General features: G+C 40.9%; 2 protein-coding genes across 2 annotated transcripts; both read right to left on the bottom strand.

Moving 5' to 3' along the window:
* Positions 1–18,271: 18,271 nt before the first annotated feature.
* LOC126174810 (trypsin delta-like) lies at positions 18,272–24,023 on the bottom strand. The gene is made up of 2 exons (XM_049921185.1): positions 23,601–24,023; positions 18,272–18,711 (listed from the first exon to the last, which is right to left on the bottom strand). Exons 1-2 carry the CDS (start codon positions 24,003–24,005, stop codon positions 18,349–18,351), a joined length of 768 nt encoding a protein of 255 aa, XP_049777142.1. The 5' UTR covers positions 24,006–24,023; the 3' UTR covers positions 18,272–18,348.
* A 30,934-nt stretch (positions 24,024–54,957) lies between these two features.
* On the bottom strand, positions 54,958–65,096 carry LOC126174811 (trypsin delta-like). Its single transcript, XM_049921186.1, has 2 exons — positions 64,682–65,096; positions 54,958–55,408 (listed from the first exon to the last, which is right to left on the bottom strand). Exons 1-2 carry the CDS (start codon positions 65,084–65,086, stop codon positions 55,046–55,048), a joined length of 768 nt encoding a protein of 255 aa, XP_049777143.1. The 5' UTR covers positions 65,087–65,096; the 3' UTR covers positions 54,958–55,045.
* Between the last annotated feature and the right edge of the window lie 6,993 nt (positions 65,097–72,089).

Here is a 72,089-nt window from a genome sequence, read left to right as displayed (position 1 = left end):
ATCTAGGAATGGTAAGCGACAATATTTTTCAGTTTCCATGGTGAATTGTATATTCGGATGAAGCGAGTTCATATTGTGGATACACGTAAAATCTTTATTCTTGGGGACACAGAATAAATGAAAAGTCTACATGCTGCAAGACGCACTGAAATGTTGGTGACTTGCCGTCTGCAGTGCTTTTTCCTCATAGTTTTCTATAAAATATTTGGCCACAATTGGAGAGAGAGGACTTTCAATGGCGACACCGTCTACGTGTTCTAAATACTTAAGAAATAACTTGTGGTAAGCACAAGCAACTTTTTGTTTCTAATGATCCTGCAGAGTTATTTTCGAAAATAACAAAGTCAGAGAAATCTAAAATATCCGACTCTTATAGTTTATGTGTTCTCAGACGTCCTGTGAAGTACTCTAAATTGTCAATATGGTCATCTTATTTGACTACGAAAAGTCTCAGTGAACAGTGAAGTAGATCTATGGCCAGGAATCAGGTAATGGCTCCAATGTTGCCCAATACTGGGTGAGGACGAGAACCGTCGTCATGTATTTTCGGTAGGACGATCAGTACTCGGAGGAACGTCAGTCTACTGGCGCAGATCTTTAATGACTTTAGTCGGAAAAAAACTATTCTTGAGAAGGTCTAATTTTGTTCTATAAGTCTTGCCAGTTGGATCCTCTCTTAGCTTGAGACAAGCAGGATCATCGAGCAGCACCTCTCCCTTGCCACTGAATCCAGCTCGTGAGAGAAGGAGGGTGACGTTCGACTTGAGGGAAGGTAAAATAAGGCTGTCCTTGTCTGCTCTCAACTCTGACTGAGTCTTTCAGCTGAGCAGATTGCCGTGGCTCGAGTTAAAATTCGCCAGGAGCCCCTCCTAATCTTTGTGGCAGCGTAACGGAAAGTTTAGAAGTTTCCTGTTGAAAGGAAGCTGTCACATATCAGATAGGACCTTGAGAAGTGTTGGTGCGTATTTCAAACCTTTCTCTTCCACCGAAACCTTTGCGTCATTTACGATCACTCATGTGAGACTTGGCACATTCTCTTCTTGCCCTGAGGGGAGTGTACTTTAACATTTGGCGACCCTGGCATGTTGCTTAGCCTAGTCAGCTACAGCCCAAGTAGTGCTACTTACCTGAGGAATCAGCCGCAGCAGCATTGCCTGGACACGAGGCATCGCTTGTTTCACAAGAAGTCTGAAGTTTTATGCTCAGCGTCAGCTTTCTGGGACTGCGTTTTTAAGGAGGCTGTACAACTCAGTACTGAGGTCAGTGTTACTTAACGGATGCAGGTTTTCAATTCACTGGAATCAAGGAATTGATTTCAATTAAATTAAAACAGGAGGAACAAGAACTTCTGATTCATGATCCGAAGCCGCGCGTTGCTGGCACTTAATTCAGTTGTTAACCACAGGAGCGACCGGCAGCACAGTGTCCACGGCACTTGGGCGGAATGCCTTTCTGTAGCTCCTGGCAGGGGGCACTACCAGCGCTGTTTCCATCCAACTAGTAGCGTCTTCCGGTGAGGTAAGATCTTTGGCCAGGAAACAGGTAATGGCTCCAGTGTTGCTCAATACTGCGTGAAAACGAGATTTGTCCTGGTGTATTTTCGGTATGACGTACCAGTACTTGAGGGAACTGCAGCCTGTTGCCCCAGATCTTTAATGTCTTTAGTCGGAGTAGAACTGTTCTTGACTGATCAAAGAGCAGACTGCTCCTGGCCTGACAGATTTCGACACCTCTGCCCGATTATCATCAGTCGCGTCTTGCAACAGTGGCAGCAGGAACTAGCATCACTTGAAGATGCCTAACAGTTCCCCCTCAGTCTCTCTCTATCTATATCTCTCCTCTACCAGTTTCCGAAGCCATACGTTCTCTGTAATTTTCGTCTACCTGGCCAAAAACCCACGTCAGCTGAACAGCTCATCTATATTTGTTTCACGTGACCAGATACTCAATTCTCTCCTTTCTATTCAGATTACTTTTAGAAAGTGTCTTAACTCTTATCACTGTTTTGGTAAGCACCTTTTGGATCACAGCTGCGTAACGTCTTACTTAATAAGCCGGATGTCAACTTTGCACTGGCGCCAGCATGTCGCTTTGGTGCATTGACGACGATCAGTTTCCCACCTATCTTTTTGATTCCAGCCATGCAAGAGCCTTAATTTCACCTTTAAACCGAAGGCCATCCACCATAGCACATTCCATTAGAATCCTGGAGTGATGGACCCCTAAAGCTTCAGAAAAGCAACCGTCTGAGTCAGGCCTACTCTTAATACGTTACTTGAATATCATTTGCGAATCTTATCTTTCATATCCTATCACAACGAACTTTATTACCACTCGTTCTTTCTTCGAAGTATAAACAGTAGGGACGTAACACTACATCGCTGTCTTACAGTCTTTAAATCAAACCTGTTAATTTGTAACACCACAGCTCTTATGCTGTATGGATTTATTTTGTTTTTTTGCTTTATTTAATGTTACATTGTTGATCGTCTGTAAATGTGTTTGAATCGATAACATAAAATTGTGTACTCTTTTCTTTGTCAAACCTTTGATGTCGTGATTTGATTCTATGCAAAGTAGTGTATCTGTAATTTAATATTCTTTGTCCCATTTGGAGGGAACAAAACTTACTGTATATAATTGTAATTTTGTGTGAATAATTTTTTGTAGAGATGTCAATATGTGTAAATGTTTTGTTTTATTTAATGTATTTGTTTGCTGTTATGTAAATTGCTGATCCTCACTTAGGGCTCTTAGTTATTCTGTATGTAAAAGGTGTAGTGGTTCCCCTCGGGAATGGCACTGTGTAGCGCGCGCAAATTGTGGTTGTCCTAGGTAGAAAAGGTGGAACTGATAGTCAGTCGGGGACGAGCCAGCAGTCGGAGACGAGTTACGAGTCCGTGCACTGCCATTATAAAGATGCATATTGTGCTGATTCTTTCCAAGGCCTCGGATGGATGGATAAATAGCTGGAACTATTCTGGAGTTTGTATCTATCATCGCCACCAAGAAATGACAGAGTCCAGCAGTTCTGCCTACAATTCCACCTACCAACATGTAGTTGCCACCACATTGCGGAATTATTGCAACGTAATACTATAATGATGTACAGTGAAGGATCAACTTAATGGACGTGCTAATGTGCTCAAATATAAGGTAATTTATATCTGAATTTATGTACCTACCTTGACTTTTTTCCTTATAACACCTCTCAGGGTCCTCTCCGTTTGAACTAAAGTGATTACCGAGTGTCCCTACTGAAAGAACATTAAAAACCAGTGTTTTTTATTAAATTAATGCCTCTTGAACATAGTAAAGAGAAAGTTAAAGTTAATGTGGCAAGAGAGTGAGTTAAAGTCAATGATGCTTGCTGAATATAATTTTCCTAGTAAAACTGCTTATTAATGTGTTGTTGCCAACTTCAAATTAAAAATTCTTAAGACTGAGACTTATAAAGTTTCGCTTAGTAAATGATCACATTACTGCTTGTAAATCGCAGAAGGTGAGTCAGTATCTTACATTGAAAGTAATAGTGTGTTTCGGTGTCTCTTATAAATTTGCAAATAGTTTCCGCTGCTCTGTTAGTTTCAATCTTACCGTAAACATATGTATGTGTCAGAGTTCACTGCACTCACGTGTGACAAAGTACAGGTTGTGTTTATCCGTTATAGTTACTTATACCTACTTTCTTAAACGAGAATGTTAATCATTCTCTTGCCTAGTTAGGCTGGCGACCGTTTTCTTTATCAGTTAAACAGTGCAGATAGGCAAAATTTTGTTTGTTACTGTTCAAATATTCACGTAATTCTGACTTTCACTTCCGATAAGCCACCTCCGTTAGGTACAACACGGTCAACATAACAAAATTCCTCTCAGAGGGTAACACTGCTCTGTTGCTTTATACCATTATTAATCCAACCAAATAATTCTGTTTTGCGAACTGCCTCCAGTTTCGAGGTTATGGCATAGTAATAGAAGACAGGAGTGTTATAAGTTCTTGCTATTCCAGTCTCATTTTTCACTCCTGTTTTTCGTACATAATTTATATAAACAGTAGTTTCATATAGCTTACCCTTATTTTTCTCAAAATTTCGAAAATATTGCACCATTTTACACTGTCGAACGCGTTTTCCAAGGTGACGGATCCTACGAGCGTTTCTTGATTTTTCTTCAGTTTTGCTTCCATTATCAACTGCAATGTCTGAACTGCCTGTCTGGTGCCTGTACTTTTGCTAGTCAAACTGATCCCTAACAATTCCTCAGTTTTACTTTTCCCCACTTCGCTATATTATTCTTGTTAGCAACCCGGATGCTTGAACTGCTAAGCTGACGGTGCGCTAATACTCGCACTTGTGGGCCCTTGCTGTCTCCGGAGTTGTGTGAATGACGTTTTTGCGAAAAACTGGCTCTGTATCGTTAGTGTCATACATTCTGCACACCAAAAGAGACAATCATTTTGTTGCCGCCCCCTTCCCTCCCCCATCCAATGAGTTTTGAATTTCTGGTGGAATGTTATCCATCCGTTCTGCTTTAATTGACCTTAAGTCGTGCAAAGCGATTGTAAATTCTGACTGTAATACTGCCTCCCATATCTCTTTCATGTATACTCCTGTTCCTTTTTGTATCACGTCATCAGAAAACTCCTTCACCTAATAGAGGCCTTCAATGCACACTTTTGAACTGTCCACTCTCTTCTCAGTATTTAACACTGGAATTCCCATTAGTATTAGCGACATTGCTTGTAATTTCACAAAATTTTGTTTTGAGTTTTCTTTATTCTGAGTCAGTCCTTCCTAAAAACTTCTCTTTTACTATTTCTTCAATTTTTAGTGTAGCCACGTTGCCTTAGCTTCCCTGCCCTTCCAGTTTATTTCATTAGTAAGCGACTTACATTTCTGTTTTCCTGAATTTCCCTCCTTTCGTCGATCAGCTAAAGTATATCTTCTGTTACCTGTAATTTCTTCTCAGCTACTTTCCTTGTACTACGATTTAATTTCAACTACTGATATTGCCCTATTTGGAGTTGTCCATTCCTCTTCAACTAAACTGCCTACAGAGCTATTAATTATTGCAGTATTTATAGGTTAGAGAAATCCAAGAGGACCTCTTTTTTTCTTTGTACTTCCGTATCCCACTTCATTGCGCATTCATTCCTCCTCACTAGTCTCTTAGACTTCCACCTAGTATTCATCATTACTAAACTGCGATCCGGATCTATATCTGCTCCTGGGTACACCTTAAATCCAATATATGATTCCGGGATTTCTGTCTGACCGTGATATAATCCAACTGAAATCTTCACGTATCTCCCGGCCTTTTCCAAGTGTTCCTATTCCTCTTTTGATTCTTGAGCAGAGTATTCGCTAATTCCAGCTCAAATTTATTGCAATACTCAATTAGTTTTACTCCTCTCTCATTCCTAGTACCAAGCCCATATCGTCCGATGACTTTTTTTTTCCCACTCATTCCCTGTAACTGCATTCCAATCTCCCATCCCCCAGATTTTCATTTCTCTTTACATTCTGAAGTACTTTTCGACATCCTCATATACTTTCTCTACCTGTTGATCTTCTGCTTGCGACATCTGCGTGTATAACTGAACTATTGTTGTCAGTTTGCTGTCGACTCTGATAAGCACAACACTATCACTGAATTGGGCACTCTGCCCTACCTTCCCACTCATAACCATCACTACTCCAGTTGTACCATTTTCTGCTGCTGTTGATATTACCCTATACTCGTTATACTGGAAATCCTTGTCTTGTTTTCATTTCACTTCACTGACCCCCACTGTAACTAGATTAACCGTCAGCATTTTCCTTTCTTGGTTTCCCACCTTCCCTACCACGTACAGGTATCCCAAAAGCCACGCCAAGACTTGTAGAAAGTTATTCACATGTTGGTTATTCAAAATTTTTCTCATAATCACTTCGCCCTGGGCTGTCTGTTATATTAGCGAAAAACTGTTCTCCGAATTATATCAGACTTACTTCTTCCATGACCTCTAATGAGGAGTATTATATTGTCTATCTAGATTCTAGTAAAAGGAGCTAATCGAAAGGGCGACGACAAATGTTTGTGCTCTGCTTAGACGCACACTGAAATTACCGTTTAAAACCACTGATATTACCGGTTGAAACCAATCTTAACTGACATTTAATCGCAACTAGCGGATGTCTCGGTCAAACCACAAGTAGTGAGACATGCAGCAGCATCTTGCCATGGTAATTTTATTAATCTACCTCTTTGTCATCTATTGTCAGATTTGATTTACGTGTTATTTGGACTAGGAATGGAGTCAGGATGGTGGATCTAGAGTATCATTTATTATACAAGAACAGTGGACCTTGTCGTTGGTGGGGAGGCTTGCGTGCCTCAGCGATACAGATAGCCGTGCCGTAGGTGCAACCACAACGGAGGTCTGTTGAGAGGATAGAAAAACGTGTGGTTCCTGAAGAGGGGCAGCAGCCTTCTCAGTAGTTGCAGGGGCAAAAGTCTTGATGATTGACGGATCTGGCTTTGTAACACTAACCAAAAGGCCTTGCTGTGCTGGTACTGCGAACGGCTGAAAGCACGGGGAAACTACAGCCATAATTTTTCCCGAGGACATGCTGCTTTACTGAATGGTTAAATGATGATGGCGTGATCTTGGATAAATTATTCCGGAGGTATTCGGACCTCCGGGCAGGGACTACCCACGAGGACGTCGTTATCAGGAAAAAGAAAACTGGCATTCTACGGGTCGGAGTGTGGAATGTCAGATCCCTTTATCGGGCAGGTAGGTTAGAAAATTTAAAAAGGGAAATGGATTCGTTAAATTTACATATAGTGGGAATCAGTGAAATTCAGTGGCAGGAGGAACAAGATTTCTGATCAGCTGAATACAGAGTTGTAAATACAGAATCAAAATCAAATAGGGGTAATGCAGGAGTAGGTTTAATAATGAATAGGAAAATACGAATGTGGGTGAGCTACTACAAACAGTATAGTGAACGCATTTTTGTGGCCCAGATAGATACGAAGTCAACGCCTACCACAGTAGTACAAGTTTATATGCATAACTTAATCATAGCTAACACTTGGTTCAAGAATCTTAAAAGAAGGTTGTATACATGGAAGAAGCCTGGAGATACTGGAAGGTCTCAGATAGATTGTATAATGGTAAAACAGAGATTCAGGAACCAGGTTTTAAGTTGTAAAAGATTTCCAGGGGCAGATGTGGACTCTGACCACAATCTACTGGCTATGAACTGTAGATAAAACTGAAGAAACTGCAAAAAGATGGGAATTTGAGGAGATGGGACGTGGATAACCTGAAAGAACCAGAGGTTGTAGAGAGCTTCAGGGAGAGCATTAGGGAACGATTGACAAGAATGGAGGAAAGATATACATTAGAAGAAGAATGGGTAGCTTTGAGAGATGAAATAGTGAAGGTGGCAGAGGATCAAGTAGGTAAAAAGACGAGGGCTAATAGAAATTCTTGGGTAACAGAAGAGATATTGAATTTTATTGATGAAAGGAGAAAACATAAAAATTCAGTAAATGAAGCAGGCAAAAAAGGACTAGAAACGTCTCAAAAATGAGATTGACAGGAAGTGCAAAATGGCTAAGCAGGGTTGTCTAGAGGACAAATGTAAGGATGTAGAGGCCCGTATCACTAGGGGTAAGATAGATACTGCCTACAATAAAATCAAAGTGACCTTTCGAGAAAAGAGAACAACTTGCATGAATATAAAGAGCTCAGATGGAAACCCAGTTATAAGCAAAGAAGGGAAAGCAGAAAGGTGGAAGGGGTATATAGAGGGTATATACAAGGGCGATGTTCTTCAGGACAATATTACGGAAATGGAAGAGTATTTAGTTGAAAATGAAATGGGTGATATGATACTGCGTGAAGAGTTTGATAGAGCACTGAAAGACCTGAGTCGAAACAAGGCCCCCGGAGTAGACAACATACCATTGGAACTACTGACGGCCTTGGGAGAGCCAGTCCTGACAAAACTCTACCATCTGGTGAGCAAGATGTATGAAACAGGCGAAATACCCTCAGACTTCAAGAAGAATATAATAATTCCAATCCCAAAGAAACAGGTGATGACAGTTGTGAGAAATTAAGGAACTACTAGATTAATAAGCCACGGCTGCAAAATACTAAAACGAATTCTTTACAGACGAATGGAAAAGCTGGTAGAAGCCGACCTCAGGGAAGATCAGTAGAAATGGTGGAACACGTGAGGCAATACTGACCCAAAGACTTATCGTAGAAAATAGATTAAGGAAAGGCAAACCTACGTTACTAGCATTTGTAGACTTAGAAAAAGCTTTTGAAAATGTTGACTGGAATACCCTCTTTCAAATTCTGAAGGTGGCAGGGGTAAAATACAGGGAGTGAGAGGATATTTACAATTTGTACAGAAACCAGATGGCAGTTGTAAGAGTCGAGGAGAATGAAAGGGAAGCAGTGGTTGGGAAGGGAGTGAGACAGGGTTGTAGCCTATCCCCGATGTTATTCAATCTGTATATTGAGCAAGCAGTAAAGGAAACAATAGAAAAATTCGGAGTAGGAATTAAAATCCATGGAAGAGGAAATATAAACTTTGTGGTTCGCCGATGTCATCGTAATTTTGTCAGACACAGCAAAGGACCTGGAAGAGCAGCTGAACGGAATGGACAGTGTCGTGAAAGGAGGATATAAGATGAACATCGAAAAAAGCAAAACAGGAATAATGGAATGTAGTCGAATTAAATTGGGTGACACTGCGGGAACTAAATTAGGAAAAGAGACGCTTAAAGTAGTAAATGAGTTTTGCTATTTTGGGAGCAAAATAACTGATGATGGTCGAGGTAGAGAGGACATAAAAAGTAGAATGGAAATGGAAAGGAATGCGTTTGTGAAGAAGAGAAATTTGTTAACGTCGAGTATAGATTTAAGTGTCAGAAAGTCGTTTCTGAAAGTATTTGTAAGGGAGTGTAGCCATGTATGGAAGTGAAACGTGGACGATAAATAGCTTTGTCAAGAAGAGCTTTCGAAATGTCGTGCTACAGAAGAATGCTGAAGGTTAGATGGGTAGATCACATAACTAATGAGGAGGTATTGAATAGAATTGGAGAGAAGAAAAATTTGTGGCACAACTTGAGTAGAAGAAGGGATCGGTTGTTAGGGCATATTCTGAGGCATCAAGGGATCACCAGTTTAGCATTGGAGGGCAGCGTGGAGGGTAAATATCATAGAGGGTGTAATGGCACTTGAATTACGTAACGATTACGGCACCTCACTTCAACCTCTCGATATCAGCAATATTCTACTATGTTTCTATAAAATAGTTAAGATATTTCTGTGACAACATTCAGATTTCATTTCATTAATTTAGAGGTACTTCAATACGTCGATATGTATATTTTGCAATGATATTATTTTTATGTGTATTCCTTCTTTTGTCACTATGATCTTTGACGTACTTTTCACTCTGATTTTTGGGCGCGTAAGCGGTTATTAGAGAGTCAAGTCCCGGTCGTCATGTTGAAAAGACGCAAATTGTAATCAGTTTATGAAATGTGAACTTTAACAGTGAGGAAGATATTTTCAAGTATGTTTTATGTTGTGAAGCGATGGTGCAACAAAAGTAATATAAAAGAAGTGGAACTTAAATTCAGAGCGCTGATTACTTTTTTACATCACCATTCCGCTAACTTGCAAAAGTTTAATTTTCAAGAATGGTTTATGAAACACATCTATAAAACTTTTGACTATCGCAGAATAACACCTAGGCCTCTTTGCATCCGAGCTTGGAATCATCACTACCTAGATTTTAGACGATTGAGCCATGAGTTCACAGCGAGACCAGCGTGGGAAACACGAAAAGATGAGTGCCTAGTTTATCCATTATTTCATGAAATGACTTTATTAACTGTGCTCTAATAACACCTGCCACATAATATAACTTTGTTGTTGCCCGAAAATGCAATATTTAGCAGCGTGAGCAACACTACAATCATAATTAATTTTGGCCCTTTGTTGTGGTAGGTTTGTTGGAAGGGAGACGAAGAGATGAATACACTAAACAGATTCAGAAGGATGTAGGTTGCAGTAGGTACTGTGAGATGAAGAAGCTCTCACAGCATAGAGTACCACGGAGAGCTGCATCAAACTGTAGGTTTCTCTCGGCTTCCCTACTGATGATCTGCTGAGACAATGTTCGCAGTTAGGTGCAGGTTCGTCGTAATGGAACGGAAAGGACCGCACTCCCTGGACTGAAGACTACAGCAACAACAACATACATATGAACCTACAGAAACCAATGGCATTCTTGTTTGTAGGAAGTTGTTTATATCCTCAAACATGTAACACGTGGCAACAATTAAGGAATCACAATGATGTGAGTGAAAATTGACAGACCTCCCTCATATCCTTCAACACCACTACCCACCTATAAATTTTTTGGTTGTGCAAGTTCCTTTTTGGTGTTCCGACTAATTAACTAGAGCTCTTTCTATATATATTTTGACTTTTTTGCGTCTTGTTCATAGTTCCAGAGTTCTGTGTATGTTAAAAAGTTTGGGTAACTCTTGTTGCGTAGGTCTGATGTTATGTATCCACAACTCACAATACAGCAGTAACAGAGCGGTACTATACCAACTGGTTATGTCATCATGCAACTTCATCATTTAAAAGCAGCAATTTTAAGAAAAGCACTTTGAACTGTGGAAGTGATATTCAGAGTTTTCAGTGGTATGATTCAGTTTAAAATTTGATAATATGTTTTGTATTACCTGTTTTCTTTTTGTATCTAATGTTTGCAGACTTTCGAAACGTTTAATTCATAGCTGACGCCGGTAAACGAAGTGCCATCTGGACAGTTACTCTGCTGTATAAGTACATAATGTTCGCTAGTCAATTTGCACTTTTGACAGTGGAGACTCATTGATTACATCTCTGGCTTAACTATCGTATAACTAATATATGAGATGCAGCAGTATTTAAACAAACTGGGTAGACCTAGTATGCGATATTTTGAGACACAGAGCAATAACATACGTATACTAAAGGGCCTGTTGTTAAAAACTGTATAGTTCGTTTACTACTGTAGATGCGTTTCAGTAATTCTAGGCTAAGAGACTTCTGTAAGAGATAAATGATTGAATGACCAGGAATATACACTCCTGGAAATTGAAATAAGAACACCGTGAATTCATTGTCCCAGGAAGGGGAAACTTTATTGACACATTCCTGGGGTCAGATACATCACATGATCACACTGACAGAACCACAGGCACATAGACACAGGCAACAGAGCATGCACAATGTCGGCACTAGTACAGTGTATATCCACCTTTCGCAGCAATGCAGGCTGCTATTCTCCCATGGAGACGATCGTAGAGATGCTGGATGTAGTCCTGTGGAACGGCTTGCCTTGCCATTTCCACCTGGCGCCTCAGTTGGACCAGCGTTCGTGCTGGACGTGCAGACCGCGTGAGACGACGCTTCATCCAGTCCCAAACATGCTGAATGGGGGACAGATCCGGAGATCTTGCTGGCCAGGGTAGTTGACTTACACCTTCTAGAGCACGTTGGGTGGCACGGGATACATGCGGACGTGCATTGTCTTGTTGGAACAGCAAGTTCCCTTGCCGGTCTAGGAATAGTAGAACGATGGGTTCGATGACGGTTTGGATGTACCGTGCACTATTCAGTGTCCCCTCGACGATCACCAGTGGTGTACGGCCAGTGTAGGAGGTCGCTCCCCACACTATGATGCCGGGTGTTGGCCCTGTGTGCCTCGGTCGTATGCAGTCCTGATTGTGGCGCTCACCTGCACGGCGCCAAACACGCATACGACCATCATTGGCACCAAGGCAGAAGCGACTCTCATCGCTGAAGACGACACGTCTCCATTCGTCCCTCCATTCACGCCTGTCGCGACACCACTGGAGGCGGGCTGCACGATGTTGGGGCGTGAGCGGAAGACGGCCTAACGGTGTGCGGAACCGTAGCCCAGCTTCATGGTGACGGTTGCGAATCGTCCTCGCCGATACCCCAGGAGCAACAGTGTCCCTAATTTGCTGGGAAGTGGCGGTGCGGTCCCCTACGGCACTGCGTAGGATCCTACGGTCTTGGCGTGCATCCGTGCGTCGCTGCGGTCCGGTCCCAGGTCGACGGGCACGTGCACCTTCCGCCGACCACTGGCGACAACATCGATGTACTGTGGAGACCTCACGCCCCACGTGTTGAGCAATTCGGCGGTACGTCCACCCGGACTCCCGCATGCCCACTATACGCCCTCGCTCAAAGTCCGTCAACTGCACATACGGTTCACGTCCCCGCTGTCGCGGCATGCTACCAGTGTTAAAGACTGCGATGGAGCTCCGTATGCCACGGCAAACTGGCTGACACTGACGGCGGCGGAGCACAAATGCTGCGCAGCTAGCGCCATTCGACGGCCAACACCGCGGTTCCTGGTGTGTCCGCTGTGCCGTGCGTGTGATCATTGCTTGTACAACCCTCTCGCAGTGTCCGGAGCAAGTATGGTGGGTCTGACACACCGGTGTCAATGTGTTCTGTTTTCCATTTCCAGGAGTGTATCTATGACTATCCTTCCATATCCAGTCAAAAAATTTTAATTACTACTCTGAAAAAAACTGAGAGGGGAGAGGTAGCTCACAGCACGCGCAGGATACGTGGCTAATGCGCAGTGACCAGTTTTCGTCTAAAGCGCTGGGCGAGTTCATTCGTTGGTTCAGAAGGGGAGGCCGATGTGTGTTTCCCACCTTTCGGGCCCGCATCTCGTGGTCGTGCGGTAGCGTTCTTGCTTCCCACGCCCGGGTTACCGGGTTCGATTCCCGGCGGGGTCAGGGAGTTTCTCTGCCTCGTGATGGCTGGGTGTTGTGTGCTGTCCTTAGGTTAGTTAGGTTTAAGTAGTTCTAAGTTCTAGGGGACTTATGACCACAGCAGTTGAGTCCCATAGTGCTCAGAGCCATTTGCACCCACCTTTCGGCCGGTCACCGATGACAGTTTCGAGGCGCTCACACTGCAATATTTCTTAAACGAATTTACAGAAACTATCAGGTAAAAAAATTTCAGTTTTGCTTTACTTATAGCTTTATATGAGAGGTTCATGATGATCTGCCCATCATTTTGTTAATTGTCAGAGCTATTGTGATATTTCCGTAAAGGTAATACACTGTGAGAAATTCGGAAAATCATGCAGCGAAAAATAAAGCTCACTATGAATAAGCGTTTAGTGCATATTATGTAATATGTTACTTCGTATGAAATTTAGCTAACACAATGAATTTTGTTTTCGGCTTTGGTAGAGGTTTCTATCTCTTACCAATCTCGAAAAAATTGATCTGATGCGGCACACTAATTTGCGGTCGCGCTGCGCCAGCGATAAAGCCGGAGTGAAATACCCACAGCAATCTTCGTATTTCATAAATGGTTTCAGATATCGAAATGATATTTTGGCAAATGATAGCACTCGAAGAGGAGAGTATTTTGCCGTATCGTTAGTATGTGTAACTTCTTTATGTACTTGTTCTTCCAATGAGTACAGACTTTTTCAGTGAAAAAAATATAGCTTTTAAGGGCCAAGAATAGTCGGTGAAACGAGAAATGCTATGGATTTTAGAACAAAATAACTGACTACATTGCACGTTAACTTTGTACCGAGGTGTTTTACAAGCTACTGACCATAATTATCCTCAGTTACCCACGTAATAAACTAAATAAGTTCTCTAGCAGTTGTGTCTGCAAAAGACGTTAGTGATATCAGACAGTGTAAACTCGCCAAATTTTGACATGACAACCAGAGAAATGATTAGGTTTCACTCAAACTTCATCACTCATGACACTACTCTGAATGTTACAAATGGTTAACAAGCCAGGCGAAAGTAAATCGCAGCATTTTCAGCGGAATTCTTTTTAGATACTAACGGAAGCAGAGGTGAGAGTAGATCTTTTTGAAAAATCACCATCCAAATGTGGGAGTGGAGGGGCCCCTACATGATATTAAAACGGAATGTGAGTGTATAATAGAGTTTAGAACGGCACTTTCCTCTTCAGGACTCGACAACTGCGCTACAGCGCTCGGAGCGACCCCCCAACCCTAGCGCTCTCCTCACACTTCACCAGACGACTGTGCATCTAGCGGCCACGGCATTTTGTGCGCACTGTACTAGAACCTATTACTTAATCATGCCCCCCTTCCACCCTACCCGCTGCCAGCACCCAACCACTCCATAGAATCACAGCATAGTATAACAGTGATGCATAAATACGGCACCAGGCTTCTGTGGATTGAATTATGTGTAAAAACCGAAACACACACACACACACACACACACACACGCACAGACTTATACAGAAATGAAGGGTTGGCGAGACAGACACACAGAGAGAGAGAGAGAGAGAGAGACAGAGAGGGAGAGAAAGAGAGAGAGAGAGAGAGAGAGAGAGAGAGAGAGAGAGTGCTCAGAAGGATCGGGAAATACTGATTTGTTTTTTGGGACACGTAGAAATTATTTATCAAAACATTTGTATAAGAATTGTAACTTGCAGTATTTCAAATTTTCTATAGGCTACTCGAAAGCATCCAAAGCACTCTGTTACGTGTTGGAAGTATTTACCCAAAATATCAAGTAAAGTGGCAACACTTTATGTGCTAAAATTGATTTCCTTATCATAGATGGTGTAAGCCACAACGGTCCTTCAAATTAATCATCCTCCGCATGTAAGTTTCTGCATGAGGTTTATTAAGAGTTAGAAGGTGGGCAGGCAAGCATTGACAATACTGAATTAGTTGACAGTGTTTTGCTTCTTCTGATGACCTCGTCTTATTATAACATCCAACTATCGAAATACGGATGTCGTACTGCAAAACACACACGGTGTACTACTGCTGCTCTATCTTACAGCTTGTGCACCATATTGATAGGAGTTAGCAAAGTATGAAATGGTATTCCCACATCTAAATTCGACTCTAAAACCAATATTATAGTATGCTCAGCTGTTTACTTCATCTTTCCAAGAGAAATCGATTGTCATTTTCTGTTTTGACACAGTCGCAACTACACGACACTTCGAAGGAAAAATACAGTAAACAATAGTAATACACTTTCACATGGGAAAGAAATGATGATTGCCATATACCATACTGGTGACTAAAACATCAGAGTCCACTGTCTCATTTAGCTCCCCCCGCTATATTCGTGTCCAAAATATCTTCATTATTTTTTCATAACAGTACAGAAAACATACTGAGCGAGCAATTAATATTTCAGCCAAAAATGGGTTATGTTACTGGCAATACAGAAACCCTGTGTTATCTGAAAACAAAGCGTGGGAACAAACACACATTGCCTTAGTCATTGCACTTACGACGCCGAAATAGGCCTAGAAATCTTGTGTTCAGACAAAATAACGTGTCAAGTGCAATTTATCTGTGACACCGAAAAATGTGTGTGAAATTAAGAATCACTATGCTACTGATATGTCTAAATTGTCTATATTTTTTATACTAATGTTAAATGGTAAGTAGGCTGTTAACTGTTCCTCGTAGACCTAAAGGGAGTACATTCCTAGTAGTAGAAAACAATGTATCATTTATGGAAATTACATAAGCATTCACACACATGCCATGGTTATGCCAGTGTGCATTCTGTACACCTCATGCTTATGTATTTTTGATACTTTAAAATTTGAATGTGAACATGACATAGAGAATGGGAAACAGGACAGAAACGAATCACGCTAAAGGCGATGGTGCAACAAGACCAAGATGCAAGGTCGATGATTCGAAAGTAGAATCAGTGTCGCCGAAATAAAATTATATCTTGAAACCTTCCCGTCTCCTCTATATCTCTTTTGTTACGCAATAACCGTCTCCTCTATATCTCTTTTGTTACGCAACCTTTCCTTTTACAATAACCTATGAAACCCTCCCTTAGGATTCCTATCTCTTGCTTAATAATAACAAATGAAATCTTCCCTTTGAAATTAAAAGACGCATTTTGTATTACATCATTTCAATTACCTAATTTAGTAATATGGAAATATAATTTTTGATACTTTAAAATTTGAATGTGAGCATGACATAGAGAATGGGAAACAGGACAGGAACGAATCACGCTAAAGGCGATGGTGCAACAAGACCAAGATGCAGGGTCGATGATTCGAAAGTAGAATCAGTGTCACCGAAATAAAATTATATCTTGAAACCTTCCCGTCTCCTCTATATCTCTTTTGTTACGCAATAACCGTCTCCTCTATATCTCTTTTGTTACGCAACCTTTCCTTTTACAATAACCTATGAAACCCTCCCTTAGGATTCTTATCTCTTGCTTAATAATAACAAATGAAATCTTCCCTTTGAAATTAATTCTCTTTCTCAATCTTCGCACACAAATTTAACTACTGCTTATTAAAAGCGATTTGCTGATTACTTCGACGAAACATAGAATGTGTCGTCGTCGTGGCCCTCAGTCGTTATCTGCAATAACCCAAAACTGTACTTACCTTAGTCGAGTAAGACATTCTATGGCCTTATACACATTCAAATTTAAGAAAGTTAATCATTAAAAATTCGTCACATGACTTATAAACAATACTATGCTCATTTTCTAAATTTCCTGTGTTGTTTATTGTTGTAATAATAAGACAACCATTTTGGAAACCAATATGGTTATTTACAATCTCCCATCTACATAAGAACGTGAAATGCATATGTCAATTAGCTTACAACTGTTGATATACGATAGCATTTTACTAGGGGCCAGGGAACCAGGACATGTGCCGTGTAACGGTTGATCTCTCCTTTGGCAAAAGACTTGACTAGTCAGTCATTCAGATCTATCGGATGGCACAACAAAGGGAAGGTGAAAATGAGAAAAAGGTTCAGTGATGGGTAACGTTCTACGAGTTGGCTCGTGGGATGTCGGAAGTTTGAACGTCATAGGGAAGCTTGAGTATTTAAAAAGGGAAAAACTAGTGCTCAGTCAAGACAGGAAAGTATAACAGGATACTGATCGGATAATACATACATAAATGGAGAGGGAAATCTATTAATCATGGGAGACTGGAATGCTGTAGCAGGGGAAGGATCAGAAGAAATGGGAAATATGGTCTTGGTAGCTGGAATAAGTAAGGATAAAGACCAATGGAGTTCTGTAATAAGTTGCAGCAAGTAATAGGGATTATTCTCTTCAAGAATCACGAAAGGAAGAGGTATACTTCGAGAAGGCAGAGACATAAGACACGACTCTAGGTAGATTACATATTGGTCAGGCAGAGATTCGGAACACAGAGAACGGATTGTAAGGCGTACCCAGGAACAGATGTAGAATGAGGTCAGAATTTGGTAGTGACGATGGGTAGAATGAAGTTTAAGAGATTAGTCAGGAAATATCACTGCACAAGATTGTGGGGTACGGAAGTACTAAGGACTGATGATAGACGCTTGAAGTAGCTCAGTAGACCATTCAGCTGAAGAGGTATGGACAGCTCTAAAATAGGAAAATGACAGAATTTGGAAAGAAAACCAGAGGCACCATGAAGATAGCTGCGAGAAACATTGGGTTACACAATAGATACTTCAGTTCATCGAAGGATGAACAATATGTTCACGGATATTTCAGAATACAGAAATACAATTCACTTTCGAATGAAATAAGTGCACAACGCATGGAAGTTCAACCGGAATACCTGCAAGAAAAACGTGGAGAAATCGGAAAGAAAAGACTGTCGGAAGGACTGACGCGGCATAAAGAAAAGTAAACACAAACTAGTGTGAAATCAAAGCCAAGGGTGGTAAAGTTAAGAGTGTTACGGGAATTCCACTATCAAATGCACGGGAGGGACCGGATAGTTGGAAAGAGAATACTAAAGGCGTGTATAAGAAGGAAGACTTGTCAGATGACGTGATAGAAGAAGAAATAGGAGTCGACAGAGAGGAAAATAGGGATCCAGTGTTAGAAACACAATTTGAAAGAGTTTTGGGTGACAAGATAAAATAAGGTAGAAGGGATGGGTAACATCCCATGTAAATTTCTGAAATCATTTTGGGAAGTGACAACTAAACGGCTGTTATTTTTCTGTGTAGAATGTGCGAGACTAGCAATATACCTCCATACTTTCAGAAAATATCATTCATTATATTTTATTGAGTGTACCCTTCTTCATTACTTTTGGTATGGAATTCATAATACAGGAGAATTAATCAATGTAGTTTTGAGGACAGTATTTCGGTTAAGAATGAGTTGATAAAATTGATACATAACATAATAGAAAAAAGTTTTATTGTCGGTGTTTTATGTTACAGTTAAGCATAATTTTTTCATGAACGGGTCGATCGCTTGTTACACGCCAGTTACTTGCGTTATCCAGGAATGCAAGTTGGCCACATTAGAGTAGACGCCAGGGTAGCCGGCCTGAGCGCATCCTCTGCCCCAGGAGACGATACCGTACTGGGTGGATCCTTCCACCAGTGGTCCGCCGCTGTCGCCCTGGCACGAGTCCTTGCCGCCCTCGTCTTCGCCTGCGCAGATCATGCGCTGCGTGATCTCGCCGCCGTAGGCAGAGTTACAGGAGGCACGAGCCACGATGGACGTGGTGACCGCCTGCAGCTGTATGGGGGAGGAGCCTCCGGAGGACAGGGCGCCCCAGCCCGTGATGGTCACCGCTGTGCCTGCAGATGGCTCCGTCGTGCCGAGGCTCACCGCCTGTAAAGTACAGTACACACTCGTCACGAAGCGCCCTTGAAAACAGCAGGGGAAAGTGCTTTGGGAACATAACATTCGCTATTCAATGTTAACACAACTAAAAAAGCATTATGCAGGAATCTTTCTTCAATAAATTTCATTTAACTATCCCTCTACTGCACGTATGTGTTACTCATTAAACAGTAACCGATTTCAGCCTGTAGTGGACCTTATGTATGAAAGATAGTCAGCTGAGCATAACACTGAGCCCATCTCTATGACATGACTTATGCAAGGGGCGAGAATGATATAGCCCAAAGCCACACTTTTCTCAGAATACGTTTTTTTGTGTTAGTTCAACTTATACTCAACAGAGGAAGATACTGCGTAAATATTTTGAGTTTCATTCACTAGATGACAGAGCAGTTCACACTTAATGTTCTCATACTGTGAGAAAGCAGTCTTTTTCGATTCTGAAACAACCCAAAGCCATAGTTCATTGGCGCTTCCAAAGAAGAGGCTACTTCCACGCATAAGCGGAAAAGAAGATTCAGATACAGAAATGGCTAGTTCTGAAGACGATTTTTCATCCTGTGACAGCAGTTATTGTCCCTCTGATGAATGTTCATCTGAAAATGAGATGGTATGTCTAAAAATACTTACTTTTTTAAACATTTAAAACATTGAGGCTTAGGTCTGCATCACAGTGAAATATTATTGCGTAATTATACCAGTTATATACTCACTACTAAAAATATGTACATGTGAATCACGAACAAATTTCACTTCTCCTATTAATTACTACATTATTGGTAATAATTATAAATATTATAAGCCTATTTATATAATATATTAACGTTTGGTATATGTGTTGAAGTGGCTTTGGTCTATCTCATTCTGAATACTTTATTTGGCTTAGGATGCAGATGAATGTGAAAGGTCTCCTGAAGTATCACCTGCTGAAAAACCTAAAGTCAGAAAAAATAGAAGAAATATGAACAATAGGAAATAGGAAAAATTTAAACGTCATAGAAATTATGACAGAGAGTACATATCTGATAAAAAAGGGCAAATTGTTTGTGCTAAAATTCTTGGTCCTGGATGTAAATGTAAAAAGAAGAGTTGGAGCAACATTCATGAATGTGTAGAGCAGATATTCAAATCTTTTTGGGATATGGATGATTTCAATTGCCAAACTAATTACCTTCTGAGCAGTATTAAGATGCAACAAGTGCAAAGGAGGTGACTATGATTAATGATAATTTGAAATTGGTTTTTATATCACGTACTTTTTATAAATAAAATATTATTATTTTGACTCATGTATTTCCCTTTTTAAGGTACCCAAAGAAAAGTAAAAGCTCAATTTCACGGCGAATGGTGACTTCTTCGTACCAGGTTAAGGTTTATGGCTGTAATATATTGGTATGCAGAGAAGCATTTTTAAGTGTGCATGGGCTTCAGAAAATCATGGATGTCTTAAGAACTTACAAAAAAACTTGGGCACTTCACTTCTCTAAAAGACAGTAGAGGTATTTAATGATGAAATTAATGTTGCTTTCAAGAAAATCCGAAGTTTTGTTCTGTTGCGCTTATTTATCCAGCGTTTTTCTTTACATATCATATTCAGACACAAATTCACTAAATTAGTCTGACCTGGGCATTTACCTTTAAAATCACTTTTTCTTTTTCTTTGTTTCCAGGAAAAAAAGGGAATCCATCAAGGAAAATTTCACAAGTAGCAGTTCAGACAGTTCACAATTTCATAAATAATATACCTAAGTATGCCAGTCATTACAGCCGCTCACAGAACCCCAATAAAGGGTACTTCGATCATGACATGCCAATTTCTTCATTATATCAAGAATATTATTTGAAATATTGTGAAGAAAATAATGCACCACAAGTAGAAGTTTCGAAATTTCGAGATGTATTTAACCAAGATTTTAATATTGGTTTTAAATTGCCTCATACAGACATATGTCATGTATGTCACGAATTTCAAATTCAAATAAAAAATGCACAGTTGATCAACTCTGAAGATATTATTAGAAGATTAAAAATTGTAAGGGATCTACATCATGCCAAAGCATCTGCTGGACAAAATATGATTACACAGCTTTCCAAACGACCTAGGGAAAATCGTGAGGAGTATCTTACAGTAGCCTTTGATCTACAACAAACCTTTCCAACACGAAGGCATATATCTGGGCCTGCATTCTATAAGAGGAAGTTGTGGACTTACAATTTTGGTTACCATGACTGAGGGTCTGAAAAGGGACATATGTTCGAGTGGAGTGAAGACGAAGCAAAGCGTGGATCTGATGAGACAGGAAGATGTCTGATAAAATTCTTAGAAATACAAAAGTCTCAGGCAAACATTCTTCACATTATTAGTGATAACTGTAGAGGCCAAGACAAAAACTGGGCAGTTGTTACGCTAGAGAGATCACTAGTGCATTCAGGATAATTTTAGGCCATTGAACATTGGTTTCCACGAACTGGACACACACGACTGCCCTGTGACCGAAGGTTTCGGTCGAATTGAGAAGCACGTTAAGAACAGAAACCCCACTGTGTACACCCGTTGTGATTGGGCTACAGTCATTATAGGATCGTGCAAGAATAAGCCATTTTCAGGCGTTAAAATGAATCAAGCAGACTTTATATATCTGATACCACTGTGGATAAATAATGCAAAAAGGGACAAACATGATGATGGATCTCAGTTCCGATTTTCTGAAGCGACAGCTTTTCGTTTGGATGAAGAAATGCCATCACATTTAAAAGTGAAGAATCAGTACACTGAATTTGAAGAATTCAGAACTGTAAATATCACTAAGAAAAGACGAGCACATCAGGGGAGTAATCCGTTCCAGCTGTCAAGGAAATACTTAGAGCCCATTCCAATTTGTGAAAAAAAAACTCAAAGATGTTACGTCATTAATGCCATACATAGCAGATGTTAGGAAGGGACACTTCAACAGTCTGAGTGAATCAAAGGAACAAAGTGATGAAAATGAAACAGAGGTGATAGATATTGGCTATATTGTGTGAAACACTGTTGTGACTACCATTGTAAGTTATGTTGGATATTGATGTACAAATTTTTGTAAACATTGTGTAAAGTTAGTATGAGACAGGCCAAAGACCAATGATGTGTCACCTGGGGATAAAACATTTTCTTTATTAATAATGTTTAACTTTGTTCACAATATAACTATGCCAACATGTATATTAACACATTATAGAAAAAAAACTAGTTTTGTCAAAAAACTCAATAAGTTGAAATATGATTTATGGATTTATCCAAAGTTTTAAAGTGTTCCCCTGAATAATTTATATTTTGTGGCTTTGAATTATGTTATTCTTACCCATTCAATTCATAGTAGTCAGAACTTGTTAAACGTCACATTAAAATGTGATATAGAATTTTATTTATAGCACAGCTCTTTCATTAAGTTCCCCAATTTTGATTTGATGATTTCATAGGAGGGGGGAAAGAGAATGGAGAATGCCTTTTAAAGGAAATCATTCTGTACAGCCAATAGTGTGATTGTCATTAGAGCAGTAGAACAGTTCAAACATTGTTCTCGCCACATATGAGTATGACGTACAAGTGGAGAAAAGATTATCAAAGTTATGGATTGTATTTGCAACAAGATACAAATGTGTAAAGAAAAAGTACGACAGAAACATAATTCATATGTTTTAAGAAATGCTTGTTCACAGAAAAAAGTGTGGTTTATAAGTAAACTCCGGGAAAGCCTCATAAAAGAAGGAGAGAAGTAATTAATAACAGCGGTAAATAAACGCACATGAACTGACATACCTCGATATATGGAATTAGGGGAGAATTGAGTGCATTAAGTGTAATGAAATACCAGAAAAGAAGAGAAACGTGAATGAACATCGCTAAAGAATGTTTGGAGGAAGATCACCTCTCCGATAAGAAGATCTAAGCCATTTGGCAGTAGAAAGAGGAAGCGTTGGGCTCCGTAAAAGCAAAATAAATAAAACTTTAATGCCTGAAGTGAGGATGATGAATGGACTGTGCGGTAATTAATAATGACGGATTGTTGCATAATATGTTTTGTATGTGTGGTAAGACGGTAATTTTGAGGGAAAAATTATTGCTCTAGCATTTAATATCTAAATTTAGAGACGTTTCATCGATACACCTAGTCAATTGTAATGAGTGAGAGCTGACTATGTTTCCGTTACTTCATTAACGAAGGATTGATGTCAATAAAGGTTAGAGAGTCTGAGTTGAGAACATGGTAGTCAAGCAAACTGTTCACTCAGCTACGATCCTACCCCTTCCCCCTTCCTGGCACAAACTTTAAATTTTTCGTTTCATAGTAAGATTGTAATGTCTAATGTCTAAGTCGGGGTGGCAACTATGTAGAAAAGTATCTGCAAAGTGTAGCTAACTCTTAGAAATAAAATGTTTCTAGTTTTTACTGTGGTTACCATTTAGCGACCGATGGGAACTTACTCTCTGGACAACTCTCGTATTTCAGTACAAAAGAGTAAACATGTCATGTAATAAAAGTATATACCGTCGTGAAGATATCTTTTTACCACACCATAGCTTCCTGGATGATCTGACACAAATGTCACCATGTGATAATGATCGTTCTAAGGCGTGAAAGTTCTCTTATGGACAAATATCTATTTGAGGAAGATAATTGTTATGGTAGCGTATGCTTTTTTAGTTCGTTAAGTTATGGTGATACCTGGGAAGCATTCGTTTGTTGCCGATCGAATTCTGTAGTTAGTATCGAATTTAAGGCACCTCGAAATGTGTACGAGAAAAAAACCAAACAGACGATCCTTAGTGTACAGTTCATATTTAAAAATAAATCTGAAAAATGTTGAAGTAAGTATTTTCTGTGCACGAATTGTACCTGAACGTTGGAATCGAAGGAGAATGATCCGTCAATCTGGATGACGCCGACGTCGTAGTCAGTGGTATCGGAGTCGTAATCCCCGTGGTAATATCCGTCGGCAGCATCGTACACAGTTCCGCCGCTTCCGCGGGTGGAAGATCCGGCCCTGAGGGACACGAAGCTGACGATGGAGCCCTCGATACAGTGGGCCGCCGTCAGCGCCCAGTTGGAGCTGATGATGGAGGCGCCGCAGCTGTGGGAGCCCAGCTTCTGCAGCGACAGCTGCCAGGGGTACTGCGAGATGTCTACGGCCTCGCCGCCCACGATGCGGCCATCGAGGCGCGGTCTGGGCAAGTGGGACCTCTTGGAGGGCGCAGCGCTGCAGAGCGCCACCAGCAGGCAGAGGACGACGGCTGTCTTCATGGTTCTGGCCGGCGGATGATCACAGTCGCCTGTGCGCGGCTTTTATAACGGTCTTATCGCTTACACAAGCGGCTCTCCTCGCTAAAGACCTCTTGACAATCTGATAGTCACGGTCCTGCAATTAGTTCAGCGAGGTCAAAGTAATAAGTGAATATATGGAGCAATATGTTTCGTCACAAAGCTCTCACTAGGGGCAGTTTATCTCATTCTATTTTCTACCATCCGGACCTTGAACAGCTACGCTGATCGATCAATGAGAGCACACCGAATGATTTACGTAACAGGCGAATATTTTCCTTGGGAGGTGGGGAAGTCCGAATACCCTTTTGTTCTTTAAGAATAAACAGTATTTTCAAAATGAAACGAACAAGGAAGAGCTGAAACCGCTCCAGAGACTACTGTCCAAAGGCTTCAATTCATCTCTGGTTGATCTAACAACGGTACTTCTTCAGATTCCAGATAGGAGAAAATGGAATGAGATATACTGCCGCAAGTGACACCTTGGTGAACAAACATACTTCACCATATATTGATTTATTACTTTAACGTCGCTGAACGAAATGCGGGACCGTGACTATCAGCATTCTGATGTTCAGAAGATGAACGCTGGAACTTTTCCCCACCAATCAAGGTAAATCACGGTGAAGCAAACAAGGTCGTTTCCTGTCTAAACTCTGATTCACTACGAGACCCGCCTGAGCAATAACTACAATGAGAAAAGAAAAACAAATAGATAACAGGTCTGTACCTAGTGTTGGTCCAGATCACCGAATTAGTTACCTCGAGAGTACACGTCGAAGCTGGTGGTTTCGTGTGATGGCACCAATTAATGGTACAGTGCTCCCATTCTCCAACCCCTCCCCCTTCCCATTTCATAAATACCAGCCTCATTCGTCCCCACACACCGTATAAACCAATACTGGTGACCTCATGGTAGTACGACCCCCTTTGAAGTAGTTACCTGGGAAGAATGTGATAGTCGCTAGGACGGATCTTGTGTAAGCAACTATTTTGATATTCATATGGGGTAATTACGGAGGAAAATGGGGTGGTCCCAGATATCGAATGGGAATTAAAATCTATTTCCACTGGAATAAAGATCTTACATATCTGTACGTCATAGTACCATTGTTTCAACTTCCACAGCAACCTAATGAAGATGCCGTCACGCAGTGAAGAAGAGCAGCAATCTCTCGTCTGTGGACAACGGTTACAATACCTCCGGTGTTGATTTAAAAAGGTGTGGGAAAAGAAAATTAAATTAACAAGCCGCAGTATTATCCTCAGGATATACTAGTTATGTTATGCAGGGAGTTTCCGCGAGAGTGTAGCAAAAATTTAACAGGACGAAGGGGGTGCTCTACCGAACAAATTCAGGTAGGGAAGCTGGGTTTTAACAAATCAGCTTAAGAAGATAATACGAATTAAATCACATTACTGTGTACTTTTTCGCTTACATTAGTTACAGTTAACTGCAAATACCGTCACTGACACAATTACTTACAAAATGTGATGAAACTGATGCCTATCAGTCTCAATGAAAGCATGAAATCGGTGTACAAGGTTCTGACGCATGTCCCTGGTGTGTTTTGAATCACATCACAGGTAGGCCACAATTCTTTTAACAAATTCCATCTCCGTATCCACTGCGGTGTCATACACAAGTGACTTTAAATATCCTCATAGGAAACAAATAAAGGTATTCAGGTCAGGTGCCTTCGCAGACCTCAGAATAGGACCTCCCAACCAATTGAGCCACCGGGAAATACAACACTGAGACGCTTACGGTAGTCCACACTGAAATGACGTGGTTCATCTTCATATGTTATCTACATCCTCTCTCGAACAGCCAAGGGTCGCTCTCTAACGACTCAGGTAGTAGACCATCGCCAAGATTTTAATGGCTGAGGATGCTGCTTTGAACTTGCTATTCTGAGGACAGCTGATGTGGCACCACTCCATTCATTGCCGTTTTTTTTCCGGTTCGCAGTGATGAACCCATGTTTCATAGTCTGTGACGATGTTCGACAAAAATTGTCACCATCAGCCTCGCAACACGCAAGCAGTTCCGCACAGATGGTCCTTCGTAGCTCTCTAGACAGCGAGGAACCCGACGGGCGCTCACGATTGAGTACTGCAACTGGTGGACGTATTTTTCAGTCTTACCAACGAAGACGTCCAGTTGTGCAGCAGGGTTCTGATTGTGGTCCGTCGATTACGTGGAATGACAGTGTCCGCAAGTTCTAACGTTGCAGAAGTCCCAAATGTGAACTGCTGGCGGGCACGGGTGACATCGAATAGTTTTGTGTGACCTTGTTACAATGGTGACAGACCCTTGCCCAACGGATCACAGCGCTTTAGTTCACTGACATGTCTTCGGAGACATTCTGCAAGCGCATATGGGCATCTGCGATTGTGGTTTTCCGCCGAAAGAAAGTCACTGTTAGCTCACTGGAACACACCTTGTGTACAAACACTTGAAGGATACGGACAGCGGAGCGATATATCGTAGTTTCACGAAACAAGGGGGTACTGAAATAGGTATATGTCTCTCGACTAATTACTAAATTTTTCAACTGAAGATGCCTTGAAAAAACAAGCTGAATTACTTATTGAAGGCTCGTAATTTCTCTGTGTAAGTTAGTTTCTGGAGATACTTTGTCCCAGTGTACCGTCAACTTTTCTTCTATCCATGAGATCTAGGAATGGTAAGCGACAATATTTTTCAGTTTCCATGGCGAACTGTATATTCGGATGGAGCGAGTTCATATTGTGGATACACGTAAAATCTTTATTCTTGGGGACACAGAATAAATGAAAACTCTACATGCTGCAAGACGCACTGAAATGTTGGTGACTTGCCGTCTGCAGTGCTTTTTCCTCATAGTTTTCTATAAAATATTTGGCCACAATTGGAGAGAGAGCACATTCAATGGCGACACCGTCTACGTGTTCTAAATACTTAAGAAATAACTTGTGGTAAGCACATGCAACTTTTTGATCCTGCAGAGTTATTTTCGTAAATAACAAAGTCAGAGAAATCTAAAATATCCGACTCTTATAGTTTATGTGTTTTCAGACGTCCTGTGAAGTACTCTAAATTGTCAATATGGTCATCTTATTTGACTACGAAAAGTCTCAGTGAACAGTGAAGTAGATCTACGGCCAGGAATCTGGTAATGGCTCTAATGTTGCCCAATACTGGGTGAGGATGAGAATTGTCGTCATGTATTTTCGGTAGGACGATCAGTACTCGGAGGAACGTCAGTCTACTGGCGCAGATCTTTAATGACTTTAGTCGGAAAAAAACTATTCTTGAGAAGGTCTAATTTTGTTCTATAAGTCTTGCCAGTTGGATCCTCTCTTAGCTTGAGACAAGCAGGATCATCGAGCAGCACCTGTCCCTTACCACTGAATTCAGCTCATGAGAGAGGAAGGGTGACGTTAGACTTGAGGGAAGGTAAAATAAGGCTGTCCTTGTCTGCTCTCAACTCTGACTGAGTCTTTCAGCTGAGCAGATTGGCGTGGCTCGAGTTAAAATTCGCCAGCAGCCCCTCCTAATCTTTGTGGCAGCGTAACGGAAAGTTTAGAAGTTTCCTGTTGAAAGGAAGCTGTCACATATCAGACAGGACCTTGAGAAGTGTTGGTGCGTATTTCAAACCTTTCTCTTCCACCGAAACCTTTGCGTCATCTACGATCACTCATGTGAGACTTGGCGCATTCTCTTCTTGCCCTAAGGGGAGTGTAATTTAACATTTGGCGACCCTGGCATGTTGCTTAGACTAGTCGGCTACAGCCCAAATAGTGCTACTTACCTGAGGAATCAGCCGCAGCAGCATTGCCTGGACACGAGGCATCGCTTGTTTCACAAGAAGTCTGAAGTTTTATGCTCAGCGTCAGCTTTCTGGGACTGTGTTTTTAAGGAGGCTGTACAACTCAGTACTGCGGTCAGTTTTACTTAACGGATGCAGGTTTTCAATTCAGTGCCGCCTGGAATCAAGGAATTGATTTCAATTAAATTAAAACAGGAGGAACAAGAACTTCTGATTCATGATCCGAATCCGCGAGTTGCTGGCACTTAATTCAGTTGTTAAAAACAGGAGCGACCGGCAGCACAGTGTCCATGGCACTTGGGCGGAATGCCTTTCTGTGGCTCCTGGCGGGGGGCACTACCAGCGCTGTTTCCATCCAACTAGTAGCGTCTTCCGGTAAGGTAAGATCTTTGGCCAGGAAACAGGCAATGGCTCCAGTGTTGCTCAATACTGCGTGAAAACGAGATTTGTCCTGGTGTATTTTCGGTATGACGTACCAGTACTTGAGGGAACTGCAGCCTGTTGCCCCAGATCTTTAATGTCTTTAGTCGGAGTAGAACTGTTCTTGACTGATCAAAGAGCAGACTGCTCCTGGCCTGACAGATTTCGACACATCTGCCCGATTATCATCAGTCGCGTCTTGCAACAGTGGCAGCAGGAACTAGCATCACTTGAAGATGCCTAACAGTTCCATCCACTAAATATTGTGGTTTCTGGACAATATAAGAAGAAGGCAAATCCAAGAAGACTATATGTAAGCAGCACTTGTTAACGACCCCTTCTCATATAGGTCGCAGCTCGTGGTCTAGTTAAGCTGGCGTCGGTAGCTCAGTGTATTCGGTCAGAGGGCTGGCTGCCAACTGTAATGAAAAAACCTGAGTGAAATATTCAACCATCAACCAGAACAGGTATTCGGCCAGACCAAGTGTAGAGGAAAAAACATAAAAAAGGATGGTGTTTTTCACTACAGCCTCTTGACAACGGGGTCCCTGGCTCGATCGATTCCCTGTGTGGTTGGGGATTTACTCCGCCTGGGTGTTGGGTATTTGTATTGTCCATATAATTTCGTCATCATTCATGAACTGCCCACAGCGAAAAGTAGAAAGATTGGGAATTTTTAGGGGCCCTGATGACCATGCCACTGAGCGAATCACAAACTAAACTCATCACAATCATCAGAGTCCGATTGTTAAACGGTTGAATTAATATATTATTTGATGTTTCGTATTATGAAAATATGTTGTTTAAGTGATGTAACACTTGTAACGCCGGAAATGCATATCCTCCTATTTCCATCTATTGTACTATAATTTTTTTCCTTATTTTTGTTACCTGAATATATGACGTTTCTGTGTCTCTACATATTGTAATTGTTTTACTATTTGTATATATATATATATATATATTTTTGCATTTATGTCGATGTATAATTGGTTTGTTTCATAAATATTATTTGTATTTTCACGCTGGGTCTTGCCTAGGGAAAACTGCTATCGAACGATTACATCGATAGGTCGTCTGAAGAATCAAAGTGTGTAGGATCTTTGGTAGTGTTAACTCTGCCGCGTGGAGCGCGGGCAGAGAGAGAGAGTCTGGCTGGGGTAGTGGAGTGGAGCAGGTGTGTTGTGTGATGCTCCCGCGAGTTGCCGCGCTTTCGGGGTTTGGCAGCATGTAATTGCGCTCGACTCGCGATGATAGTTTCAGACATGGTGTCGCGGACGGGAAGCATTAGCTGGCGCATATGAAGAGCCCGTTTCGCCTGGTGACAGTGTCGAGAAGAAGGCGCGCCAACATCCAGCTTCTGCAACAGCGACGGCCGACAATGAGTGACTGTCGCCACCTCCTCGACCGACGGCTTCAAACCTTCAATCAACCAACAAGGAAGACTGGAAGCACGTAAAGTTTTAGAACTAACTGTATGGCAGACCTCAGCTTTTCAAACTGTACCATTTTCGTAACTATAATTACAGCAACTTAGCGTGAACATTTGTTGCTCATTGTCGCAATTGCATTACCAAGCAGGGTCCCTTCCTTTTCCGGAATGAACCCGAGTGTCATTGAAATTCAAACGCCAGCAACATTCCACTTCACTACTTTAATTTCAAAGTTCAGTTAAAGTATTCATAGCTGGCTACAATATTCAGATTACACAAGCACAAATTAAGAGTGCGAGTTTTGTTACCATATTTTAGCGTACGTGTGACTGCAGCTCAGCTTGGTACATACTAAATTTTACTATTGTTAATTGTTCAGAATCGTTTAATTCAAGTTCAAAGTTAAACCTCTTCTTTCTAAATTGCGTAGATTCAAGTAGCTTTAGAAATGATTGTTGAGGTAGTCCAAGACTAACCGTATTTTACTGAATTTCGATGTGCTTCAGAAAGAAAGCTCACTATTAACTTCAGTCACTAAATTAACTTTCGATTTTCCGGTTTTATTAATTCTTTTGCTAAATTAAGTCAGGGTGTAGCGAAATTTATTACTTCTGACAAACTTTCAGTTTTCACACTACAAGTGTCAACCTTCAGTTGCCACACTTCTAGTGCTAATTATATGTGTAATAATCTTTCTTTTTCAGTTACTATAGTAATTGTCCTTAGGACTGGCGACCGTAATTTCCCCCAAATCTCAAATACCTAATTACCGCTAGTTAATTGTTAACGTAACAGCTGCATGTTTACTTTCTTTATTATCTTTACCCCTTTTCAAAATTAATTTCCACCAGTTTCATTAGCACTTTTCCTTTCATTTAGATGTAACCCTTTCCTCCCTCTTTACCGACAGATTAACTTTGGTGACGATTGCTTTTCCCAAATTTCCATTAGGTACACGCGGTTTAATTTTTCACTGTCATTAAGGTCGATAAGTGAGGGGAGGTTACATGTGGCGACCTGGTGATAGGACAATCTTCGGATTTGAGGTTGTTCTGGACACGAATTTTGCATTGTGCAAATCTCCTAACAAAGTACTGCTTACGAAATGTTCGATACGTCAGCCAGAATATTAGTGTGAGGAATCCTAATTAGATTTGAGATTTGGCATTTATATTGGAAATTATTAAAATGAGTGAAGGCAACAATTACCAAAATTCGGTAGGCTTGGATAAGGAACAATCGGTCGAACAGTGGGAAACGCGCACCGCGGTACCCATTGTTCAGGGGCAGGCGGCTAGCATGAAAGACGCGACCGCCGAAACGCAACAAAGAGCAGAAATGGAATTCCACACTTAAGAAAATGTTTCGGAATCGGAAGTGAAAATCAAATGTGAATCCCTTGATGACGAATACGGGGGGACAATTAAAGAGGAAGCCGCTACGGAAGTAAAACCGGTAGTTTCCGGTAATTTAACTGATTTATTGAATGTTTTGATTAACGAAATCAAGAGTCAATCGTCCAAGCAAGAAGCTCAGTCTGAAAAAATTGAACGAAAGCTAGACAGTCAGAACAAAGCTATTAATGTTGTTAACGTCAATGTTGGAGTTGGTAACACAAAAGTTGATAAAATCAAAGAAGATATTGTTGTGATTAATACTGAAATCGGTAATCTTAAACAGGAAATGATAGGCGTTCAGGCGGAAATTGCGAGCATAAATACTCGTTTTTATTCCGAAATTAGCAGAATCGAGAAAAGTGTAGGGGAATCAGTTGCTCCGATCATCGAGAATAAGGTGACGGAACAAATTTAATTAGTGAAAAAAGAGGATCAAAAGAAGGTGGAAACTTTAAAGGCTTTAGTATCCGAAGTAGATACCAAAGTGACGAAGCAGGCTAATACCTGCGAAAAGAAAAAAAGGGAAGTAGAAACGCTTGCGACAACCACTTGCCAAGTAATTACGAGAGTGTCGGAATTAGAAAAGAAACTTGACGAAAAACAGAGCTATGTGCCAATCTATGCACATAGTTCGGAATTGTTGACGAAAGAGGAGCGGTTCGACCCCTTGAAAAAAGGCGGTATACACGCGACGGATTTCATTAAGAATTGTGAAAGAGTTTTACCCAGATCATGGACTAATGAGAGAAAAATTAATGCGATTATTGATGTGTTGGCTGGTGATGCCAAGCATTGGGGCTTAAACCTCAACATTACGAACCTGACTTTTGACGAATTTAAAAATTTGTTTCTGGCTGAATACTGGTCAGAGCAAAAACAGCAAAGTGTCTGGCGCGAATTTGTCGCATCGAGGCCTTTCGATGCGAATTCTCGCGGTTCGATGAAGGAGTTTTGTGAGGGCTGGATCCGCAAGTTGGAATATTTGCGTGATCGTCGCACGGAATCCGAAATAGTCTGGGAACTCTACAAAAAGCTTCCAGATGATACAAAACGCTACGTAGGCAGCAATTACAGGACAATAAATGATTTCCTGGAAAGAGTGGAGGACGAGGACAATTGGCGCAATAATCGCGACAGTGGTAGAGGCCGTGGTAACAACAACGGGTACCACAGCAACCACAACAACGATAACCATGGGAATAATGCATACCGCAACCATGGCAGCAATAACAATAATGGTTCGGACCGTAATAACAATCGGTACAATGCAAATAAGTACAGGAATGACGGAAACCAGTATCATACTAACGTGATACGGGCTTCACAGAATAGTAATAACGCCAGAGGGTGTGATCAGCCGCCTCAGCAGCATCCGGGGAGCGTATCTGCTGGGACGAGACAGGGAAACCATTAGCCGCGCCGGTGAGGGGCCGACCGGGCCTGGGGAAATTTTGGCGGCCCAATAACAGGAGAAAACCCAGGTGTCGTCGTTATGAAAATTCCGTGTGGAATAATCAACGGCGGGAGAGTGTGCCAGTGTTAGGAGAAAGGAGTGCGCCCACAAATAGTAGATCAGCTGTATACACGGCAGTAGGAAGTATATTCACTGTCAGTGAGAACAATTTAAGTAGTGTTCAGGAAATCGATTATAAAATGGTAGCTGTAATACCCACAGCGGAACTGGAGATTGAGTTTAAGAATGATTCGCAAGTGTTGAGAGAAGATCAGATGTCGGATAAAACGTCCGTCATCGAGCGAGGGGATGCAGAGAGGGATGAGGTCTGGTTAAGGCAGTTCGGTCGCTTATACGACGAACTAAGAGATTATAGGGGTCTGTATGGGAGAAGTGTTTATGGGGAGCGCGTGCAGGATTTTCCGCGTTTCGTCCCGCAGGAAGATAGTGTTTGTGAAGTGATAGAAAGTTCTGGCCCTAATCGGCAGACTTTACCAGAAATAGTTCATATTAATGGGGAGCACGAGCAAGATTCGTCGTGTTTCGTCCCGCAAGAGTTGGATGTTGAAGTAGTAAGGGAAAGTTCTGGCCCTAACCGGCAGACTTTACCGAAAGTTATAGTGGTAGGAGTAGCCGACCCATCCGACGCAAACCTCCAGTTTAAACATTGCGAGAGTATTAAGGAGAAAGATTACGAAAATTTTAGTGATAGCCGGGCACGATTGGTAGAAAAGCACATAGATTACAGCGTGAATGAGGTTAGAGCTGACATTATACGGTCAGACGATAGCAGTGTCGTTTGTGCAGATCTAGGGGAAGTAATTGCAGATACTACTGGGCACATTTCTCCAGGTAGATTGGCAGATGAGATCAATCTGACCAAAGAGGAATCAACGAAGGTGACAATTAGTGAATTGATAGCAAAGCAACACTCACTAGTTGACGAGTTACAGGAAAAGGTTTCGGTATTGGAGGGGAAGCTACAGTCTAAGCCTCAGGACAAAAGGGTTGAAATTAAAACTGTATGTGAACAGAGGCTGAAAAAGCCGCCAGATAAGCCGGATTTAGGATCAAAGCCGGATGGTTTATTCTGGAATGACCTGGATATAGACGAGGATTTACTGTGGGAAAATAAGGAAACAGTCGAGGACAAGTGTAGACAGATAGTAGTGTCTGTTAATATTCACGACCTACAACTAGACGTGTTGATTGACACCGGTGCAGAATTGAGTGCTGTATCTGCGAAAATATTTGAGTTACTGAAAGACAGACCTGGCATCGTAGTTATGCCAGTAACAGGAGTGAAAATTATCGGTGCTACCGGGAAGGCCAGTAAACCGGTCACAAAACAGATTTTTGTCAACTTCGAGATATGTGGGGCACGATTTTAACAAGAGTTTGTCGTCGTGCCAGACTTGACTACGGAATTAATTATCGGGTTAGATTGGCTGTTAAAGTACCGTGCAGTGATTAATAGCGAAAGCAAAACTTTGACATGTACGTCACAAGATAAAACAATAGTAGTTAGTTTTGACGAGGCAGGAGACGGTGTGCATAGGCAATACCAGCCTATACACATTGTTAACTGGTCGGATGCTATTGACGTAGGTATGAATTTGAACTACTGTAATGTGAGGAATCTCGGAATTGACAATAGTGTAGAAAGTGAATTGGAAAGTTTTGTAGACGGTGTGTCAAACGTAACACACGAACAAAGACGAGGCCTTTATGAAGTAATAATGAAGAATAAGAGTGTGTTTTCAGACAAACCGGGACTTGTGGAAGGATATAAATGCAAGTTGCATGTAATTCCGCACGAACCATTCTTCGTGAGACCGTATGCTTTACCGCTCTCCAAAAAGGAAGCAGTGCAACGGGAGATAGATAAGATGATCGAATGGGGAGTGATTGAAAGAAGTACGAGCCCATACAATAACAGTTTGGTCATTGTAGCAAAACGGGATGGTAGTGTGCGTATTGTGATTGACGCACGCACGTTGAATAGGGTTGTTCAACGTGAAACAGACAGACCAGAGAGTATGGAGGAGATTTTGCAACGTTTTCATGACGTTAAATTCATGACTAGCCTCGATCTGACGGCTAGTTACTGGCAAATAGAACTCGAAGGAGAATCTAGGCCATACACCGCCTTCTTGTTTGCGGGCAGGTGTTATCAGTATAGAGTACTGCCGTTTGGACTTAATATACCTGTGTCCGTATTCATCAGGGCCCTAGATAAAGTGCTAGGACCGGCTTTGAGTTCAAGATTAACTCTATATGTTGACGACCTATTGTTGGCCAATGCCACTTGGCATGACCATCGTGACCTGTTAGATGAAGTTTTTAGAGCATTGCGCCGTGGCGGAATGACTCTAAAGCTAAAGAAATGCGAATTTGTGAAGCAGGAACTGAAATTTTTAGGGCATGTAATTACCACTGCTGGTATTACGAAGGACCCAGAGAAACTAGAGGCAATAAGGAATTGTCCTCCACCCAAGTCTAGGAAACAGTTAAAAAGTTTTCTAGGGCTAACAGGATTTTACCGTAAATTGGTAAAAGGACAAGTGTTTAATGATGAAAATTTGAATAACCTCATACGCAAAAATGTTCTGTTTGTGTGGACTGACGGGTGTCAGGCCGCTTTCGAGAGATTAAAAGACGAGTTGTTAAGATCTAACATACTATTTCTTCCTGATTTATCACTACGCTTCCATCTGGGAACGGATTCGTCGAATTACAGGGTGGGGGTAGAACTGTTCCAAGAAGTTGGTAAAGGAGAGGATAAGGAACACCTGACGATAGCGTTCGCGAGTCGAACTTTATCAAAAAGTGAGCGAAACTACACGATTTCTGAGAAAGAGTGTCTCGCTATTGTGTGGGGATTCAAGAAATCCAGGGTTACCTATGGGACCGTAAGGTGATTATTCGTACGGACCATAAGGCGCTCACTTATCTGAAGGATTGTAAACTACTTCAGAAAGACTGACTAGGTGTTCGCTGTATTTACAGCAATTTAACTATGACATCTGTTACGTAAAAGGGACCGACAATTGCGTAGCGGATGCGCTGTCGCGGTTGCCCGAGTCTAATTAAGATGTATTGAAAGATGAGTCAGATGGAGTTGTCAAATTATACTATTTTAAAGAAGTTGAGGGACGTAAATTAATAGTGAACATCTGTAAGAATCTACGTCGTCATCAGAACGAGGATGGTTGTTTAAATATGGTGAAAACCCGATATGACGAAAGGAGTCCAGAAGGAGAGAAATTAAGGAAGTATTACAAGATATACGATCATATCTTGTACATACGTAAGGGTGAAGATAGTAATATTTGGCAGGTATGCTGGCCCACCAAATACGTCACGGAAATAATAGACTACTACCATTTGGCGTATGGTCACTGTGGACCTAAGAAATGTACGGAAAAGCTGAGTGAAGTAGTGCATTTTAACAACATGTTAAAACGCGTTACTGACAGAGTGAAAACTTGCGATTTATGTCAGAAGGTGAAGGTTACCAACTGTACGAGTCGTGGTTCTATGCAAAGTATAAGGCCTAACGACACCTTTGAATTACTGTGCGTGGACTTGTACGGACCTTTGCCCAAGTCATCAGGAAACTTTGCCTACATTTTAGTAGTGCTAGAAGCTTTTTCCAAGTTCATCAAACTATAGCCGATTAGGAAAACTACGGCCAAAGCGGTCTATAGCAAGCTTGTGAACGATTATTTTGTTCATATTGGTAAGCCCAAGGCGATTCTATCAGACAATGGGGCGCAATTTACTTCTAAGTTGTGGAATGAAGGCATGGAAAGTAATGGGGTCAAAGTGATCCATATTTCAGCTTACTGTCCGGCTGGAAATCCCGCTGAGAGGTATATGCGCGAGCTAGGCCGACTTTCCCGTACCTATTGCCATCACAATCATAGGGCATGGGGCAAATACGTAGCAGTATTTGAGAGAATTATGAACACCTTGAGACATGAATCGACGGGATTTTCTCCAGAGGAAATCCTGTTGGATGACAGAAGTAAAAGTTTAGTGGAAGAGATAATCAAATTTCCTCCACGGATTGACATTAGTATTGGTGTGAAAAAAGATCGTTTGCGAGAAGTAATGAAGCTAAAAGCTGATGCTCGCATACGTCGTCATGACGCTAAAGCGCGTTTTGCTAAGTTTTCAATCGGAGACTTAGTACTTGTAAAAGCTCATGAGAAATCGAGCGAGATAGACCATGAAATCTCTAAATTTAAGTTTGTTTATAATGGACCATATAAAGTCATTGGTATACCTCACACATATGCTTATTGCTTAGAGTATCCAAGCTGTGGAAAGCTATTACATATACGGAACATTGTAGACCTGAAATTGTACCAACCAAGGATTGATTAATACCACAGAAAGGGTAATTTGTACAGTATGTAAATATAGAGTACGTGCGTGTGATGATGGACAGTGTTGAGTTATCCACTGTGATAGTATTAAGGGACTCCATGAGATTACTCGGGAGTGAGTTTTACCTATAGAATTCAGTGAAACGGACGTTCTGGAAATGCCGTTACACAGGCGAGTGAGATCAAGCTTGCCGCACAGGCGGGCGCAACAATACTGGCGGGGCGGAGCCGCTGTCAGCTCTTGCGTCGCTATCGGCTCTTGTGCCGCTGTCGGCATTCTTTGTACTTGCGAGTACGGAAGGCGGAGTTGTTTTTCTTCCTGGACAGCTGAAAGAATTCTACTGTCAATATTTATGGTTTTTACGATCTGCTGAATATTATTTTCTTGTTTAGCATTAAGTGGACGAGACTATTAATTGTGAAAAGGTTATATAAAATGTGTATTCTATGTAATTAATAACTAATTTGCGTATTTTGATCTACCTGTTTTTATGACCATGTACTCTGATTAATTTTGTAAATAGTATTCCATTTCTTGATAGTGTTACGGATTTTGACGATTTTAGAATAGCTAAACCATTTTCTATGTTTTCTATGAATTTTAATATGATGTCAACCTGTTATATTTTGATCAAGATGACAGAGTGGAATAAGATTAGGAGTGTATCCACTCAATTATTATCATCTAAAAATTGGTTTATGGTTAATTAGGCGAATCCTAAATTTTGTTGATGTTTTGAGCTTATGCATTTCCGCTGTTCCTTTTTTGGGACATTTTCTGAGTCTGTTTAGGTTACACGAACATCCTCAGACAATGTGGGGCACGTGTAACGCCGGAAATGCATATCCTCCTATTTCCATCTATTGTACTATAATTTTTTTTCCTTATTTTTGTTACCTGAATATATGACGTTTCTGTGTCTCTACATATTGTAATTGTTTTACTATATGTATATATATATTTATGCATTTATGTCGATGTATAATTGGTTTGTTTCGTAAATATTATTTGTATTTTTATGCTGGGTCTTGCCTAGGGAAAACTGCTATCGAACGATTACATCGATAGGTCGTCTGAAGAATCAAAGTGTGTAGGATCTTTGGTAGTGTTAACTCTGCCGCGTGGAGCGCAGGCAGAGAGAAGGAGTCTGGCTGGGGTAGTGGAGTGGAGCAGGTGTGTTGTGTGATGCTCCCGCGAGTTGCCGCGCTTTCGGGGTTTGGAAGCATGTAATTGCGCTCGACTCGCGATGATAGTTTCTGACATGGTGGCGCGGACGGGAAGCATTAGCTGGCGCACATCAAGATCCCGTTTCGCCTGGTGACCGTGTCGAGAAGAAGGCGCGCCAACATCCAGCTTCTGCAACAGCGACAGCCGACAATGAGTGACTGTCGCCACCACCTCGATCGACGGCTTCAAACCTTCAATCAACCAACAAGGAAGACTGGAAACACGTAAAGTTGTAGAACTGTATGGCAGACTTCAGCTTTTCAAACTGTACCATTTTCGTAACTATAATTACAGCAACTTAGCGTGAACATTTGTTGCTCATTGTCCCAATTGCATTACCAAGCAGGGTCCCTTCCTTTTCCGGAATGAACCCGAGTGTCGTTGAAATTCAAACGCCAGCATCATTCCACTTCACTACTTTAATTTCAAAGTTCAGTTAAAGTATTCATAGCTGGCTACAATATTCAGATTACACAAGCACAAATTAAGAGTGCGAGTTTTGTTACCGTATTTTAGCTTACCTGTGACTGCAGCTCAGCTTGGTACGTACTAAATTTTACTATTGTTAATTGTTCAGAATCGTTTAATTCAAGTTCAAAGTTAAATCTCTTCTTTCTAAATTGCGTAGATTCAAGTAGCTTTAGAAATGATTGTTGAGGTAGTCCAAGACTAACCGTATTTTACTGAATTTCGATGTGCTTCAGAAAGAAAGCTCACTATTAACTTCAGTCACTAAATTAATTTTCGATTTTCCGGTTTTATTAATTCTTTTGCTAAATTAAGTCAGGGTGTAGCGAAATTTATTACTTCTGACAAATTTTCAGTTTCCACACTACACGTGTCAACCTTCAGTTGCCACGCTTCTAGTGCTAATTATATATGTAATAATCTTTCTTTTTCAGTTACTATAGTAATTGTCCTTAGGACTGGCGACCGTAATTTCCCCCAAATCTCAAATACCTTATTACCGCTAGTTAATTGTTAATGTAACGGCTGCACATTTGCTTTCTTTATTAACTTTACCCCTTTTCAAAATTAATTTCCACCAGTTTCATTAGCACTTTTCCTTTCATTTAGATGTAACCCTTTCCTCCCTCTTTACCGACAGATTAACTTCGGTGACGATTGCTTTTCCCAGATTTCCATTAGGTACACGCGGTTTATTTTTTTCACTGTCATTAAGGTCGATAAGTGAGGGGGAGGTTACACACTCTAACGCGGTTGTTATGAATCATCACTAAGTAACATTGTTGGGATACCTAACTTATTCAAGTACCTTCTGGATCAAATATAATAAATTAAATCAGTGATAGTCGTTAAATCTTACTTCATTATCTGCCACATGTGTTCTGTACTGTTACAAAAGGATTTGGACATGTACAAATAATTGTGACAATTGATCTGAGACGTTATAGTCAAGCTTTTAGGCGTCGTATTCTAACTGCCCTTTTCCAAGCGTTAATACTTTGTTTTACCTAATCACAAGGCCCTAAGTTTCTCTATTACTTTAACGCTTTTAGGCATCACACTGACTTGATCCCTTTCGTATAATTTGATTCATCTTACTGACAACGTGTATCAAATATTATCAAACAAAATCTATTGAATGGTGGTAGAGAAGAGTAATTATTTTCATTTGCTGCTAAAAAAAAGTTTTAAAGACTGATTATATTTTACTGTAAATAAAGTCAGATTCATTGGCTTTACCAGCTTGAAAAAATTTAATTCAGGCCCTAATGGACATTGTATGTTAACAGAGCACTTTTTGACGAAGTTATCTGTACACTTCTAATTTTCGTTTTGTATATAAATTACATGGAATTTTAATTACGATGAAGATGTGACTTTACAATTATAAAATAACTAATGGTAGAGCACATACGCCGCTTGGGCTTTCTGTCACCATGCAAGTTGATTCCAACTTCATTTAAACAGTCAGATATTACAATTAAAACAGGAGAGCTGAAAAATTGGTCATTTTACAAAATAAATCCGAAATCGAATCGTTATTAGTCGAATTTTTAATGGCAAAATTTTACATGAAGGCACTTCCATCAATATCGTGTCCCTGTCACAAGGGGAGGTAGAAAAAATATAATTTCACTTTTCCCACAGACAACTTGATTAACGTTATCGGAGAACAAGTATTATCATCACATATTGGGTTTTCAGGCGTTAACTTTCCAAGGACTTTGACTTTTTTACAATTACAAAACATATCTTTTTCCTAATAATTCACTACATTGACCGTAATTCTACAAATACTTGACAGTAACAACACTAGAATTAATTAATTAATTACTAAGTTCATCAGCAGAAACAGGACTTTCTGTTATTATTATTATGATATTCCTTTCGAACTCTACAGTCAGACAAAAGAGTTCACCTTTGTGGTTTATCAAAAAGTGTGACAGACGATCCACTCAAATAATGGAGACAGTTTCATTAGTGTAGCGTAGCTTCTGCCATTTGACTACATATTATTCACTTCAAGTGTGACTATAAAATTTTAGAAAGGCACAGTAAACATTAGTCGCTTCGTGACTGTATTTGATTACATAGCGTTCGTGGTAAGAGAATTATTTCATTGAATAATCTTGGATGTCGTTCGAATGTAGCTTTAAAAAGAACAAATATTATTAAGAGAGTATTTCTATAGCATAGTATTCTCTTCATTAATTAGTCAAAGATCTGATTAAGCCTTCACTAGGTAATTATAGAGTATAACATGTGGATAACAGACAGGTCAATTTATCGATGCTCAGGATCATTTTTAACCTGTTTTCCCAGGTGGCAGCCAGAGCTAAAAACCGGTACAGGGTTTTTAACGTTAACATTATTTCTAATGATAAATAGTATGGCTCATGAGATGAACACTCCATAAAGTTTGTGGATAATTTTACATAGAATGACTCTAAATTATATTGAAGTCTGTATAAGTACATGGCTTTTAGAATGATTTCCTGTGCTTGAAATAAACTGGGTTGAAATATAGATTTTCTGGAAAACACATTATCCAACAATATTTTAATTCTGTCGAAGAGCAAGGAAGATACTGTTGTGTCTGCCGACAAATTATTAGTTTCTGTGGAGTTCATTAAACCATGACAGTCACTACAAAAACAGCGTGGGTACACAAAGTGTAAAAGGAAAACAACCCTTATACTTTTACATAAATGATATAAATAAATCTTAGGTCAATGTCAGTAAATTATCCTACTTTTGTTTAGATAAGAGCTTTCTGTATGTGTGGCGAACTTAAAGTTTCTTTACGTGTTTCTTAGTGTTCTGTTAAAGGTACAGCTGTTTGATCTTATTGGAGTCAGGGAAGGCTAATAAACAATGCTCTTCATGAAGTATTCTTTTCTTAATGGACCTGACATTTTCCATTACCTTATCTGTAATTTAAAGTTCCTCTTCCTCAAAATGGATAGTTCCAGATGTATACTCAAAAGTATACTATCTACTACATGGAGTTCTAGGGTATGTGTTAACCTTTCACGTTAGCATATTTTTCTTAGGTGATGATTTTCTGTTAATGTAATCAGTGTTTGTCTAATTCTCTCTTCTGAGGAGCTTTCCGTCTTTGGAATTCAGGAAACTGGGCGAACCAAATGGTTTATCTCTGATTAATTAAGCACTGATTCAACTGGCATATGTTGGGTATATGTGGGTGAGAACTTATTGATTATTTGTTTAAAAGGCCCAAGGCCCATAGCCCAGACTGTTTGCTGAATGGAAGCATAAGTATTAATGAACCAAGCTAATTTTCTGAAAAAGTCTAGCCTCAGGGTTTGGCTCCAATGAAACCTAAAATTAAAATTATATCACCTGATAGCAATGCATCAGGTTTACCAATTCTTGGTATAAAAATTTGTTATTTTTTTAATAATATGTACTGCTGTTATAGTTTTCTTTGCACACAGCTTGAGATATTTAAAGGATGTACCAGAAAGTTTGATTAATTGATTTACTTCGCCTCATGCCAGAGACACATGGACAGAGATGTCGATCATCCTGGAAAGAGTTCCTACTCTTACACATATCTATGTAATATTTCGTATAAGTCTTATCCTTTATTAACATATTTCTGTAGGTTGAAGTTTGCTCAAATAATTCTGAAATCTCTGGACATCCATGGGGAAGGTGAGTATTGGCATTCACCATCACATGAATCTCTCAAATAAAATGGATTATTTTAAAATCACTGTATTACAACTTCGAGGCCATCATGGTACTGGAGGGGGCGGGTACATAAGAGTCCACAGATTAAAAGACAACTTAAACTATAATGTTATACTTTGGCATGATAACCATAAATGTAATAGTGGGATTTTAAAACTCCATTCAGTGGTTGAAGGTCATAACTCATTGGTGAAATGTGACCTTTCACACTAAAGACAATACAGCTAGCCAGTCCTATGACTTCAATGTTATGTTTGTCTTCATCTCCACTGACTCGCAAACCAAGCAAGAAGCATCTCTTTCTACATAAGTGTCCTCAGATATGTCAGAACGTAGCAGTAGTAAAGAATTCATTAAGGATTGTTTGACAATCTTTTGACAAAAATAGTTGCATAATCTTTGTCAATGAAATTTAGCATGCATATGGGTTTAATAATTTACTAGCTAAAAATGCCAAAGAACTAGGCTATTCCAAAGATAATTGAGTTTCTTCATTTCATTGCACTGATATTGACAATATCTGGCACTATTTCTGTATGTGAACTCACGATTCCAACAAATTTGGTTTTATCCATGCTAGACTTATATTTTGGGAGGTTTGCAATAACTCCTGCCTATAAAAAATCTGTACTATTTTATTCAAAAAAGGCACTACTCCCGTACAGGTGTTTTGATGGGTACATCATCACTCTACAGGGTTACCGTATGTAACAGTTCACATCCAAGAACAGAGTCAAGAGCCATATTAATACTTGAACTGACAAGCCATATGCAAAGCACGAAGTTCATAACCTCTACCTGCATATGTAAATCAAGTATATTTGTGAGATTCCTCTGCAGATACGACCTGCACAACTAATAGTGGACTTCAATATGATGATGACTCAGTCATCTTCTAGAGTAATCACTCAGGCTACAGGTTGGAGAAAAATGTATGACAATAGGTTGTTTGTCCAATTACCACCATAGGCTATTCATAACCTTTTGTGATGTCCTGTTTTCTCTGCAACAGAACTATATACTTTAATTACAAATTAACTAGTTCAGCTTGTTACTTCAAATTAAGATACTTGTGTTCTGATAGCTTATAACTAATATGATCTTCACTAGAGTTGATTTTAATGCAAGGAGACTGCTAACATATAGCCGCATTTTTTTAAGAGACCTTGACCTCTACGCCTTGAGGCTACTTGCTGTGTCTGGGTTTCCTTTTCAATAAATCTACATAATATACATTCTATCAATACAGACATGGTATTTACCACTGGAGATGTCTAACTTTGCGTCTCTGTCTGGTATAAAAATAAATATGAAGAATGTAATATCGATTAAACTTTCGACAATTATGAATATGGATTTCACGACTCCATTTCCTACTATTAAAGATCTTTGCGTTAATAGCTTGGCATTGTGGGACCTAGTACCAATGGCAACAATAATCTTAGAATTCCGAACTGACAAGACAGGCATCCTCACTTTCTCACTAATTCTGTTGAATGAGTTAGTGGACGGCACATTGGCAGTAGTTCCAGTATCTAGTAGTTGGGATATTTTACACTGCAGTATTAACTCTAGCCTGAAGTACATTTTCATATTAGTTATTCGACATGTTAAGATCAGAACACAACTGATCTATGATATCTGTTCCATCACTACATCACAACAACTTAACGGTGAAAGTTATTTAAAAAGGGAACCTCCCCATCACACCCCCCTCAGATTTAGTTATAAGTTGGCACAGTGGATAGGCCTTGAAAAACTGGACACAGATCAATCGAGAAAACAGGAAGAAGTTGTGTGGAACTATGAAAAAATTTGGCAAAATATACAAACTGAGTAGTCCATGCGCAACATATGCAACATCAAGGAGATTGTAGCATTAGGAGCGCTGTGGTCCCGTGGTTAGCGTGACGAGCTGCGAAACGAGAGGTCCTTGGTTCAAGTCTTGCCTCAACTGAAAATTTTGCTTTCTTTATTTTCGCAAAGTTATGATCTGTCCGCTCGTTCATTGACGTCTCTATTCACTGTAAGAAGTTTACTGTCTGTGTTTTGCGACCGCACCGTAAAACCGTGCGATTAGTAAACGAAAGGACGTGCCTCTCCAATGGGAACCGAAAACATCTGATCGCAAGGTCATAGTTCAACCGATTCCTCCACAGGAAAACATCTGATATATTCTATATGACACTGGTGACGGCATGTGCGTCACATGACATGAATATGTTGTCGACCCACCTAACTTGTACACTTAGCGAATGGGTAAAAAGATTCTTCTACCTTGCCCGATTTAGGTTTTCTTGTGGATGTGATAATCACTCCGAAAAAAGTGACGAAAGCCTAAGAGTTTGTCACATACACTGAAAATAAAAATTTTTAACTTTTCACTCGAGGGAAGACTTGAACCTAGGACCTCTCGTTTGGTAGCTGCTTTCGCTAACCACGGGACCACGTCGCTCCGTGATATCCACTGTCGTTGATGTTGCCTATCTTCGCATGGACTACTCAGTTTGTATATTTTACTAATTTTTTTCATAGTTTCACACAACTTCTTCCGGTTTTCTCGATTGATCTGTATTCAGTTTTTCAAGGCCTATCCACTGTGCCAACTTATAACTAAATCTGAGGGGGGTGCGATGGGGAGGTTCCCTTGTAAGTAATAAATATAGGACCTGAAGTACTCTGTTTCTGATTCTAAGCCTGAGCTGTGACAGTAAATCAAATGTTGTAAAGTGAAAGCAATGCCGTGCTGTAATAGTAATTGACTATCATAATGAAACATCTCATCCCGATCAAACTCCAGTATCTACTCAATTGACAAAACTTTTTAACATGCACAGGCAGAGTAATAAGCAATGATATCCATACCTTAGGTGTGTGAGCTAATTTTATGTTTTTGGAAAAAAGTATTAATATCAAAGATGCTATATGGACAGATTATGAATTAAATTTTTTTAATATTGCTTTTTATATATATTGTTTATTCACTCCATTTCTCCAAAGGAGTACATCTCATAATATCTCTCATTCCAGGCATTAATCCCGACCTGCGGGGTCTGCTGTTAAGGTTAACTGGATTGGGCGTATTAATTTCTAAGGGGTGACCAGATGCCCTTTCTGTCGCCAATCTGTACCCCCTTCTTCGGGATGGATTGTGTGTACCCCAACTGTGTGCGTCTAGTGTAATCCACGCAATAGTGCAGACGTGCGGCAAATATCTGCACGTCGTGAGACTTGACTTGAAGTGATTGCTATCGTAATATTATATTTCTTGTACATCATGAAGACTCAAACAAAAGGGTATACATGAAAGGTGGTCGAAAGAGGTAGTGTAATTAATGTTTTGAAATTATTGGATATGATATTATATTTTACCTTAAGTAAAATCGATGTCATCACCTTCACTAGCTTGAATACAAATTAAATCCTGGCCCAAGTGGTCATGGCTGGTCAGTGCTATGCTTGGTGGTGGATGAACAATTACGCAGTTAATGTTCATAAAAAGCAATTAAGTTATAAGCTAATCAGACAAGTTCAAAATTCTAATAACAAAGTAAGAATAGAGCGCTTATGGGTCTGTGTCTTGCTTCACTACTTAAGGCGCTTCCAGCTGATTTAAATGACGAGAAATTAGTAACATACCAGTAAAAGAAGAGAACTGAGAGGTTGCTCATTTTAGAAAATAAAATATCACTGAACATAATGGTCCAGTTATTAATGGAGAAAAGTTACAATGAACACACATCCATATCGTGCAGCTACCAGTAGGGGAAGAAGGAAAGAATCTAAGGGCACTGTTTCCATATTATTGTAATACATCTTAACGGCAGCTACAAAGGGATTTATTTGAGAGGAGTCCATAAGCAGGATTATCACATGACATTATTATTATTTGCATGACTGTTGACATCTATTCAATCAGCGACAGGAGTTCACCTTTATGGTTTCATCAACACATATATTATGACACATTAATTGCATTCTTAAAGCAGTTGAGACATTAAATTATACAAGCATAATTTTACAGAAAAATTTAATTGTGTCAACTGCAGTGAAAAAGCCAGATCTGTCTGTGTCCCTACGTATTTTTTGTTAAATAATACATAATTTTGGTAGGACCAGTGACAGAGGCTCATTTTCGTCAAGGAGGAACTGTTAGCAGCGTGCAGTTTTGATAAATAATACATAATTTATGTAGCACCAGTGACAGAGTCTCATTTTCGTCAAGGAGGAACTGTTAGCAGCGTGCTTAGCACACCACATGATTTTTATACTGTCGTATAAAAATTATGCAGATAATTTAGACTTGGAATACAACAGGAAATTTAATTTGGGTGTTGACGGCCGAGTTGTAGGCACCATTTATGATAGATATGGCTACTCTTGTTTCCTTCCTACATGAAAGTGTGTTACTACGGTGCAGGAATGTCTGACATTATCAGCAGTAAACGTACACGCTTTTGCTGCGAGATAAATTTAACACCCTAACACAGAGTCATTATAATGTCAGTCTATCACTGAATGGGAAGGAACCTCATTTAGTACCTATACAAATGAGTATACTACTGTTGAGTATGATATTCCATCGAATAGTCGTGTAGTTTCGATTGTGTGCCAACAGAGTATGATAAGTGGTTTTTGCTGGGAGGTAAAGTTAATACCCTAGTATGTGGTTCCTATAAAACTGTATAAGGCTGAGAGTAATACCGTATTTCGAGTCGACTCTAAATGTGAGAATAACATTTTTTTTTTACTTTGGTAACTGTCATTGGCGAAAGCACGTAAGCCTGTAAGATAAATCAGGAGTTGTGCCCCATGTGTGATTTACAAAGTGATATGCACATGAAATTACGCAGATTGAACCTCACAGGGCGAGAGGTTTACTGAACAAAAAAAATGCTCAGTTAGCGATTTATGTTTTGCAGGCGTTTTCTGTCTGTCTTGTGACATATGACAGACATCGTAGACCAACATAGGTGTGGGTGATAATTAATTTGCCCGCATCTCGTGGTCGTGCGGTAGCGTTCTTGCTTCCCACGCCCGGGTTCCCGGGTTCGATTCCCGGCGGGGTCAGGGATTTTCTCTGCCTCGTGATGGCTGGGTGTTGTGTGATGTCCGTAGGTTAGTTAGGTTTAAGTAGTTCTAAGTTCTAGGGGACTGATGACCTAAGATGTTAAGTCCCATAGTGCTCAGAGCCATTTTTTTTATAATTAATTTGAAGCTCGGTTATGCTTTCCACCATCTATGATATAGAAATCGAAATTTACAGATATGCAGATGCTGCTTGTTTTTTATAAATTCCATTAATATGGTGAAACAATACTTCAGAGCATTCAGATGCTTTTAAGCATACTATAATTACTTTTAAATACCGCAAGTCACACACTTAACGTAATTTTTGGATGAGTGCTTTGAATATGCCGCAAAAGAAAAAATTAAAAATTCGATAATATCAATCCCTCTCTCTCTCTCTCTCTCTCTCTCTCTCTCTCTCTATCTCTCTCTCTCTCTGCGTGCGTGTGTGTGTGTGTGTGTGTGTGTGTGTGTATGTGTGTGTGAGTGATTGTATGTGTTTTTGTGCGCACATGATTGAGGCTCAAATATCTTTGACCTTCACGGAAATAAGGAGTATCTGGTGCTATCATTTTAGGACAATGCTGTGATTAGTTGGTGATGGGAATGCATTGGGATGGGAAGGGTAGTCCAGTGGAGAGAGGCATAACCATGTAATGTATTCAGGGTCTTTGCCCAGCCCGTTGAGATTTTCGAAGTGATAATTAAAATTTTTGTCTGTGTGTGCCAAAAATTAAATAAAACCTGTAGCCTGAAATTGTCTATTATCAAATTATGACACTTTTTCATTTTGTTTAACGTTGAGACATTGAGGTAAGTCAAAATAGGCTCTTGTTCTGCTTTTGAATACATGTCTTTAAGAAGAGGGGCTCCTCAGACCGATAAACCTGGAGTCACCTCAGACAAGTAATCTTGGCTAGAATATTGTGCTTGGTTCTCTCTACTCCCCCCTAATACTGCAGAGCTTTTTGCCATTAACCCTTAATCGCACCTCACAGTGGCGTCTTAGGAAACCCAATCTATTTTTATTCTGTATTTCAAAAAGTACATTGGAACAATTTACGGAAACTTAGTATTCATTTCTTCAACAGTGTCAATATGAAAGCGATGTTAACTCTAACATTTGGATTGCTGAATCGGCGATGTCGAGATGAAATATTGTTGAACGCCTGTCGGGTCTTGATAGTGTGAGCTCTGTGTAGCTTATTTATGCTGATTGACAATATATAATTTTATAAATAATACACCACTAAAACAAATACACAGTTTGTGCATTAGAGATATGTATTAGACTACGTGCTATTTATTTCCAATTTGTGTCAACAAATTCTTTTGTAAATTACACTTTTTCGCTTAAAATCTAGTGTAGTGTGGTAGCCCAGGGTGAAGGCCATATTGCTGATTTGTGCAGATTGTTTAATTTATAATTCGGTCACTATGCAATACTGAAATATATATTGTATGTAATTTATCACAGTTTTCTATCATTGTAGCCCTATCAATTTCAGTTTTGAGCTACAGTGAGTAAACGACTCAGAACAGATGAAGATATATTTATAATCCAGGATGATATTTTTACTCTGTAGAGGAGTGTGCGCTACTAATATGAAACTTCTTGTTAGATTAAAACTGTGTGCCGGACCGAGACTCGATCTCGGAACTGTTGCCTTTCTCTGGCACAAATTTTTAATCTGCCTGGAAGTTTTCTATCAGCGCACACTCCGCTGCAGAATGAAAATCTGAAGCTGGAGACGTCCTTCAGACTATGGCTAAGCCTTGTCTTTACAATACCATTGCTCCCAGGAGTGGTAGTTAGGCCAGGTTCGGAGAAGAGCTTCAATGAAGTTTGCAAGGTAGAAAGCCAGGTAGTGGCAGAATTGAAGCTGTGAGAACGGGTCGTAAGTCGTGCTTGGGCAGCTCAGTTGGTAGCGGAATTATCTGCAAAAGACAACGGTCCCGAGTTCGACTCTCGGTGTGGTACACAGTTTTAACCTGCCAGGTAGTTTCATATATTTATAACGTTTTGCTGTTACGAGTCATTTGAAGTCCCAAATCCTGATGAAGGTTATGGTTTTGTCGAAATTAGGAACCATCAGGTACGGACGAAGATGGGAATAACGAAGATGATAACCATAGTAGTTCTTCCAACTGAAATTTCGTTCTAGGAGAGAATGACTATAAGTGTTCTTCAACTATACTTTCTAATAAGAGAATAACTAATTCCACAAAATTAGTTTCTCACCTCCCAGGACGAAAATGACAAGCAAGCTCTGCTTCTAGTCCAGTTGAAGCATGGCAATTACGAATGACAGATGATATGCTAGATCGGATTGTCACTTACACAGGCAAAAAAATTATTGACAAGTTTTCATCAACTAGGAACTCGCTGATTACCATTTTACTACAAGTTCGTAGAATTAAGATTGTCATTGGTCTCTTGTATATATGCAGAGTAAACAAGGTGGCTCAGACAAACTCAGAAGAAGTCTTGCCTCCTGAATTTTGTAATGCCCTCTTTAGCACACCACAAAGGCGATTTAAGGTTTTATTAGTTCTCTAAGATTTAATGATAAAGCAACTCAATTGAACAGTAAACAAGAAGACCGATTTTTGACAGTTCAGGACAACCGCGCAAAATTTATTGATAAATACGATTCCCTAAATACTATGCAGTATATAAGCAGCCGATAGATTTCCTTAACAGCTGCATTTTCCGAGTATAGGTCTTGAAATCTGGACAAATTTGGAACTAAGATTTTGATAATGCTTATCCACTTTGGATATTTTAAAACGATGACTGTATATAGAAGGTAAATAAGTTATACAAAACTGTAACCAGTCACTTTTTGAATTATTATGTATTATTCCATGAACCGGATTTTGAACTTTTTCAGGTTCCATTTGAAGTTGAACCTGAAAAGATTTGAAAACCGGTTCATGGAATAAAACATAGTTATTAAAAAAAGAGACTGGTTACAGTTTTGTATAACTTATTTACATACTAAGATTTTGATATTGAATTCTTCCAAGACATATGATATTCTAAACGCTTTTCCACTTGCTAGCATGGTAGTTAAACAGAAAAGTGAAGCTTCCCATCTTATTAGGTGACAAAGTTAACAGAACCCATTCATGCACTAATAGAAGCCTGGTAGTTGAGACTTGTTTTTTGTCAGTTCATCTTTATCAGAAAAGGACTGAGAACTTTGCTTTGACAGTGTTGGGGACTGTAAGGAAAACTAAGCCTAGACTAAAACAATAATGTTTATGTTATCAAAGTGTCCAGAAACCACAATTTGCGTTTGATGTGAATAAAACGCTACTATCATATGTCCCTAAGACATGTTATACTGTTGGTGTTAACACTCACAACACAGACGACATCAACGAAATGACAGGAAAATCTGTAAAGATAATTTCATACAATGAAACAAACTGTAGCACTGACACGTTGAATCAAATGTACAAAACTGACTCCATTCCATGTGGAGTTCAAAGATGACATTCGAGGAATTTCTGCACCACTTTGGATCAAAGTAGAATAAATGCCCTGGATGTGCTTACCACATCGAGTACTGAGGTAAAGAGGCAATGAAAAAATTATCTTCATATATTGCCAAGGAACATGGTTGCACCACATAAAAAGGCCACTTTGAGTATACCTACACGACAAGGGAATTTGAAGAAAACTCTGAAATACGTATTGCAAATAGACTTGTGCATCAAGACAGACCACAACCTTTAATCAGCGAAGTGAGATGTTCTCTGTGTTCATTTAAAAGAGAAAGAAAACAAAAAAAATGTGTAGTCAGAAATGTAAAAGGGCGATCTGTGATGAAGGCAGAGCACTAATTTGTACCGATTGTGCTCACAGATATTACAAATAGTGACAATACTAATTACAATACTTCATTTCATTCTAATGAATAGAAGTTTATACTTTCTTATACATTTGTGCGAAAAACTATGTATATTATAAAAACTATGTGTATTAGAATGATGTTTAAAACTGTTACTAATATCAATCACTTTTTCTACTGGCATTGAGCACACTTGATATGATTTACTGCTGTATTATTACATTATATTACGCAATACATTGAAGTTGAGTCTTGTGTCCAATATATATACAAGTGAGAAAACACACATAAAAATTAATAGTCAGTATGGTGGTGCAGTGTGACATGTACCAAATTTGTAAAAATCCTATGTTACCCATTGTAGTAACTAAATAAAGTCAAGTAATACATTCTATTGTAGTATACACCTTCAAATTTAAGAAAGCTAATCATTAAAAAATACAACACATTACTTAAAAACAATACTATGCTCACTTTGTAAAAGTCCTATACTAATTATTCTTGCAATAATAAAATAACCATTATGGAAAACTATATGGCTATTTACAGAAATCCCATATACATAAGAATGTCCAATTAGCTTACAACTGTTGATATGTGATAATATTTTACTGGAGGCCAGTGAACCACTGTGTGTTGTGCAGTGTTATTCAAATCAGGTGTGAGGGTTAAGACTGTATAACTTACAGTGAAGTATACATTTGGTGCCTGCAGGTAAGTTACATGGGAATTGCATTGTGGGAATAGGCGAGCGAAGCATTTATTTTCTGGTTGGCGTTAAGCAGTAGGAATTAGTGTTTACAGACTGCAAATTTCGCTCTGTAGCAGAGTGGGCACTGATATGAAACTTCGCAGCAGATTGAAACTTTGTGCTGGACTGTAACGCGAATACTGGTCTTTTGCTTTTCGCAGGGAAGAAGTCTATCCATTGAGCTACCCAGGCACGACTCACGACCCATTCTCGCAACCTTACTCCCACCAGTACCTTATTTCCTTCCGCAAAAGGCAAAAGCCTGAGATTGAGCCTCAGTCCAGCACAAAGGATTTTATACGTGAAAGTTCCATGAATAAGTGCATTTTTAATTACAGTCACTGAAGGTAATTTAAAACTAAGTTTCTAAATGTAATGATAATGTGAATGGAGTGTGTGTGTGTGTGTGTGTTCAAATTAGCCGAATCGGTTTCTGGACTACGTAGGGACCTTTTCTCTTTGGATTAAGATATAATAACGTCATTCTTTTTCATACAACGAATTTCAGATCCCGCTCTCAACATAGCATGTTCAATTAGTCCTACTGGAGAGTGAAAGAAGTTTACTGTGAGCACATAAGCCACATAGGCACATTGGTATGGAAGTTACTGCAGTGACGCGTGGACCTTGAAAGTAAGTTGTCCACAAATGCTGTCTTAAAGTAGTCCAATGGCGAATCAGTAAGATGGCATGCAATGGGTCAAGCAAAAGAAGCGTCGTAAAAGCTTCAAAACCAGTGACCAGTTTATAATCTTAAATGCATTCCCTTCTGTTGCAGACTTCCATTATATATCCATTATCGCTCTTCTACATGATAGTTAAACGAAATTGCAGCAGCTAGTTGAACTTTTCCCCTTATTCAATTTAGAGTCTTACTGTTGTCGCGCTATTTTTATAGACGTCGTACATCCTTCGTTTGTCTCTTCGTTTCCTCCATATATGCCTCGAAAGTAGTAGCACTGTCCGCTGCTCACTCTAATGCTGCTTAGCTGTTACAATTTTCTTAAAGAATTCCAGCATAGTAGGTCGTCTTATTTCTTCCAACGGCGTTGTCAAAGAGGGCGGAGGAGCGGACAGAGATTCATGGCACTTTATTGCTGAAGGCAGTGGTAACTACTACATTAACGACACATAGCAGTATCACAGGACATGTGCCCTGTAACGGATGATCTCTCCGTTGACAAAAGACACCCGACTACTCGCCTTTTCAGATCTATGGGAGGGCACAACCAAGGGGAGGTGAAAAGGAGATAAGGATTCAATGAAGTGTAACGTTTTGAGAGTCGGCTCATGGGATGTCGGAAGTTTGAACGTCATAGGGAAGCTACAGTTCTTAAAAGGGGAAAATCTAGTTCTCAATCAAGGCAGAAAAGTATAACAGGATACTGATCGGGTAATTCATATATAGAGGGAGAGGGAAATCTATTACTCATGGGGGACTGGAATGCTGGTACAGGGGAAGAATTAGAAGAAAGGAGAAATATGGGCTTGGTAGTAGGAACAAGTAAGGATAAAGACCAATTTAGTTCAGCAATAAGTTACAGTTAGTAATAGGTATTACTAAGTTCAAGAATCACGAAAAGGAGAGGTATACTTCGAGAAGGCAAAGAGGTATGACGCGATTCCGGGTAGATTACATCATGGTCAGGCAGAGATTCAGGACTCAGAGAACGGATTATAAGGCGAACACAGGAATAGATGCAGAATCAGGTCAGAATTTGGTAATGTTGATGGGTAGGATGAAGTTTAGGAGACTAGTCAGGAAGAGTCAGTGCACAAGAATGTGGGATAGGGAAGTCCTAAGGATTGAAGGTAGGTACATTGAAGTTCTCTGACGTTGTAAATACTGTGATAAATGAATAGCTCAGTAGGCAATTCAACTGAAGAGGAATGGACAACTCTAAAACAGGGAAGTGACCGAATTTGGAAAGAATAACAGAGGTACCAGGAAGGCAGCTGCGAAGAAACATTGGGCAACAGAATAGATATTTCAGTTCATCGATGAAAGAAGAATATTTTCAGGGACATTTCGGATTATAGAAATATAAGTTACATTCGAATGAGAAAAGTGCATAGCGCATGGAAGTTCAGGCGATGGTTACCGTTGTTTAACGTCCCGTCGACAACGATGTCATTAGAGACGGAGCGCTAGCTCGTGTTAGGGAAGGATGGGGAAGGAAATTGGCCGTGCCCTTTGAAAGGAACCATCCCGGCATTTGCCGGAAACGATTTAGGGAAATCACTGAAAACCTAAATCAGGATGGCTGGAGACGGGATTGAACCGTCGTCCTCCCGAATGCGAGTCCACTGTGCTAACCACTGCGCCACCTCGCTCGGTGAGTTCAGGCGAAACTGCTGCAAGAATAGAGGTTATGAAATCGAAGAAAATGGTCTCTTGGAAGGACTGACGCGGCATAAAGAGAAGTAAACACAAGTTTTTGTGAGAAAAACACCAAGGGTGGTAACCTTAAGAGTGTTATATGAATTCTATTATGAAATGCACGGGAGAGACCGGCTAGGTGGAAAGAGTTTATTGAAGGCTTGTATGAGGGGGAGGACTTGCCTGACGACGTGATAGAAGAAAAAATAGGAGTCGACAGGGATGAAACTGGGTATCCATTATTAGAAACAGAATTTAAATGAGTTTTGGAAGACTTGAGATCAAATAAGGCAGAAGGGGTGGATAACATCCCATGTAAATTTCTGAAATCATTGTAGGGAGCGACAACTAAAAGGCTGTTATTTTTCTGTGTAGAATGTGCGAGACCAGCCATATACCTTCATACTTTGAGAAACATATCATTCATTATATTTTATTGAGTGTATACTTCTTCATTTCTGTTGATATGGAATTCATAATACAGGAGAATTAATCAACGTAGTTTTGAGGACATAGTATTTCGGTTAAGAATGAGTTGATAAAATTGATACATTATGTAACAGAAAAAAAGTTTTATTCTCATGATCTTATGTTACAGTTAAGAATAATTTTTTTCATTTACGGCTGGATGGCTTGTTACACGCCAGTGACTTGTGTTATCCAGGAATGCAAGTTGGCCACATTAGAGTAGACGCCAGGGTAGCCGGCCTGAGCGCATCCTCTTCCCCAGGATACGATACCGTACTGGGTGGATCCTTCCACCAGTGGTCCACCGCTGTCGCCCTGGCACGAGTCCTTGCCGCCCTCGTCTTCGCCTGCGCAGATCATGCGCTGCGTGATCTCGCCGCCGTAGGCAGAGTTACAGGAGGCACGAGCCACGATGGACGTGGTGACCGCCTGCAGCTGTATGGGGGAGGAGCCTCCGGAGGACAGGGCGCCCCAGCCCGTGATGGTCACCGCTGTGCCTGCAGATGGCTCCGTTGTGCCGAGACTCACCGCCTGTAAAGTACAGTACACACTCTACATCTACATCTACATCCATACTCAGCAAGCCACCTGACGGTGTTATATGAATAACATGCTGCGTCCTGTTATCTAGGAACTCCTCAATCCAATCACACAATTGGTCTGATAGTCCATATGCTCTTACTTTGTTCATTAAACGACTGTGGGGAACCGTATCGAACGCCTTGCGGAAGTCAAAAAACACGGCATCTACCTGTGAACCCGTGTCTATGGCCCTCTGAGTCTCGTGGACGAATAGCGCGAGCTGGGTTTCACATGACCGTCTTTTTCGAAACCCATGCTGATTCCTACAGAGTAGATTTCTAGTCTCCAGAAAAGTCATTATACTCGAACACAATACGTGTTCCAAAATTCTACAACTGATCGACGTTAGAGATATAGGTCTATAGTTCTGCACATCTGTTCGACGTCCCTTCTTGAAAACGGGGATGACCTGTGCCCTTTTCCAATCCTTTGGAACGCTACGCTCTTTTAGAGACCTACGGTACACCGCTGCAAGAAGGGGGGCAAGTTCCTTCGCGCACTCTGTGTAAAATTGAACTGGTATCCCATCAGGTCCAGAGGCCTTTCCTCTTTTGAGCGATTTTAATTGTTTCTCTATCCTTCTGTCGTCTATTTCGAAATCTACCATTTTGTCATCTGTGCGACAATCTAGAGAAGGAACTACAGTGCAATCTTCCTCTGTGAAACAACTTTGGAAAAAGACATTTAGTATTTCGGCCTTTAGTCTGTCATCCTCTGTTTCAGTACCATTTTGGTCACAGAGTGTCTGGACGTTTTGTTTTGATCCACCTACCGCTTTGACATAAGACCAAAATTTCTTAGGATTTTCTGCCAAGTCAGTACATAGAACTTTACTTTCGAATTCATTGAACGCCTCTCGCATAGCTCTCTTCACACTACATTTCGCTTCGCGTAATTTTTGTTTGTCTGCAAGGCTTTGGCTATGTTTAGGTTTGCTGTGAAGTTCCCTTTGCTTCCGCAGCAGTTTTCTAACTCTGTTGTTGAACCACGGTGGCTCTTTTCCATCTCTTACGATCTTGCTTGGCACATACTCATCTAACGCATAATGTACGATGGTTTTGAACTTTGTCCACTGATCCTCAACACTATCAGTACTTGAGACAAAACTTTTGTGTTGAGCCAACAGGTACTCTGAAATCTGCTTTTTGTCACTTTTTCTAAACAGAAAAATCTTCCTACCCTTTTTAATATTCCTATTTACGGCTGAAATCATCGATGCCGTAACCGCTTTATGATCACTGATTCCCTGTTCTGCGTTAACTGTTTCAAATAGTTCGGGTCTGTTTGTCACCAGAAGGTCTAATATGTTATCGCCACGAGTCGGTTCTCTGTTTAACTGCTCAAGGTAGTTTTCAGATAAAGCACTTAAAAAAATTTCACTGGATTCTTTGTCCCTGCCACCCGTTATGAACGTCTGAGTCTCCCAGTCTATATCCGGCAAATTAAAATCTCCACCCAGAACTATAACATGGTGGGGAAATCTACTCGAAATATTTTCCAAATTATCCTTCAGGTGCTCAGCCACAACAGCTGCTGAGCCAGGGGGCCTATAGAGACATCCAATTACCATGTCTGAGCCTGCTTTAACCGCGACCTTCACCCAAATCATTTCACATTTCGGATCTCCGTCAATTTCCTTCGATACTATTGCACTTCTTACCGCTATAAACACGCCTCCCCCTTCACTGTTCAGCCTGTCTCTGCGGTATACATTCCAATCTGAGTTTAGGATTTCGTTACTGTTTACGTCTGGTTTCAGCCAACTTTCTGTCCCTAGTACTATATGGGCGTTGTGATCGTTTATTAATGAGAGCAGTTCTGGGACCTTTCTATAGACGCTCCTGCAGTTTACTATTAGGACATTAATATTGTTATGCCCTGTTGCATTTTGCCTACTCCTATCTTGCCGCGTCTCAGGAGGCGTCTTGTCGGGCCTAGGGAGGGGATTCTCTAACCTAAAAAACCCCCATGTGCACTCCACACGTACTCCGCTACCCTTGTAGCCGCTTCCGGCGTGTAGTGCACGCCTGACCTATTCAGGGGGACCCTACATTTCTCCACCCGATAGCGGAGGTCCAGAAATTTGCACCCCAGATCTCCGCAGAATCGTCTGAGCCTCTGGTTTAAGCCTCCACTCGGCTCCAAACCAGAGGACCGCGATCGGTTCTGGGAACGATACTACAAATAGTTAGCTCTGATTCCACCCCGCGAGCGAGGCTTTCCGCCTTCACCAATTCCGCCAACCGCCTGTACGAACTGAGGATGACCTCTGAACCCAGACGGCAGGAGTCATTGGTGCCGACATGAGCAACAATTTGCAGTCGGGTGCACCCAGTGCTCTCTATCGCCGCCGGTAGGGCCTCCTCCACATCTCGGATGAGACCCCCCGGCAAGCAGACAGAGTGAACACTGGCCTTCTTCCCCGACCTTCTCGCTATTTCCCTAAGGGGCTCCATCACCCGCCTAACGTTGGAGCTCCCAATAACTAATAAACCCCTCCCCCCGTGTGCCTGCTCGGACCTTGCTGAAGGAGCAGCCACATGTCCCCTCACAGGCAGAGCGGGCGATGCCACACGGCCAGCCTCCACATTGACCTTCCGCCTCGTGCGCCGCGAACGCCGCTGAACCCGCCACTCCCCTTGGGGAGAGGGTGGCCCAACCGCGCCCGGTACCCGCGAAGATGTCTCGACAGCAGGGACAGTGGGTGAAGCATGTAACACCTGGGGTGTACCTTGCGACGCACCAGACTCCCCACTGCCGCTACACTCCGAGGCAGCAGCCTGAAGACGGCTGACCGCGGCCATCAACACGCTCAGCTGTTCGCGAACAGTGGCCAGCTCCTCCTGCGTCCGTACACAGCAGTCACACATCCTATCCATCCTAAGGAAACAATTTACTGAAGAGAGTTAATCAACCTTTAACTAGACTGCTAATTCACTAAAGGCGGCTGCTTATTCACTAAACTGTGGTTGCTAGCCACTTCTTGTAGAAAACAATGAAAATAGCACTACCTGTCTCTGGACTGTATTGAAAACAAACTCTAGCACTACTGGCACTATGGTTGACTACAGAGACTCTCTCTGACTGTATTCAAAACAAACACGAAATCTATGGAACACTATTAAGAGCACTCGAAAAATATAGCTTCCTAAAAGCAAATACACACGGAAGAAGAAGTGACAAGTAAGAAAAATACAGTTAATACTTAAATTAAGGTAGCTCGCTGCACAGCAGACGTGAAGCAGGCGGCAGTTACGACGACACTGACACTACTGGCACTATGGCTGACTAAAGGGACTCTCTCTGACTGTATTCAAAACAAACACGAAATCTATGGAACACTATTAAGAGCACTCGAAAATTAAAGCTTCCTAAAACCAAATACACACGGAAGAAGAAGTGACAAGTAAGAAAAATACAGTTAATACTTAAATTAAGGTAGCTCGCTGCACAGCAGGCGTGAAGCAGGCGGCAGTTACGACGACACTCGTCACGAAGCGCCCTTGAAAACAGCAGGGGAAAGTGCTGTGGGAACATAACATTCGCTATTCAATGTTTACAAAACTAACAAAACATTATGCAGGAACCTTTCTTCAATAAATTTCATTTAGCTATCCCTCTACTGCACGTATGTGTTACTCATTAAACAGTAACCGATTTCATCCTGTAGTGGACCATATGTATGAAAGATAGTCAGCTGAGCATAACACTGAGCCCATCTCTACGACATGACTACTTTATAGTACACATAACTTGCCGAAAGTCACATGTAAAATGTGACGTACAATTTTATTTCGTGTGTAGCTCATTCATTACTTTCCATGATTTGATTTGACGATTTCAGAGAAGGAGAGAAAGTGAAGGTCCTTTTCAGGAAATCATCTTGTACAGCCAACACCGTGACTGCCATTAGAACAGTAGAACAGTTGAAACACTGTGCTCGGCACATATGAGTATGACGAAGGAAAGGAGAAGAGAATATTAAAGTTTTGGAGTACGTTTGTAACAAGAAACCAATGTGTAAAAAAAAGGAGGAGAGAAACATGATGGAAATATTACATGAAATGCTTGTTTACAGAAAAAAATGGTGCTTCATAAGTAAACCCCGGGAAAGCCTCATAAAAGCAACAGAGAAGAACGTTATAACAGCAATAAATAAACGCACCCAGCTGACATACCTCGATATATGAAATTAGGTGAGAATTGGATGAATGAAATGTAATTAAATACCAGAATAGAAGACAAACGTGAATGAACGTCGTTAAAGAATGTGTGGAGGAAGATTAGGTCTCCTGTAAGGAAATCTAAGCCAGTTGATAGTCAAAGGAGGAATCTTTGGGTGCTGTAAAAGGCAAAATAAATAAAAATTTAGTGCCTGAAGTGAAGAAGAAGATGATGATGATAATGTTGATGAGTGATGCAGAGCTCTAATGTCGTCATGATGAGCTGTGCGGTTATTAATATCGACGGACTGTTGCTTTATATTCTTTAGTATGCGTTGTAAGGCGAAATTTTTAGGGAGATATTATTGCTCAGTATTCTAGCAGTTAATGTAAAAATTTAGAGACTTTTTATTGATGCACATAGTCAGCTGTAGTGTGTGAGAGCTGACTACGTTCGCGTTTCTTCACTAACGCAGAATTTATGTCAGTAAAGAATAGAGAACCTGAGTTTAGAGCGTGGTAGTCGTGCAAACTGTTCGCTCAGCTACGATCTTCCCCCTTCCCCCTTCCTCCCACAAGCTTAATATTTTCCGTTTCATAGTAAAACTATTGATCATAAGAAATAAATTATAATCGGACAACACTCCGAGAATATTCTCAACAATGTTGCTGAAGAAGTAAAATTTTTCTGGAAAATGAAGTCTAGCGCATACGAATTCAGACACATTAATTTCTGTGTTACCATGTTGTGCATAGCAATGGAAATGTTTTGCCACTGAGAAATGAATGTTAGGGAATTGTTAGAGCGATACGAAGGAATAGAGAAACCAATGTTCACCAAACGGTCGAAGATGTGCGTTATATCAACAATTTCAACAGGGACAAGCAGCAAGTCGGAGGCGGTCGCTTCACTGCGGAACACCTACGCAGTTGAATGGTACTTCACTATAACATCTTTTCCGGATGGGCAGCGCAATCTCGGCCCCGAAATCAACTTTAGTCTAGTAATAGGAACACCAGCTATACCTTCACGCTCCTGGTGGGTCTACCACACTGGTTGGATTGTCAAATACTGGAAGTAGATTGGTTTATTTGACAAATGACGATTCCAAACCCACTCATTGGATAGGAGCATGCAATACTAATCCATTTCAATCACTATGGGGATGTGTGAGGTAGCTTCTACGGATTTTGGTACCTTTAAACAAAACACTGGGGCTTCTTATTTATCATTTAATTTCAGATTAAGACCCCTTACCGAGAGAGCATGAAATAATTATAGGTAGTGCGACACTGTTTATTATTCACTCTTTCGCTAATCTAACCAAAATGTGATGTTCCACTAGATCTCTGTTGTAACACAACTAGTAAATGTCCAAATATGAAGGATATTTTTGTTTTTTCGAGATTTGTGCTAGTGTGTGTTTACATCATTGTATTTTGAAATGTAGAAGGCAAGAAGGCAACCAAAATATACCTATTCTGCGACCAAGTGAGATGGCTCTGAGATTACCACATTCGATTTCCATTTTTGAGTACAGTGGTTCAAATCCCTGTCTGGGCATCTGGACTTACATTTTTCCCAATTTCTCTGTAACCTCTTAAGGAAATTGCACAGATGGATTCTCTAATAGAAAACCTCCAGTTTTCACCTCAGTCCTCTTAATTCGAGCGTGTGTACTCTGTCTGTGATGACCTTGTAGTCGATGAGACGTTAAACACTAATTATCCTCCTTTCCTTTTACCATTCTGCAATTTAATGAGATTTATTTTGCAGTAGATGGGTCCCTCTGAAACACTACGTTTACAGTATCTTCACCCTTTCACGCGTACAGAGGCTCAGCTCTATTCTAGCATCATGGCAAGCCATTGCTGACTGCCAAGCTGATAGTTTGGGAACGCCACTGGTAACATCAGTATTCAAGTACAAAGAAATTGCCTCTGGCGTTGCAGTTTCCGTCCGCTAGATGGGGCTATGCTCTCTTATTTTATCGTAGGATGTGTATTCGGAAAGTAAGGTCTGACCAGACATGAAGTGAAAACCACTCCGAAAATCCAATGGAACTTTGCACAGATGTGTTGGGGAGTGTCTTTACTGTGGCTATCGATCGCTTCACATCACACTTTTTAGTTTAGAGCGCAAAGTCATCACATAGAAATGCCTAAAACAACGTTGTCTTCCGCCGTGTATACTGATCTGGTGAGAGATTTAGCCTGAAGCTATGCAGGCCACATAACATAAATGTCAAGCGTTTCTTCCATCAAGACAATTTTCAGCTGCATTGTGTAGGAGCAATGTAAACGCTCCAGAAGCGTTTTCGATGGGAAGTGTTTGATGACCCACAATACAGCCCTTAATTGGCTCCCACCATGTTCATCTATACTCACACGAACCGCTGGCTACGAAGACAACATTTTGACACAGACGACGCAGTGCAGACCAGTGCAGAGAATTGGCGGAAAGCACTTGCTGCTATTTGGGACGTGGGTGCTGGGTAGTTAGCACAACGTCACGACAAATGTCTAAGTCGGATCGGCGACTATTTAGAGAGGTAGCTGGAAGGTGTGGCTAACAGTTGCGAAAAAATAATTTTGGTTTCCACTGTGGTTTTCATTTCGCGAACGATCCGACCTTACTTCCCGAATATCCCTCATATTAATTATCAATTTGCGCTTGAATACATCCTTGTTGCGTGTATGTTAGTACGCTATCTATATTTTTGTAAATATTGAGGCTATTTCACATATATGAACCATGTGGATCACTGATAAACATGTAGCTTTAACATTATGTGGTCTCAGTTACACCGCAGTAACTCGAAAATTACGTGAGGATTATTGCGAGTTTTATAATGTTTTTATCGCTTACACCTTCATATGGAATCTACTTTCTCAAAAATCACAGAGAGATCCGGTGCAGCGGTCAACGTCGTGGACTCGGGTTTGAGAATATGGTTGACTAACTGTCCGTGGCTTGTCTAAACCCCTTACGACAAATGCTGTGGTGGTGTCTTTGATAAAGATGCAGCCGAAATCTTCCACCAATCTGTCTGCTCTGTCATTTGACAACATTCACACAGATAAATATATTAGATTAGGAATCTAGTCGTTTTGGTATTCTACATTAGCTTAATTAGGAGATCAATAACGTTGAGTAGATACCGTACTAGAATGAATGGAACTAGTTACCGCAAAATTATTTACTTTCCGACAGCCGAGAAATGCAGGCGTATAAAGTCAGTACAGGGTATTAAACTGTCCTCTTCACATAGCGTTATGTGGACACACTAAGTTGGTTCATACTGATAAGCCCAATGTAACAGAAGACCTCCACCCAAACTGAAACTGACAGAAAAGAGCTGAAACAACAAGCGAATGAATCTCAACACATGTAGTGTAAGTGTTTCTCTGTCTGCCAAGCAGAGGTGAGTATAGCACCGATTACACTACAGTGAGGATTTGTACTGGAGTCACGATATGATCTGTGATATTAGTCGACGTGTTGAAGATGTACGTTGAGTGTCTATAAATTCCGTCTACACATAGGACATATTATACCGCCCGGAAACTCCTAGAGGAGAGTACTTCAGCACAACACAGAATACACGTCAAGGTTACTGTTTGCTCACAAATCTGGAACAGAAAAATGAATCATATATTCGTTCGTATAAAAGCACTTCACCGTGCCTCAGAAACCACAGAGAAGCAAGAAATAGTCACTGTGCTTCCACAGAAACGTCTTAACTGACTCGTAGCTGCGAAATCGACACTTTCCTTGTTCTAACAGTGAGACGTTTCACTGATGTTCTTGTCATTAAAGCCTATAAGTCCTTCCCTCGCAATTTATCCTCTTTCTACACGCACAGGAGAGTCCTTTTCCACACTTTCGCGAGTCTCTAGTAAGTCTCGAGGCATATGGGTGTGTGCTCCCTGCAATGAACCCCAGCACCCATTACAAAAGCAGTGCCTTACTCTACACAGGTCATGAAGCTGATAGTTAATTGCCTTCTTTTCGTATTCCGTATGGAAAGGGATTCTAAAACGTTCTAAAACTCCTCCAACGACTAAGGACTCAGCCAATGGAATTCACTCCTCTGCTTTTTGGTGGGGAACGTCGCTCACTGTAGCCCGTGAGATATTCTACGAAGGGTCAGTTCACGTCCTCTGTTCGTTAACCTCACAGATTCCTTCGTATTAAAAGGATGCTCTTTCTCTTGTAAGATGCTATCGCTCTTCATCCCTAGATTTCAGCACTTGGCTGTTTTCAACGATTTCTTAGCAGTGGGAGTGCACCTCACATTTGCTAAGCAGCCTCGCCACGGCCAGCCTGCCTCCCTTCTCTTTCCTTTACAGCAATTAAACGTTACTTTCGGTAGAACACAACACGGTGTGTTTCTTAAGCCACCTTCTCCTGATCGCAGCTTTCACAAGAATGAATAATGGTCTCAGCACCCTGTTCTCAGCGTCCAATTTAAATTAATTCCCAGGCATTCAACACCACAGAAAATGTTTTTAGTGGTGCTACTCATAATCAACCAAAGAAAATTTACCCTTCGTGAATCGTGATCTCACATCGAATAAAAGATGCAATATGGTATAATATTTCATGTATGGAGGCAAAATATTGAAGCCTTACTCATCCTCTCAAAAAGCAGCGAAACTTCGAAAAAACAGCTGCAGAACATGTGAAAAATTTTGATTCAGTTCCTAAGTCATGAAGATGTTTTTTTACCAAACCATAGCTTCCTTTATGACTTCAAATAAATGTCATCATATGATAATTATCGTTCTAATACATGAAAATTTTCTTATGGACAAATACCTATTTGAAGAAGATAAATTTAACGGCACCGTATGCCGTTCCGATTTGCTAAGTGACGGCGATACCTGGGAAACATTCGTTTGTTGCCCATCGAATTCAGTAGTGCGTATCGAATTTAAGGCACCTGGAACTATGTTCGAGAAAAAAAACTAAACACATGATCCTCAGCATACAGTTGTAAGACAAAAATTAATTTTAAATATGGAGAAGTACGTATTTTCTGTGCACGAGTTGTACCTGAACGTTGGAATCGAAGGAGAATGATCCGTCAATCTGGATGACGCCGACGTCGTAGTCAGTGGTATCGGAGTCGTAATCCCCGTGGTAATATCCGTCGGCAGCATCGTACACAGTTCCGCCGCTTCCGCGGGTGGAAGATCCGGCCCTGAGGGACACGAAGCTGACGATGGAGCCCTCGATACAGTGGGCCGCCGTCAGCGCCCAGTTGGAGCTGATGATGGAGGCGCCGCAGCTGTGGGAGCCCAGCTTCTGCAGCGACAGCTGCCAGGGGTACTGCGAGATGTCTACGGCCTCGCCGCCCACGATGCGGCCATCGAGGCGCGGTCTGGGCAAGTGGGACCTCGTGGAGGGCGCAGCGCTGCAGAGCGCCACCAGCAGGCAGAGGACGACGGCTGTCTTCATGGTTCTGGCCGGCGGATGAACACAGTCGCCTGTGCGCGGCTTTTATAACGGTCTTATCGATTACACAAGTGACTCTCCACGCTAATGACCTCTTGACAATCTGATAGTCACGGTCCCGCAATTAGTTCACCAAGGTCAAAGTAATAAATGAATACATGGCGAAATATGTTTCGTCACAAAAGTCTCACTAGTGGCAGTTTATCTCATCCATTTTCTCCCATCTGGACCATGAACGGCTACGCTGATAGATCGATCAGGGCACACTGAACAATTTATGTAAGGTAGGCTAATATTTTCCCTGAGAGAGGGAGAATTCTGAAACTACTTTTGTTCTTTAAGAAGAATCAGCATTTTCAAAATGAGACGAACAAGGAAGAGATGAAACCGACCACTATACCCACATCAGCTGGACGCATCGGTGTTGGCAGTACAACGTTATCCCGCATCACATAACTCCGCCCTAAGGCTTCAACTCATCTCGAGGTAAGACGAGCACTCTGATGTTCAGGGGCCGCCGTCGTGGCCGAGCGGTTCTAGGCGCTTCAGTCAGGATCCGCCCGAAAGCTTCGGTCGCTGGTTCGAATCCTGCCTCGGGCATGGATGTGTGTGATGTCCTTAGGTTAGTTAGGTTTAAGTAGTTCTAAGTTCTAGCGGACTGATGACGTTAGATTTTAAGTCCCATAGCGCTCAGAGCCATTTGATCCATTTTGATTCTTTTTTTTTTGTATTCAGGAGATGAACGCAATAACTTTTCCCCACCAAACAAGGTAAATCATGGTGAAATCAACAGGGTTTCTTCTTGTCTGAACTCTGATTCACTACGAGACCCGCCTGAGGGATGAGTACAATGAGAAAAAAAAAAACAGAAGATAGGTCTGTAGGTAGTGTTGGTCCATATAACACAATTAGTTACCTCGAGGGCACAAGTCGAAGCCGGTGGTTTCACGTGATGTCATCAATTAATGCTAAAGTGCTTCCTTCTCTCTCCCCCCCCCCCCCTGAAGCACCTTATTCGTCTCGAGACTGTGTAAACGAATAGTATTATCTCGTGGTAATACAACCCCAGTTGAGGTAGTTACCTTTGGAGGCAAGATCGAGATATTTGCTATGACGCATCATGTGGAAACAACTATTTTGTTATTAATATGGGGTAATTACGGAGGAAAATAGTTTGGTCCCAGTTATCAAATGAGAATTAAAATCTGTTTCCTCTGGAATAAAGATATTACTTACCAGTAAGTGACAGTACCATTGTTTCAACTTCCACAGCAACCTCATGATGATGCCGTAACACAGTGAAGAAGAGCAGCCATCTCTTGTCTGTAAGCAAGAGTTACAGCAACTTGGGTGTACATTTAAAAAGTTATGGAAAATGAGAACTAAATTATCAAGCCCCAATTCTATTCTCAGGAAATAATAGTTATGTAATACAGGTTGTTTTCGTAACAGAGTACAAAAAGTTATCGCCGAGCGGTCTGAGGCGCTGCAGTCATGGACTGTGCGGCGGGTCCCGGCGGAGGTTCGAGTCCTCCCTCGGGCATGGGTGTTTGTGTTTGTCCTTAGGATAGTTACGAATAAAATCACAATACTGTGTCCTTTTTTATTTACATTAGTACTGTTAACTGCAAATACCGTCACTGACACAGTGAACGTACCGTTTGTAAAGTGACTTACAAAATGTGCCGAAATATATGGCTATCAACCTCAATGCAAGCATGACATCGGCGAACAAGACTCTGACGCATCCTACGAGGGGCATTTGAAAATTCCATGCAAAAATAAAAACTACTTACGTGTTTGGGGTAGACCTTTTTTTTTTTATTTTTCGACATAGTCTCCTTTTAGACATGCACTTCGTCCAAGGATATTCTAATATGTTGATCCCTTCCGAATAATAGGAATTGTCCAAGTCTGCAAAATAGCTATTAGTTACTGAAATCACCTCCTCGTTTGAATAAAATAGTAGTCCGAGGGAGCCAAGTCTGGAGAATTGAGGGGATGTGAAAAAAGTTGGAATCCTACTACCAGTAATTTGCGACAACCACTGATGAGGTGCGTGCTGGCGCATTGTCGTGATGGAAAAGGACTTTTTTGCTGTCCAATCGCCGGCGTTTTTCTTGTAGCTCAGTTTTCAAGTGGTCCAATATCGATGGATAATATGCACCTGTAATAGTTTTACCCTTTTCCAGATAGTCGATAGGATTATCCCTTGCAATCCCAAAGACAGTCGCCATAACATTTCCGTCCTAAGGACTGGTCTTCGCCTCTTTTGGTGCAATTCTCCCTTGATAACTCATTGTTTAGATCGTTGTTTCGTCTCAGGTGTATACCAATGTATCCATGTCTCATTCACAGTGACGAAATGACTCTTAAAGTCCTTCCTGAAGAGCTGAAATCCATCCTTGAAACATTTCACACGATTCCGTTTTTGGTCAAACGAGAGCAATCGCGGAACCCATCTTGCGGATAGCTTTCTCATGTCCAAATGTTTGTGCAGAATATTATGTACCCATTCACTAACAATCTCGTGCACCTTCACTCTTCTGTCATCCATCACCATATCATGGATTTTATCAATGATTTCGGGAATCGTAACCTCCACAGGGCGTCCAGAACGTCCAGCATCACTTTTGCCCATATGGCTACTCCGAAAATTTTGAAACCACTTATAAACTGTTCTAATCGAAGGTGCAGACTCACCGTAATGTTTATCAACCTTCTGATTAGTCTCCTGAGGCGTTTTGTCTTTCATAAAGTAATGTTTAGTCACCACACTAAATTCTTTTTCGTCCATTTTTTAACAATCACTCAACTTCCTTGATTCACACGAATGCCAAACACAAAGAAAAATAACAATATGGCTGAAACTTGGTGTGCGTTCTTTCCAAAAATGCTCCTAACTAAACGTGACCTCGATATACACCGGTGTTGCTATCTCACGAACTTAGCAGAGACTTTTCAAAAGCCCACCGTAAAATATCCCTGTTGTGTTTCGAAGCACATCAAAGGCAAGCTACAGTTCTGGCAACTAATTTCACATCCGTATCCACTGCGGCCTCATACATAAGTAACTTGAGATATCCCCGTAGAAAATAGTCAAAGGTAATCAGGTAACGTAACTTCCCAGGCCATGGAATAGGACCTCACCTTCCAATCAAGAGACTGGGAAATACAACATTGACAAGGTTGCGGACGGCCACGCTGGAATGAGCGGGTTCGCAGTCATGTTGTGTCTACATCCTCTCACGGTCAGCCAAGGGTACATTCTCCAACAACTCGTAAGAACTCTTTACACGAACCCCAAGTACAGGTGGCCAGGCAGATGATATGGCCCGATGAGATTGTCGCCTACAATGTCACCACAGATAGTCGCAGCAACAACTATCTGATGGTGTGACTGCTACAGCGTGAGGGGTTCCCTCATCGCACACATGGCTATTCTTGCTGTTCGAAATACCGCCACCATCAAACGAGGCCTCGTCACTAAATAGCACGATTTAGAGGAAGTCTGGTCGATCAATCCGTTCTTGGAGCAACCACTGACACAATGCGAGCCTTAGTGCCAAGTCAGTCACAAGCATTGCATGGAATAGTTGTGTGAGATGTGGGCGTAATTGTTGTTCGTGGCGTACTCGCCACGCTTTAGTATGTGCAGCGCCCGTTTCACGCGCAATACGACGAGTACCAGCAATGGGGTACGTTGGAACACTTTCCAGAACTTCCTCTTCAAAATCGGGTATGCGAGTGGTCCCCATGCTGTCAGGTCCCTCGTCCCTTCTTTCCAATGAATCAGTCTCCCACATTCGTTGATCGAGAGAAATAAACACTAGTACAAAATTTTCAAAACGTTAAAATATGTGTGAATTCTTAAGGGACCAAACTGCTGAGGTCATCGGTCCTTAGACAAACACACTACTTAACCTAACTTATGCTAAGAACAATACCCACACACATGCCCGAGGGAGGACACGATCTTCCAGTGAGAGGGACCGCACAATCAGTGACATGGCGTCTCAAACGGCGCGGCCACTCTGAGCGGCAAACACTAGTACAACCCTTCCTCAGCAAGAGCATTGCAGTGTACTTCCCCACATGTGCATGTCACTGAGTTGTGCGGAAATGGACCGGTTCCGCTCCATCTTACTATACTGGACGTCTCTGAATAGTACTGAGTAATGAATGGGTGTGAACGTTCTGTCATGGGACAATGTAAATATGACACAACAGAGCCACCTTACGGACAAGTTAAGTAAACGAAACCTGCATCAAGACTTCCTAGTAATCAGACTCGTCCTCTTCTTTTTCCTTGCAGGAACTAAGGAAAGTACATGTTAATAAACAGCATAGTACGTGTAAATTTGTAATGTTAGTTGTAAATAAGCTGGAAAACAGTAATGCTATACAAAGCGGTAAACAAGTTTATTTCCATATCTCCTTAAGCTGGCTTCTCCGATCTCAGGATCCCTACCACAAATTGTTCAGTGCAGCATTATCTACGTCCTCCTACATTTTTGCATCCTCTTACAGAAACACCCTGTATCCTCTAACAAAAGAGACACGATACGACTAAATACGAAATCTGATGTTCGAGGTGTCAATTTCAGACTGTCTAAAGAAGGGAACGCTTACAATCTGCAATATACATGCCGACAACAGTGTCAATCCGTCAGACACTGTTTGAACCAGTAGAACTCTACCGTAAGAAACGGGCAGGCTCATGATTTTGTAATAAACAAAATCTGAATAACTTAATTTACCTAACTTGTAACAGTTTACAGGCTTACATCTTCAAACTGACTAGTTGGTATACCAATCAGGTAAAATCATCGTGGGCGTTGAGTCAATCTTCCGCACGACGGACCTGGTTGAAGATGCCTATTTGGAGAAACACCGCGTCCTGCTGCGTGAAGAAGCTTGTAGCTGTCTGCTGCGCATCTTCGTCCGACCACCGAAATCGTCGACCCTTCAAGGCAGTTTTTAAAGGAACGAAGGCGTGATAATCACATAGGGACAGATCGAACTATAGGGCCGGTGCTCGAGAATTTCCCACTTGATTTGGCGTAACTTCCCTGATACACCACTTGCAGTATGGGGACGTATATTAACAAGAAGCAGTGTCACAGCACCAATCCACCAAGGTGGTTTTCGAAGACATGCTGCACCTTACATGTTCGCCATTCTCCAATGGATGTACACCGATGTATGTATTTTGACAGGCAGGAAAAGAATATCAGCATACTGATACTGTTTGAACGCACTTGTTAATAGCGTCGAAATAGTTCGTGTTCCAGTATCCAGAGCACGCACGTCGGGAAGACACGAAAGTCGCACTAATCTCTTGACTACATGTTATAGTGTTTCCCTTTGTCTCAAAATGAGATATTTAATTGATAGTTTCCCAAAGAGCGACATTTGAATGACATTATGATGTTATTGTCGCGGCAAGAAGAGAAGCATCATTGATTATGGAGAAACATTTCTTTTTAACTGTTTGTTCTAAGATTGTTCTTTCTCTGTGCTTGGTTTAACAAAGATGTGAAAGTAGGAGATGGATGTTTTGCTTCAATAATTTTCAATTCATTGTTCCCATTGGCATTTCTAGTTATCCTTTTGGTTTAGGACAGACACATCGTTCTTGATTCTAGTCTGTATCAGAACTCAAACTTTTTTAAGGTTGTTATGTAGCGGACAGCCTTTCACCATGAATTTTGTATTCCTATGTGGCGCTAAATAATGCACCAGCGAATATTGCAATGCCAACGTTACGTTGTTCACAAATACAACAAATAACCAAAGAGTACAATGGTCGTAGATGGAAGTATGTCAGACCCAGAGAGATGGTAAATCAGAATAACACCACAAGATTTATAGGCGTGCAAACGCCTGCGAACAAAGTCGTCAACGTGCTTCGATAAGGCTGGTGTCTTTATTTGGTTCTAACCCTGTACATTTTATCATATCTGCGCGAAATTTCTGATCTAGTGAATAATTTTATGGGTGCCTTCGAAAATTTCATCCTTCATTTTTAACGCCCAGTCGTACAGGTAGGAATCGTCTCATATCCCTGTCTCGATAACGAAGGAGTCGTCCGTTCGAGGTGCTTATGGGCTTAGCCATAGGTAGGACTGAATTACTATATCTTTCATCAGTGTTTGTTCTGTGAGTTCCTGTACCTCTAGCTAGATCCGATACGGATCGTATCCTTTTAAAATAACCTATGTGCAAGAGACGAAAGTGAACTTCGGGACTCTTGAAGCACCTCTCAGAAATCGCTAGGAGCTTACGAAATTACCCACACCCAAGTAGCCGGATTACAGGAGAAACCTTTACACTGGAAGCGAAACTCATTAAAGATAAATTTAGGACTGATAAGAGAACCGCTGCGCATTATATTGTGCAAGCACTCCAGAGCTTCTGTGATATGCTTTTAACATAGTTGCCAGATTACTGGGAAAACCTCTACATTGAAAGCGAAACTCATTAAAGAAAAGTTTAGTACTGATAAGAGAACCGCTGCGCATTACATTATGCAAGCACTCTAGAGTTCCTGTGATCTGCTTTAACATAGGTGCCAGATTACGTGGAACACCTTTACAATGAAGACGAAACTCATTAAAGGAAAAACACGTACTGATAAGGGAACTGATGCGATCTACCTTACGCAAGCATTCTAAAGTTTCAGTGATCTGCTCTTGAGAAATCTGACAGGCTTCATCACTGATAACAAAAACACAGTAATAATAATTTATCAAATTAAGAAATTTGTGGTAAGGACTATGGGATGAAACTGCTGAGGTCATCGGTCCCTAAGCTTACGCACTACTTAATCTAACTTTAACTTACGCTAAGGACAACACGCACACCTGTGTCTGAGGGAGGACTCTAACACCCGATGGGACGTGCCGCGAGAAAGGTGACAAGACCACTTAGACCCCACGACTACTCCGAGCGGCTATAATTCATCACTAATTATTTGTGTTGAAGGTCTTGCTAAGCATCAGCT

This window comes from Schistocerca cancellata, chromosome 3, assembly GCF_023864275.1.
Source record: "Schistocerca cancellata isolate TAMUIC-IGC-003103 chromosome 3, iqSchCanc2.1, whole genome shotgun sequence".
Taxonomy (NCBI): Eukaryota; Metazoa; Arthropoda; class Insecta; order Orthoptera; family Acrididae; genus Schistocerca; species Schistocerca cancellata.
This window is presented reverse-complemented; position numbering and strand designations above follow the sequence as displayed.

Excerpts from the sequence above, each read along its gene's own strand:
- LOC126174810 (XM_049921185.1), bottom strand. The coding sequence starts at position 24,005 with ATGAAGACAGCCGTCGTCCTCTGCCTGCTGGTGGCGCTCTGCAGCGCT. Across the intron at positions 18,712-23,600 it reads CCTTCGATTCCAACGTTCAG|GCGGTGAGCCTCGGCACGAC; the intron begins GTACAATTCGTG and ends TGTACTTTACAG.
- LOC126174811 (XM_049921186.1), bottom strand. The coding sequence starts at position 65,086 with ATGAAGACAGCCGTCGTCCTCTGCCTGCTGGTGGCGCTCTGCAGCGCT. Across the intron at positions 55,409-64,681 it reads CCTTCGATTCCAACGTTCAG|GCGGTGAGTCTCGGCACAAC; the intron begins GTACAACTCGTG and ends TGTACTTTACAG.